Source organism: Chrysemys picta, chromosome 7 (assembly GCF_011386835.1).
Source record: "Chrysemys picta bellii isolate R12L10 chromosome 7, ASM1138683v2, whole genome shotgun sequence".
Taxonomy (NCBI): Eukaryota; Metazoa; Chordata; order Testudines; family Emydidae; genus Chrysemys; species Chrysemys picta.
Genome location: NC_088797.1, coordinates 31,547,991 through 31,619,669, shown reverse-complemented (window position 1 = coordinate 31,619,669; position 71,679 = coordinate 31,547,991). Strand labels below are relative to the sequence as shown.

Below are 71,679 nucleotides of genomic sequence, written 5' to 3'. Positions count from 1 at the left end.
GAAAATACTCTTGTCGTACATCCACCCATCAGCGCAGGGTTCAGTCTCCAGCTCGGTTAGGTTTGTGACTGTGGAGTTGGAGTCTAGGAGCTGCCACTGCGTGGTGACAAAGCGGTGACACTTCTCTGGCTGCTGGTTGCTGTCCATGGGGACGGAGACCCTGAGGAGGTCCTTGGCAGCGAGCTTTCCGGTGAGGTTGGTGTAAGGAGTGTTGTTGATGTTGATATGGACCTGGCAGTGGTGCTCAGAGGTGGCAGCTGTGAAGTTCTGCAGGAGGTTATGGCTGGCCAGCATGAAAACTGGGATATACAGTAAGATCGCATAGATGATTTGGAAGCGACCTATCCCCCCGACATGGTCTAAGAGCTCGGCAAAACTCATGGTGCCGGGTTGGAAGATTCAGCACTAATCGTCTGGGTTAAGCAAAAACAATGGAGCTCAAATAATGGATGTTACCTGAATAGGTCGATTACTTGTAAAAATTAAACGTTGTGCGATGAAAATATCGACACAGAAAGATGTTAATTTGAATCCAGCTTGTATTCCTCTTCACAACTTCAAAGACAGCCATAAAGCGCAGCACTTCTTACAAAAAGTCAGCTGTTTGCAAATAGTGTCCATGGATTCTTGAGGGTGTAGTTTCCAAAGAAGAGGCATTGAGTTATATTCTCCCTAAATAAGTGAGTGTGCTACCCCATTGCTTCTCCTTTGTTGCAAAAATTCCCATGCAACCATTCCTAGTTTCCTGTCAGCTGCGGGAATACTCCACATACCTTTTCTATGAACTGTAGACGCATAAGGGAATGGTTTCGCCAAGCTTAATTCCACGTTGATCCTTGCATTTTACCCTCTGGAAAAGCAGGTGGGGGTTTATATATCCCTTGGAGGGTTATATAAGGCCTTAAGCAGGTCACTTGGTTAAAATTTTATGTTGTTTTGCATGGATTAAGTCCAAAAAAGGGAAAGTCTGAAAACAATGTGCTAGATATGGGGCTAAATGCTTCCAATGCAGAGGTGACAAACACACTGATCCAACCTGCTAAACCACATTGCCTTTGGGTGAGTATATTATTCACACCACAGGGCTAGAAATTACCTATAAGTAAAAAGGATCCTGATTTAGCTGAGATACCACAAGTCCACCTCTGTCCTGAGTAGGGTGATCAGACAGCAAATGTGAAAAATCGGGACAAGGGGTGGGGGGTAATAGGACCCTGTATAAGAAAAAGACCCAAAAATTGGGACTGTCCCTATAAAACTGGGACATCTGGTCACCCTACTCCTGAATTGTCACTATTCTTAAAATACCACCTGGATATACCCAGCTGAGATTGGGGCCCCATTGTGCCAGGGTTTGTACAACCCCATAGTGCAAGCCATCCTTGTCCCAAAGCGCTTCCAGTCTAAATAGACAAGACAGACCAAAGGGAGGGTTCTAATTAGCGGTGGTCTGAAAAATTTTAGCAAACAGTTTTTGCAGGAAATGTTCTGCAGGAAAGTGTTGTTTTTGATAAATGTTTTGACTCTAAAACATTTTAAGAAAAAAGATTTGAAGATGAAAAATTGGAGATGACAAATTTCAGGTTTTCAGTGTAAAATGACTTTTTGTTTAGAAATCTGAGCTAATTACAGAAAAAATGTTTGGAAAATAGAAAATGGTTGAAAGATAAACAAAACGTTTCAACTGACCAAACTATAGTGGCGCATACCCTTGTGCTGGGCCCACAACACAGAGGAACGGGGCGAGCGAAATGACTTGCCCAAGTGTCTGTAACTGTACTGGGGATGGAGCCCTGAATTTGTGAGTCCTCATTTTATGCATTAACTCTGAGGCCATTCTTCCTCACAAGGCTCTTCTTGCTGTGGTGTAGTTTTGATGTCTGAGTATCTTGGTATGTCCAGTACAGCTAGAGTCAGCCTAGTTGCCTTGCAGCTGAAGTGCTAGGGGTCTCAATCAAGCCATTTTGGGGGTTTTAACGAAGGATAATATCTGAGTAAAAAAGAAATGAGATATGATCCTAAGACTGTTGTGTTATGGGTTGTTGTTTGTCTTGATTCCCAGGTACCAGTGACTGGCATAGATAGATTGATACATATGGGGATGGGGGGATGTGCATGGGGATAGATGGATGGACAGATATTTCTTTTGGGTCATGTCGTATGTTTGCTGGGGGGGAAGGAAAAGCTGAGGAGCTCAGCAGAAGTGGGGCAGTTCTGTTCTGTGGGGTTGAGCAGGGCAGTGTGAGCTCAAATAGCCAGTCTGTGCCCCGCCCCACAGCTCTGTGAGGGCCCCTGTCTGACCTGGGCAGACTCGGAGGCAGATCTGCAATCTGCACTGCAGAATCAATGGCGGCTGCAGCCTGTCGTGGGGAGGAAAGTAGGAGCGGAGGCTACTGCAGGAGCAGCTACTGAGTGCAAACCATGGTGCAGCCCCTCTCTTCTTCCTCCCCCCCTGCAAACCAGAGCCTGGCCCCTCTCTTCCTCCTCATCCCCCAATTTCCACCCCTCTCTCTTGTTTCTGTGTTTCCCTGCAGGGGCCGGCCAGAGCTGCGTGGTTTGCAGGAGCGGTGGTTTAAGGTACAACTGATATCCTGGGGCCCACCACACCCTTGGGGGGCAGCGGTGCTGGGATTGCTGGGAGTAGGCAGTGTCAGGGGCTGGATCTTGCAGGGGAACGATTTGAAGGGACTCGGGGACTGGGGTGCAATGACTGGTACCCGCAAGGCCAGGTTAGGGCTGGCATTGCCCAGAGGGCAGTGCATGAGGGATGGAGCTGACACCCAGCTACCACAGGGAACGCCCTTTTGTTGGAGGCAGGGGTGACAGGGCAACTCACAGCCCTGAGCACAGTCCAAGAACTTGGGGCTAGGGGGGCAGAATTGCTGTGGGGGTTTGGGACGGTACGTAACTCATTGCTGGGCTGGCCAAGGGGCAGATGTGAGGCTGGGGGTAGAGCTGGGAAGGGAACATTTTTCCCCATCCCTCCTGAGGCTTCACGATTTTGACATTTTTTCCCATCTTGCGTTTGGACAAAAAAATCGCAATGTCCAAAAATTTGTGGACCTATAAACTTAAGAAAAGAGTCCATCTGAGTGACTCGAAACACACCTTTCAATTTCCACATTTTTCATCTATTTTTTTTTCAGTAGAAATAAAAAAATTCAAGACGGCCATTTAGAAACTGAAAACAAAACGTCTCGTTTTGAAAAGGGATATTCGGACAAGTAGGAAACCCCGCCTCCTCCTATCTGTAAATCTGGGATAACAGTCCTGACCTCCTTTGTGAAGCGCTTTGAGAACCAGGGCTGCAAAGCCTAGGCAAGAACTAGGGATTATTAACAGTGGCCATCAAGTGAATCCTTTTTTTACACTGTCCTTTATTGGGTCAAGGCGTTGCCTGATTGGTAAATGAAAAAATCACAATCTAATAATCTAACTAAAATCAATTTACAAAAGTTGAGCATAGTTCTGTATGAACCCAACAACAATAATTTAAGTCTAGCTTCCTAAGAGATCTTTATTTACAAATCAGCTTCAAGTGTAGTTTCATGGTCATTAAAACCAAAGACATGGGGTTCTCAAACTGTGGGTCGTGACCCCATTTTAATGGGGTCACCAGGTCCGGCATTAGACTTGCTGGGACCCGAGGCTGAAGCAGAAGCCTGAGCCCAACTTTCCAGTGCTGAAGCCCTTGGGCTTTGGCTTTGGCCCCCGCACCCGGGGCGGTGGGGTTCAGGCTTCGGTCCCACCTCTTGGGGTCACGGTGTAATGAAGTTTGAGAACCGCTGAAAGACAATCACAGCCTTCGCTAAAGCTGATGGGTGTGCCAACCCCCGTTTCAATTTGTGGAAGAAGTAATTAATCCCCTTTATACGGGAGAGCCAGCTACAAAGAATGAAGTGACCCCCTCTGGAATCTCAGAGCTACACCCTGCCTGCTGAGGGGTTTCTCAGGTTGCAGACACAGGGGCTAGGAGCTTGGTTTTGCAGCCTGAGTGTGCTTGAGGCAGGAAGCCAGAAAAAGTTGTGGGAGCCTGAGAGGATGCAGAGAGGCAGGACTTCTTGGTTACAGAGCCTGTTGGTGGGACAGACTTGGGGATTGCTGAGCAGGGAAACTGTTGACTGTTTCCATCTTCTGTGCTCGGGGAAATAGGACTGTGTGCATTCTTTGTGATTATACTAGATTATATCATGAGCTCCCCGTGCGATGCTGGGGCCTAAAAGGCCAATGCGATCCTTAGTTGTATAAACAGGGAAGTAGTGAGTAGGAGCAGGGAGGAGATTTTACCTCTGTATAAGGCACTGGTGAGACCCAGAGTGGAATACTGCCTCTGGTGCCCACATTCTTGAAAGGATGTTGAAAAACTGGTGAGGGTGCACCTGAGAGCCAGAGAAATGATTTGAGGGCTGGAGAAGATGCCTGACAGTGAGAGACCTGGGCAGCTCATTCTGTTTAGCTTCTCAAGGAAAAGAAGATTGAGAGGTGACTTGACCACACTGTACAAGGACCTTCATGGGGAGAAAATCCCAGGTACTAAAGGACTTTTCAGCCTAGCGAGAAAGGCAGAACAAGAACCAATGGCTGGAAGTTAAAGCCAGACACATTCCAATTAGAGGCAACAGTGTTTCCCAGTGCGGATGATTAGCCATTGGAACAAACTCCTGAGGCGAGTGCTGGATTCTCCATCGCTCGATGTCTCCAAATCCAGACTGGCTGCCTTGCAGGAAGATGCTTTAGCCAAACACAAGTTATTTGGGCTCCATACAGGGAATCAGACTAGATTGTATAATGGCCCGTCTGACTTCAAACTCTGTTAATCTATGAAAACCTACCAGGAACATACCTGTCTGTATCATCAATTTCTCCTGCTAATGGAAAGAACTCTACAAGGCCCTGAATATTGGCAAACCACTGGGGCCAAGGGGACAGCACTACAGAGAAAGCTTCACCTCACAGCTTCTCCATCTATGGAGGTTTCTTACCACAGAGCCTCCCAATAAGGAAAGTATTTGAAATTTACAGCGAGGGAGATAAAGCATTATGGGTGTCTAGAGACAGGAGAATGGGGCAGACATCGAGGAGGGAGCTGGAAGCAGCCAGTTGAACCACTGATGCCCAGTGCCATGTGGTCTGAAGGACAGTGTTGCCCTGTGACTGAGAAGACCTGGCTCTGCTGCTGGGTGATCTTGAGTAAGTCATTTTCACCGCTCTGTGCCTCAGTTTCCCCACCTTTATACAGGGATAATGATACAACACTTTGAGATCTGCTAATAAAAAGCACTAAATACTACATATCATTATTATTACTACTGTTTGAGCTAGAAGAGCAGCTCAGCCAGCTGTTGTAGTCGCAAGGGCCAGCTACTAGGGGGCAGACAGGCTCACATGCACTTGTTGCATGTATTTTCCCCCATCTGTTGCATCTCACTGGACCAGCCCTGGGCTGTGTGTTTATTATAGGGCCATGTTTGCTCCCCAGTGTACAAAGGCTTGTTTTCTCCAGTGCACAGGCTGAAACATAAGCTTTGGGATAGATTAATCCCGGCTGTATTTCCAGTGGGGTCTGTAATCTTTATCCCCCTCTTGTGACAGGCAGCTGCAGAGCACCCTTAGAGCAGCAGGGAGCATTTGCAGAAAACCCTGGACTCTGGGCTGTAGTACCCCAATGGAGTCTGCATCTCCTGTTCTATGCCTCCTCCCTCTGCTATCTGCAGCCCCCCAGTAGTGGTCAGGTGTCCTGCACCATCAGGGCATGCCCCAGTGGCAGCAGGCAGTGCTGCTGTACATCAGCCACATAACACAGTAACGATACCCATGTCAGTGCTGAGATACATTGGCCCCTGGTCCCAGTCCCTGTGCAGGAGTTGTGTGGGTATTGGGCATCAAGAAGTGTATGGTTCGGAGTTTGTCCCTGTGCCTTTCAAAGCAGGGGGGAAAGGTTGCATTATAGAAAGCTGATGCCACCTAGGAGATAAAGGAGATTGTTGTACTCCTTGGCATACTGAGAGGTTTGGTTAGCCCTGGAGGTGGAGGGTTCCTGCCTGTTCCTGAGAGCTTTGAATCAGCCCACACATAGACTCATAGACTCATAGACTTTAAGGTCAGAAGGGACCATTATGATCATCTGGTCTGACCCCCTGCATGCTGCAGGCCATAAAACCGTCCCTACCCCTTCCCTGGACTCTGCTGTTGAAGTCCCCAATCCTGTTTTTAGTGACTTCAATCGGCAGAGACCCTCCTGCTAGAGATCCCTGCCCCATGCTGCGGAGGAAGGCGAAAAACCTCCAGAGGCTCAGCCAATCTGCCCTGGAGGAAAATTCCTTCCCGACCCCAAATATGGCGATCAGTAAGACCCCGAGCATATAGGCAAGAGTCTCCAGCCCGACCCCTGTTAGCCATTATACTATTTACCTACCATTGCTTGGCTTTCCTTGACTACTATGTTTTACCATTAAACCATTCCCTCCATAAACTTATCTAACTTAATCTTAAAACCAGACAGGTCCGTCGCCCCCACCGTTTCCCTCGGTAGGCCGTTCCAATATTTCACCCCTCTGACGGTCAGAAACCTTCGTCTAATTTCAAGTCTGAACTTCCCCACGGCCAGTTTATATCCATTCATTCTTGTATCCACGTTAGTACTAAGCTGGAATAATTCTTCTCCCTCCCTTGTATTAATCCCTCTAATATATTTAAAGATAGCAATCATATCCCCTCTCAGCCTTCGCTTTGTCAGACTAAACAACCCAAGCTCCTCTAGTCTCCTTTCGTACGACAGGTTTTCCATTTCTCTGATCATCCTAGTGGCCCTTCTCTGCACCCGTTCCAGTTTGAGTTCATCTTTTTTAAACATGGGAGACCAGAACTGCACACAGTACTCCAAATGAGGTCTCACCAGCGCCTTGTACAACGGAAGCAGGACCTCCTTATCCCTACTAGATATACCTTGCCTAATGCATCCCAAGACAGCATTGGCTTTTTTCACCGCCACGTCACATTGTCGACTCATAGTCATCCTGCGGTCTACAAGAACCCCTAGGTCCTTCTCCTCTTCCGTTACTTCTAACCAATGCGTCCCCATCTTGTAACTAAAATTGTTATTAGTCATCCCCAAATGCATCACCTTACACTTTTCACTATTAAATTTCATCCTATTTCTGATACTCCAATTCACAAGCTCATTCAAGTCTCCCTGCAGGATATCCCTATCCTATCCCTATCCTCCTCCGAATTTACAACGCCTCCCACCTTCGTATCGTAGGGGCCACTGTGCTGCAAGGAATTGGGTGCAGGGTTCAGTAGGGGTCAGTTGGAAATACAGCATCTTACCTGATCGGTGAGGGGTAGAGCTCGGTTGTGAATAGAAACACACAGATGAAGACAGCTGAAAGACATCCCTTCCCAATCACAGCCAGTGATGTGCGGACTATCTTCAGCTCTGCAAAGAGGAGACAAGGAGAATCCAGGGCTAGAACCCTGTTCCAAACTCTGAGCTCTCCTTTGCCTATCTTCCATTCTGCATCCCAGCACTGTAAGCTTGGAAGCCTCTCTCCACTGCCCTGCTTCACCTGGCATATCCCCAACCCTGCTCTTTCTTCCTTCGTCACTTCTCCAAGACCTGGCCTTTCCCCTCTCTCCAATGGGTAGGAATCTCCTCCATCTCTCATCTTGATTGTTTTATCCTCTTCCCCTCTGACCTCACCCATGCCTAACTCAGATCTATTCAGATAGATAGCTGTTTATGGAGATAGATAGGTGGTTATGTATGTGAATGAACTGATGGATGGATGGTTATGTGTGTGGATGCATGGATAGGTGGTTCTGTATATGGATGGATGGATAAAGAGGCGGTTACGTATGTAGATGGATAGATAGAGAAAGAGAGAGAGAGAGAGAGAGATGCATACTGAGGGAGTCAATGACTCTTTGAATTACTTTAGACTCATTGACATGTCTTGGCGGTATGCGCTAAGCATTGCCGTATGTGGACTGGACCAAACCCACCTCTGGGCACAAAGATTTTTGTGATGATGACAAGCCCAGCCAGGAGGAGGAAGGCTGAGAGCGTGACCCTGCACCCAATGTAGGACATGGAGATGGTGACCACCACTTTGTCTGGGAAGTCTTCCGCTCCAAAAATCAACTGGATCAGGTAGATACTGATGCCAAAGTTCTGCAGGTCCATGTCCAGCCCGTAATAGGATAAACTGGTAGAGAACCTGCCATTCACCAGAGATAGAGGGGGGGGGGGGGCAAAGGGATGAGTGAGCGTCCTGTTGAGTGTGCAGCCTGGTGAGATTTAGCTCCAGGCCTAGTCACAACTTAAGCCCAATCTATATGGGACTTGAGCACTATCTAGGGCCTTGTGCCAGCCCTGTGAACAGGGTAGAGTTGGCCAGGGGAACTTTTAGTGTAATGCTTGTGGGTGCTATGGTTGGTGTGTGCAGTGATGTAACAGAGTGGGGGGGGGGCATTATTCAAAGCAGGGATGCCCAGGACTGAATGGACACACAAATGCACCAACTTTAGAGAGAAAACCCACAGGCCTGAGAAGAACCTGACAGACAAGAGCTAGATAAACACATAAGATAGACAGATCTGTGTATGTCTAGGGATGGATTAAAGCATGGATGAATAACCCTTAGGCAGACAGATGTCCAAAATCTGTGGATTATCGATGCTCAGAAATGGACTAAGGTTATCGATACTGGATCTGCCAATCCTAATTTGAACCCAGATTTAGGATCAGGGCCGAAGGGAAGAAGTGCTCTTACCACACAATTGAGAGGCAGCAGAATATCCGGCATATGGCGAGCGGGCGTACCAGATCCGAGATAGTGTAGGAGGACTTCACTGTTGACAGTTCCTTCTGCATTTGGGATTTTAGGATCTAGTAGGAAACAAAAGGGTCAGTTGGGAAGCACATGACAGCCCCATGGATTCAGCTATGACAACACAGGACCTGCCAATGGCTCCTTGCTCTGGCAAACGGTAGCTAGTCATTCTTTACTGAGACAAACTTCCATGGACCTCAGGTTTCAGTTCAACAAGACCTACTTGTGATGGGATATAGAGTCCACATGGATTGACCATACAGGCCTGGTATTATTGGTACTATTAATTAGTAGTATTACGGGAGCACCAAGAGGACACAACTAAGATCAGAGCTCAGTCACACAGCTCTCCCCCTCCCCCCTTTATTCGAACCCCCCCCTCACTCTGCCAGTGCCCCTCAATCCTGAGCCACAGCCACAGCTGCTATCCCAGCCCTGGGCCTCCTCTGAGCCCAGACTGGCAGTTGTGTGACAGGATGTGCTGGTTTTATACCATGGACAAATATCCACAGGGGACTAAGTTAATGTCACTTTGGAGCAAGGGAGGAAGCCAGGGCTGTGCCAGCTCACTGTTGAAATCAGGCTTTATTCAATCGCCTTTGCCCCGTGCTAGAAATCTGGTGGGACAGGCCCTAGTTCTATGTCCTCTGAGAGGTTAAAAAGTTAAATGGCCTGATCCTCAGCTGGTGTAAATGAATGACTCCAGTGGAGTTGTGTCCGTTTAGACCACCTGAGGATCAAGCCCTTCATTAAAGACTCCATTGGGTCTCTCTACCTCTGTGGTATTCTTCTCCCCTTCTTCCTGTTTCCCATTCACTCTGATGACACTTTGAAGCACCTTCACTGCTCTGTCAGCTTTACCTGCCAGAACCAGCCAGTGGGCAGATTCTGCGAACCACCTGTTGAAAAAGGATAGTCAAATGTTTCTCCTGCAGAGTCAAGATCAGTGATGTGACCCACAACTTCGATGGGGTCATGTAGGCTGGTTGGCCGGGCTCGTCCCCCCCTCTGGGGCAGCGGAGAGCCAGATTGCCTCTCTACTTTGGTCAGGTGTGTTGGGGAATTAGCTTGGCTGTGCAGCCAACAGTCACTAGCTCAGGCCCTCAGGCAGGGGCTGAGCAAACAGGTTCAGTATTAGCAAGCCCAGGCCCTGGGTCAGGGCGGGGCAACAAACAGTCACTAGCTCAGGCCCTCAGGGAGGAGCTGAACAAACAGGTTCAACAGCAAACCCCAGGCTCCTGGCTCTTAGCAGCCAGGGAGAGGGGAAGACTGCCACCCGCGAGGTGGGTGGCAGGCCCACCCACTCCACTGCATCCCAGTCCGGGGCCCTAGCAGCAGCAGAAGACCCACTGCTGTGTCAGTGGGGATCCTGACCGCAACACGCTGATATTGGCTCTGGCAGTGTTGCAGTCAGACTTGGGTTGGCTGCCCCCGGGCTACTTCCTATTTCCCGCTCTAGAGGTACATGGGTCCGGACGGCATCCTCCACGGGGTCACACACCATGGGCTCCTCAGGATAGCTGGCGAGCGGTAGGCTTGGCAGCTCCTCGGGGTCATGGGCGAGCGGTAGGCTTGACAGCGTCTCTGGGCTTGGGCTAGCATCAGGTGTTGCCTGGTCTGGCCAGTCCTCGGGTCGGCCACCGATCGCAGTGGTCTCCCCACCGGGAGCTATGCCACAAGTGTCTGGTCGCTTCAGTGCCTGAGACCCAAGTGAGCTCTGGGGTTGGACTTTTATACTTCCTGTCCTGCACCCTGACCTCTGAGGGGCGGGCGCAAGGTTTGCTGGGTCCGCCCACTTTGGTGTCCAGAGAGGCTCGTCCCCCTCCGGGGCGGCGGGGAGCCAGACCGCCTTGCTACACACACACACCCTTAAGTCTGTCTCCCACTCGTCAGGACCAGACTCTTCCATACCCCTCAGGCAGGACTAGAAGTCAGCATTAGCGTGGTCCTTGCCTGCCCTATGGCGAACCGTAAAGGCATAGGGCTGGAGCACCAGGTTCCAATGCTGTATTCTCACATTAATGTCTTTCATTTTGTTCATCCACCGAAACAGGGCGTGGTCAGTGACTAAGGTGAACGGGGCTCCAAGAAGGTAGTAACGTAGAGCATCACAGGCCCATTACACTGCAAGGGCCTCCTTCTCCACCACCACGTAGTTCTTCTCACGCGGAAACAATTTCCGGCTGTTATGAGAGCGGATGGTCTTCCCCATCGATTTCTTGGGACAGGACGGCACCCAGTCCTACCTCTGAGGCATCCATTTGGAAGATGAAGACTCAGTTGAAATTTGGGCTGTAGAGGACTGGTTCCCGGCAGAGACTCTTTTTGAGTTCCTGAAAGGCGTCTTCACATTCCGGGGTCCAAACCACACGTCGAGGGCTGTCCTTGGTTAAAAGGCCGGTCAAAGAGGCGGCGATAGATGCAAAATGGGGAATGAAATGCTGATAATAGCCAGCGAGGCCCAAGAACTGTCGCACCCGATGCTTTGTGATGGGAGGCGGGCAGGCCGCCAGGGCCTGGACTTTTCCCACGAGGGGCTTCACTTGTCCGTTCCCTATGGTGTAGCCCAGATAAGTAGTCTCTTGCCATCCAATGCAGCATTCTTTTTCGGTGGGCTGTCAGCCCGGCGGCCCGCAGGGATCTCTGGACAGGAGCTACCAAATGATGCTCCCAGGGGCGGCTGTAGATGACACATCAACCAGGTTGGCAGCTGCATAGTCTCGATGGGGTTGGAGGACACGGTCCATCAGCCACTGAAACGTGGCTGGGGCCCCATGGAGGCTGAAGGGCATCCGGGTGAATTGGTACAGACCTGTTGGGGTGGCAAATGCGGTCTCTTCCCTCGAAGTGGGGTCAAGGGGATCTGCCAGTAGCCCTTGCCAAGGTCAAGTGTGGTGAGGAAACGAGCCTCCCCTAACTGGCCAAGCAGCTCATCTACATGCGGCATAGGATACGTGTCAAATTTGGATATGGTGTTGACACGTCAGAAGTCGATGCAGAAGTGCCGTGTGCCGTCAGACTTGGGTACTAGCACTATCGGACTACAACATTCACTCTGTCAGGGTTCAATTATGCCAAGTTCTAGCATGGCTTGTACCTCTTCCTCGACGATCTGCCGCATGCGGTGCGGCAAGGGCCTGGTCGTGTCTCGGATCACTACCCCAGGTTCTGTCTGAATGGTATGATAAACCAGGGTTGTGTAACCCAGCTGGCTGGTGAAGGTTTGCGGGAACGCCTGCAGGAGGCACCGGACTTGCTTGTGTTGTTCATCTGTGAGGGTCTCTGCGAGCTGGGGCCCCTCGGTGTCTTGGGTTAGGGCAGCATGGGGGCCCAGTTCTGGCTCCAGCGGGTAAGGGTTAATTAATAAGCCCTCGCGCTCCTGCCAGGGCTTCAGGAAGTGGACATGGTACCACTGGGTTTTCTTACGTCGGTCCAGTTGGTTGACCTCGTAGGGGCCCTGCCAGTGGGCTAGTAGCTTGGACTCACTTGAGGGCAGGAGAAGCAGGACCCGGTCCCCAGGTTTAAAGTCGTGGCTCTGCGTGTCTTGGTTATAGGTTCGTGCTTGAGCCGCCTGGGCAGCCCTTAAGTTTTCCCGGGCGAGCGCCCCGGCCTGAGTGAGGCGTTCCTGGAGCTGAAGGACATACTTCAAGAGTCCCTGGGTTGGTGATGGAGCTTGTTCCCAGTTTTCGCACATCAGGTCGAGGAACACCTGTGGGCGGCAGCCACACAACAACTCAAAAGGGGAAAACTTTGTAGAGGTCTGGGGCACTTCCTGGATCGCCAGAAGCAAAAGCAGGAGTAGCTGGTCCCATTGGCGTAGTTCCTCTGGGGGGGGAATTTGCGCAACATGTCTTTTAGAGCACGGTTAAACCGTTCAACCAAACCGTCGGTTTGTGGATGGTAGATAGAGGTGTGCAACTGCTTGATTCCCAGGAGCCTACACATGTGCCGCAGCAGTTGGGAGGTAAAGTTGGTGCCCTGGTCCGTGAGAATCTCCTGGGGCAGGCCTACCCGAGCAAAGACTTTTACAAGCTCACCCGCAATGGTTTGGGCGGTAATGCTCTGCAGTGGTACCACCTCAGGGAAATGGGTAGCATAATCTACTAGGACCAACACATACTGAAATCCTGCAGTGCTTTTCGGGAGGGGCCCCACCAGCTCCATGGCCACGCATTCGAAGGGCGTTTCTACCATGGGCATGGGGACCAACGGGGCCTTGGGTGTCCACGGGGGCGCGGCTAGCTGGCACTCTGGGCAGGAGTTACAATAGTTCCTTACTTCCTGATGCATGCCGGGCCAGAAGAAGTGTGTCAGTGTCCAGGTGAGAGTCTTCTCGGCAGCAGGGATGTCATGAGCAAGTTTCATTACTGCCCGCCGGTGACATCGAGGCACGAGTAGTTGGCTCTGGGGTTCTCCAGTGCGTGGGTCCCGTTCGACCCGACAGAGCTGATCCTCTCGTAGTTCCAAGTGTGGCCACTGCTTCACCCGGTGCAGGTCAATTACAGCCCCATTGACTGTGGCTAGTTGCTTGTAAGCGTGACTGAAGGTGGGATCAGCCCTTTGGTCATAACAAAAGTCTCTGTGAAACAGAGGTTCAGCAACAGCTTCTGGAGGGGAGTCCTCGGGCTCTTCTTCCAGTCAGTTGGGGTCTGGTGCCTGCTCACAATCTGACTGGGTCTCAGGGACGCCCCCTTTTAGTACTGGGATAGTTGCGGGCCTCTCGTCAGCATTGGAGCGGATGACTCCCGGGAAGTCTGGCCAGTCCCAACCCAGGATAATTGGGTAGGCGAGACGAGGAGCCAGGCCTATCACCATCGATCGCATGACCCCATCCAAGGTCAGTCAGACTGGGGTAGGGTTGTACGTCCCGATTTTGGGGTCTTTCTCTTATATAGGCCCCTATTACCCTCCACCCCCGTCCCGATTTTTCACACTTGCTGTCTGGTCACCCTACCTGTATCAGTGAGTTCCACAGTCTAACACCATCATGTCATAAAGGATATTTCCTTTCTTCAGTTTTGAAAACAGGGAAGGGAATCCAGAAGTCCTGATTCTCAGCTTCCCCTGCCCTAGCCCACTACTTTTCACTTCCCTCCGAGTTGGGAGTGTGACTCCCAACCCCGCCCCCAAACACAAACACACTCTAACCTCCCCTCCCAGTCCAGAGCTTGGAATGGAAGCTGGGAGTCCTGACTCCGAGACCCATCTGCTGTAACCATTAAACATTATTCTCCAGCCAGAGCTGGGAACAGAACTCAGAAGTCCTGACCCTCATTCCTGCTGCTCTGGAAGGAATGGAGTCTCGTGTGTCAGAACTGGTAACCAAACCCAGGAGTCCTGATTCTCAGCCCCTACAGCTCTAACCACTAGACCCCACTCCCCTCACAGAACCGGGAATGGAACCCAAGAATCCTGATGCCTAGTTTTAACCACCAGACCACTCAATTACACCAGTATAAATCACGACTGAAGGGGTGACTACAGCTTGAGCAGTCATACCTGAGCTAGCTTGACTCTCACTAGCTCAGGTACCAGAGCAATACATCAGCACAGGCTGTACAAGCCTGTCTGGACCCCTGGGTCATTAGTCACAGGGCTAGCCCATGCTGAAGCATGTGCTGCTGCAGCTTCACTGTTCTGGGAGCCAAGCTAGTGAGATGAAAACGAGCTGGGGCACGTCTGCTCCAGTTGCAATTTCAGCCTCTGACTGCATCATAGACAGACCCTAACTCAGCTGCCTTGGTTGGATTTGAGAATCTGTCTCCTTGTCCCCATGCTTTGGGTTAATAAAATGCACATTTTCAAGTTTAAAAAATATCCAGTTAACAGGATCAAAATGTGGCTCATCCCGATCCATGTAGGGTTTAAACTCCACCTAGAACTGGGGCAAAAGCATCTATTTACAAAGAAAATACCTATGTGAAATGCTGTCGCAAATAAACAGTTTCTGTTGCACTTGGCAGTGTTCTTCTTGAAGGCAGGTTCTGCATTCTTTGGAAGCTAGGCTCAGGGTTCAAGTACAGACGCTGGTTCTGGTTATATCCTCTGTCTCTGGGGTGAACACAGCCATCCCATACAATCATACTCTGCTCTTCTCTGTGCTCTCAAAGGGCTTTTTGCGTATTGCTTAACCAAGCCTCACACCCTCATGGTAGTTAGGTGAGTATTATTGTAGCTATGTTACAGAATAAGAAGGTAAGGCACAGAGCAACATGACCGAGGTTATGAATGGAAAGTCAGTGGCAGAGCTAAGGATGGAGCCCAAGAGTCCTGACTCACAGCATCCCCTCTCCCTCACCACTAGACCGCACTCCCCTCCCAGAGTTGGGAACAGAACCCAAGACTCCCAGCTATCAATACTCAACTACTACTCTAACCACAAGATAACACTCCTCCTGGTGTTTGGAACAAAACCCAAGCATCTCAATTTCCAATCCCATGCTCTGATGACTCGACCAGGGGTAGGCAACCTATGGCACGTGTGCCGAAGGTGGAACGCGAGCTGACTTTCAGTGGCACTCACATTGCCTGGGTCCTGGCCACTGGTCCGGGGGGGGGCTCTGCATTTTAATTTAATTTTAAATGAAGCTTCTTAAACATGTTAAAAACCTTATTTACTTTACATACAACAATAATTTAGAATTATCTTAGAGACTTATAGAAAGAGACCTTCTAAAAACATTAGAATGTATTACTAGCAAGCGAAACCTTACATTAGAGTGAATAAATGAAGACTCAGCACATCACTTCTGAAAGGTTGCTGGCCCCTGCACTAGGCTATACTACTTCGTCCCCAAATAGGCAATAGAGCCCAGAAATCCAGACTCTCAGTCCCTCCCATTTCCACTGCTAGATTATAAACCCCTTGTAGAGATGGGAACAGAACCCAAGAGCCTTGACGCCAAGTCCCCGCTATGCGTTGCTAACCCACCAGACCCCATTTCACTCTATTCCCAGAGCTGGCAATAAAACCCAAGAGTCCTGACTCCCAGTCCCCCCACTCTATCCATTAGACCCTCCTCCCCAGGCACATCTGGGAATAAAACCCAGTAGCCCTGACTCCCAGGCCCCGTGCTTTAGCCACTAGACCCCTACTCACCTCCTAGAGCCAGGAATAGAACTCAAGAACCCAGACTCCCAGCCCCACCTGCTCTCCCCACGAGACCCCACTTCCCTCCCAGAGCCAGGAATCCCAACTTGCAGTCCCCCTTGCCCCACAGACCAGTGGAGCACAGAAATGGATGGATGACTGCTCTCCCAGAAATGGAGTTGTGGGGTGTGTGAATGCTAATTAGGGTGACCACATCGCAAAAGTGAAATATCAGGACACATTCGGAAATGGGGGGGGAGGGGCGGGGAGAGAAAAAGACGACAACGACAGACACAGGTGCACAGCTCTGACCAGAGCCCTGACAGGGTGCCCCAGGAAGCTGCAAGAGGGGTTGTACGGCCCCTGCTGCAGCCCGCACCACAAGCCACAGGGCAAGGACTCATGGCCCCAGCTCCAGCCCCCAGTAGAAGCCACAGGGCCAGGGGCGCAGGATTCTGGTTGCAAAGTCAGATCCAGTTGCAGGGCAGGGGAGTGAAGGGTCTCGGTTCTAGCTCTGGCTCCAGCCGCAGTCACAGAGGGGAGGCCCCCAGTCCTGCCTTCTGCCCCAGCCACTGACAGCTGAAGCAAACTACATCACAGAGGTCTGGAATCAGTGAGTCTAAATTATAGACTTAGTCGTAATGCATATTTAAACATACAGATTTATTTGTACACTAAAACAAACAGGGGTAAAGGGCCGGGTTTTTTATTCGGTCAATAAATCAACTTCCCAATTTGCTTCTCTCTCAGATATGCCAGAAGTCTAGTACTTTTTGCTTGACTTTGCCATAGCCATAACTTGCTTCTGGGCAATCACAAAGCTGTAGAAGTCCTTGCAACTCATCTGGAAATTCATTTTGACCAGGGTTTCACTCCGCACCAAGTCTATGCTGCTTCGATTCCGGACGTCAGTCCATGCACCTTTCATGATTGAAAATACATGTTCTGAGTATGCATTGCTTACGGGTATACTGAGCACGTATGACACCAGCTTTGCCATGTTCAGGAATTCAGTGCTACTGTCCTTGTTTCTCAGCACTTGAGACCAGAGTTCCCCAAATGAATAGTTTCCAGGCTTCAAGTTGGAATTGATGTCTGATGATACAGTACTCATCATAGAGCTGATCAAGATCCACTGTTTTCTGAAGGTTTACCGCTGTCATAGCTGCAGACAGATCGTTGAATTCAAATACCCTATTAACTTTGATGTTCAAGCACTGGGTATTGAACAAGTAGCCAGCTGTTGAAAAAAAAATCAAACCATTTCTCCAAATATAAGATCGACACATCGTAAAATTTCATGAAGTCTTTCTGGAGACATGCAGCAGTGTCAGGCAGCATCTCAGTTAATGCACTTTCAACTTTGGAGCCAAAGAATATGTCATTTTTCTGTTGCTGAAGTTTAATTCTCAGATTATTCATTATGGCATACAGTTCATATGCTGTCATACTCTCATTTTCCAAACAGAGCACAGTATCATTGAAGATTTTCAGGACATTCTGGAGGAAAAACAGATGAATCTCAACTTTGCTAGGCCCCTCACCTTGTTCACCGTTTTCCCCATCCGAGAACAGCATCCACAGAAATTTTGGACACTTCTCACTGCCCAGAGAAACAGAGTAGCACTTAACAGCCTGCCACATATTTACAAGCCTGTTTACAGCTGGGAAAAGACTCAACCAGCGCGTCGGAACATGGCGCAGTAAAGTGGCATACTCCATAGCCACGAAGTCAAACATATCCTTCAATGCTGCTACTCTCTTAGCAGAGCTGCTGAAATGATTGAACATCTTAATCACTAGAGTCTCAAGGTCAACTTGTAGGGTATTGCTACCATGTTTCACGGTGTTGTGCACAACATGGGCAGGGCAGTTTGCTGGCAAGATATTTTCATTTTGTTTTTTTAAATTCTGGTACACCGATTGTCGCTTTCCATAATTGATGTTTGCATTATCAGCACAGTAGGAAGACACTTTGTTTAGGTCTAGTTTGCGTGTCGCAAGGTTTTCAAGTAATGTATTTCTTATTCCCTCTGCAGTCTCTTAGCTTTGTTCATAGAAGTCTAACAGTTTATCTTGGACCCCATGTTCAGGTGTCCAGTATCTCAGTGATAAGGGGAAAGTTTTCACATTGCCCTTGTTAGATGCATCTGTGGCAACTGAGAAATAGGGACCATCTGGCTTGCTGAGGTCTTTTAAAAATTCAGTTGAGAGTGGGGACAGCACATTTTTGACCAATGCCTCCGCTTTAGCCCGGCCACAGCTAACGTGCTTTGCAATCGTTGAATCTGAATACAAGGTAGGTACCAGTTTAAGTTCACAGTCACACAAGCGATAGGAGTGTTGATGGCCTACTGTGTGGTAAACTTGAATTAGCTCAGTAGCGATAACCTTGTTATCTTGAAGGATTCATTTGGCTTGCTGAAAAAATGTGAGACCAGGGTATTGCTCTTGTGAGTCTGGGTGTTTTGTCCATGATTTTTTGATTCAGCATGATGCTAAACATCAGACTCACCGCATGGCAAATGGTAAATTCCTTCCTGCATGCTTCACAAAAGGCTTTTGACTTTTGACTTTATGACTCACACTCATAGGATTTCCGAATCCAGGTGTAAGTGGCTTCCCATTCTGTCCTATATCTGCACTGTCTTTTGTGTTTTTTGGTAGTTGGCTACTCCCTTGCCATTGCCATTTCAGGTGGGGTTTTCGGCTGAAGACCATTAGCTAGATAGCTAGCCACTGAAAAGAACTGCGCAGTCTCTGTGCTTCTTACGTGCTATTACGTGCCCACTGTAGTTTGTCCTACGGTATGCACTGTGGTTCAGAATGTAAACTACTATGAATTTGCATTACACTGGAAAACAACCTGAAAAACCAAAAATGCCCGATCACTAACCCTAACCCTCTCTACCCATACAGTTTAATTGACATTCTCACTGTATTTTGCCTGTCAGTTTTGATCAAGCCCATCTAAAGAGGGGATGCATGTTTAAAATATCACAGCATAAATAATTTGAATCAAATACAGGTTTGCATTAAAGCTTTGGTGAGTTATTTGTTGTGGCTAAAGTTATTTTAAACCTTCAGAATTTGCCATCATGAAGTGGGATGCCATATCCTGGTCAGAATAATCATTGACTCTGAACGCAAATCATCCTTTCCATACGAATGTTCGTCTCGCCTGTGTGTGTGTGCGCGTGTTTGTGTGGATGGTTTTTCCAAGACTTTATGACCTGTACATTTGTACATTTCAGTACATACAATACAGTTCATTGTATTCTCATCTGACCTAGTTTCAGCAAAATCTGGGCCAGACTGTGACCCTCTTACTCACTTTGGTGAGCAGTTACTCAGAGAGTAGTCCTAATGACAGGCAGCCCAGCGCCCCACACACACCTCCCAGACACTCACCATCACACCCTGCCTGCCCCCTTCCCTGGCCGCACTCACCAGCCCTGGCAGCACGCAGAGCGAGCCCCCACCCCACCCGAAGCCAGACTCTGAGTCCAATCAGGAGAGGGACCCCCCGCCCCCACGCCTCCCGGTGTTTGGAACAAAACCCAAGCATCTCAGTTTCCAATCCCCTGCTGTGATCACTAGACCAGGGGTAGGCAACCTATGGCATGCGGCAAGCTGATTTTCAGTGGCACTCACACTGCTCAGGTCCTGGCCACCGGACCGAGGGGCTCTGCATTTTAATTTAATTTTAAATGAAGCTGCTTAAACATTTTAAAAACCTTATTTACTTTACATACAACAATAATTTAGTATTACACTGGTCTACAATTTTTGAGAAGTCGTCTGCTTCAGAGATAAAATGTGCTACTTAGTATGTATTTTGATGTGCTGAATTCAAATATGACAATTAAAACAACTGATTGGCTACTGTTTCTAAGATATTTAAGTTTTTACATTTTATGTCTATGTATATTGTGTAGATAGTAGAGTTTTAATCATGAATTGTAAACCTAGTCTTTTCATGTGTTTATGGTTGCTTTACATGATAATATTTCACCTGTCCTGTTTATGTAACACTTTAAAAATTAGCAAAAGGGTTATACAAATAAAATTTATTATGAAACAAAAGGCAACAAACTATTATGTACATAGTTTAGTCCTATTCCATGTCTACTCGGCGCTTCTTGGCTTCTCTCTTGTATTCATTAAATGGAGCATCTCTTGTCACTGTCCAGCAATAGTCTGCAAACATTGATGGGCTCCATTTGCCCTGATAGCGTTTCTCCATTGTTGCAATGTCCTGGTGAAATCGCTCGCCGTGCTCGTCGCTCACTGCTCCGCAGTTCGGTGGAAAAAAATCTAGATGAGAGTGCAAAAAATGTATCTTTAGTGACATGTTGCAACCACGGCTTTTGTATGCCTTGAGGAGGTTTTCCACCAACAACCCTGTAGTTGTCTGCCTTGTTTTTTCTGAGAAAATTTATTGCCACTAACTGGAAGGCTTTCCATGCCGTCTTTTCCTTGCCACGCAGTGCATGGTCAAATGCATCATCTCGAAGAAGTTCACGAATCTGAGGACCAACAAAGACACCTTCCTTTATCTTAGCTTCACTTAACCTTGGAAATTTTCCACGGAGGTACTTGAAAGCTGCTTGTGTTTTGTCAATGGCCTTGACAAAGTTCTTCATCAGACCCAGCTTGATGTGTAAGGGTGGTAACAAAATCTTCCTTGATTCAACAAGTGGTGGATGCTGAACACTTTTCCTCCCAGGCTCCAATGACTGTCGGAGTGGCCAATCTTTCCTAATGTAGTGGGAATCTCTTGCACGTCTATCCCATTCGCAGAGAAAACAGCAGTACTTTGTGTATCCAGTCTGCAGACCAAGCAAGAGAGCAACAACCTTCAAATCGCCACAAAGCTGCCACTGATGTTGGTCATAGTTTATGCACCTCAAAAGTTGTTTCATGTTGTCATAGGTTTCCTTCATATGGACTGCATGACCAACTGGAATTGATGGCAAAACATTGCCATTATGTATTGAAACAGCTTTAAGACTCGTCTTCGACGAATCAATGAACAGTCTCCACTCATCTGGATCGTGAACGATGTTGAGGGCTGCCATCACACCATCGACGTTGTTGCAGGCTACAAGATCACCTTCCATGAAGAAGAATGGGACAAGATCCTTTTGACGGTCACGGAACATGGAAACCCTAACATCACCTGCCAGGAGATTCCACTGCTGTAGTCTGGAGCCCAACAGCTCTGCCTTACTCTTGGGTAGTTCCAAATCCCTGACAAGGTCATTCAGTTCACCTTGTGTTATGAGGTGTGGTTCAGAGGAGGAGGTTAGGAGAAAATGTGGGTCCTGTGACATTGATGGTTCAGGACCAGAAGTTTTATCCTCTTCCTTGTCTGACTCAAGTGAGAATGATTCTGGTGCATCAGGAACCGGCAGTCCTTCTCCATGGGGTACTGAGCGTATAGCTGATGGAATGTTTGGATAATGCACAGTCCACTTTTTCTTCTTCGACACAACTTTCCCAACTGGAGGCACCATGCAGAAGTAACAATTGCTGGTATGATCTGTTGGCTCTCTCCAAATCATTGGCACTGCAAAAGGCATAGATTTCCTTTTCCTGTTCAACCACTGGCAAAGATTTGTTGCACAAGTGTTGCAGCATATGTGTGGGGCCCACCTCTTGTTCTGATCTCCAATTTTGCAGCCAAAATAAAGCTGATAGGCTTTCTTAACTATAGTGGTTATACTGCGCTTTTGTGATGCAAAAGTTACTTCACCACAAACATAGCAGAAGTTATCTGCACTGTTCACACAAATACGAGGCATCTCTGCTCACTTTGGCTAAACAGAAATGTGTCCCTTTGCAAAATCAAACACTGACAAATAAGAGAGCACGACACTGAATGATTTCTAGAGTTGATATAGGGCAATTTGTTCAGAAGAGTGATGTAAGCTTCGCGATTATTGCATCATCCATGACTTCTAGGAATAACATGATGCACTTCATATCATGTATGACGCAATACCAGCTTCAGATTGCATCAGTCATTGTTTTGCCTTGAAAGCAAGCACTGTCCAAACCCAGTCAGATTTATTCATAGATCCGGTCAAAGATGTATTTTAGTCATTTCTGGTTTAAATTGAGATCCCTTCCCTTTATAACTCACTTATCCTCCGCCATTCCCAAGTCAAGGGTTGTATATACTGACCCAATAGCATATCTTGAAAACTAGAGCCAATCAACAATTTTAAGCATCATTTTTGTTCTCAGTGACCCAGAATTGGTAACGTTTGACTACATTTATTTCAGAAGCATTTTGGCTGTAGAGCAGTGTTCTTGATCTGATGTGGCAATTTCTAGTTCCTAGAAGGGCAATTTTGGGTGGCTAGACTGAGACGCCTCAGAGGGCCCTCACTTTTCAGATGGCACATCCCCAGCAATTGCAGAGAATCAGGCCCAGTTGCGGTGTCCTAACATGGGCATCCCCTGAGGTGCCCAAAATCACTAATAGAGTTGGTCGGGAAATTGTTTTCCTGTCCCATGATACATTTTGAGATTTCAAACATTTTTCCCATTCCGAATCAGGACGAACCACTGAAATTTCAAAAAAATTTGTGAATTCAACAGTATAAAAAAATCTTGGTTTGGTCCATCACATCATTTCATTTCGATTTCGACCATTATGAATTTGTAAAAAAAAAGGGTTGTTGTTTTTTAATACACATTCCAAAACACAAAGTTGTTTCCAACCAGAAAAAACTGAAATTTCGTTTTGGAAATGTAATTTCCAACACCCCCTCCCTCCCATTTTTTCTAACCAATCGTTTCCAGTGAAAAGCTTTGGCTTTGATGACATAGCTTTTTTTCATCAGAAAAATAAATGTTGATGAAAAATTCCCAACGAATTCTAATCACTAGTCACTTGGCTCTGGTCTTTTGCTGTTCCACTGGGCTGCATGTGAAGTTTGAGCTGCACCCTCTGAGTTTTTTCTACATACCTAATCACTGTGGGGTACAGCTCACTCGTGTAGAGGTAGACACAGTTAAAGGAGGCCACAAGACAGCCTTTTCCAACGACAGCCAGAACGGTGCGCAGGGTCTTCAGATCTTTTTTTCTCTCTCTCTGTTTTCCTTTCTACCTTAGGTATTAACCTTTAATAATGTATGTTATGTTGGTTTAGCTCTCTTTGTGTAGTTATCACTATTATTCAATAAATAACTTTTATGGTTAAGTTGGTTGCTTCTCTCTCTCTTGCTGAACTTTACTCTTCTGTGTTTTTAGCTTCCCCCGTTCACTCTACAGCAATGCTTCTTTTACCTAAGCTAAAGATCCCTGCAGCACCCAAAATACTGTGGGGTTTGCTCATCAAGTAGGTTACTGCCAGTACAATTGTGATGTGAGAGTGGGGATAGGGACGTGCTGAATCTGGGACGCATAAGGGTAACAGCTTGAAAGTGCTGCTTAACCCAGTCCATGGAGCCCAGGGGAATATAATGACAGGTTTCAGAGTAGCAGCTTGAAGAAGTGGGCTGTAGTCCACGAAAGCTTATGCTCTAATAAATTTGATAGTATCTAAGGTTCCACAAGTACTCCTGTTCTTTTTTCAGGGGAATATAAGGAAAGGCAGCTTGAAAGTGCTGCTTCATCCAGCCCAGTGATTCCAGAGACATATAAGGTGTCAGCTTGACAGTGCTGATTGACCCGGTCTGCTCAGACTTGCTCTGTTAATGTGTGTGTCTGTGTTCATCTGGTTTTGGGGCTGAAGAAACCCAGCCCTAGGGAACCTAGGTCCTGCAGGGTAGCTCCATTGGGAGGGGACTTGCAGCAGAAAAAAGTAGAGCTCCATAAAAAAACACAAGTAACACAAACAGTACATTAATAAAATTACAAAATCCCCTTCCTCAAAAAAGTAACCTGAATAAATAAGCATACCCCAAAGTAATGGGCAAATCTGGTAACACCATCTACCCAGCTTTGTTTGTGAAACTGTGTCTGTCACCCCTCCCAGACAGCGGCTCATCCACTTCGCAACCATCTTGCAACAGGCCAGCCTGGATCAGGCTGAATATGTCTCTCAGGTTGCTTCATGGGGAAGTGCCATGGCAACTGGTGTCGTAACCACGTGTCAGCTGCTTCAATCCACGGCAGCAGCAGGTGGTTCTGTACCCTGCAGTACCTCAGCCACAGAACACAGCTGTGACATATAAGTGGGCTTGAGCCCCTTTAGCCCTTATGGATCAGCTCTCCTGGCTCTTCTTCCTCCCCTGCAGCTGACCATATCAGCCAAGCTTTGGACCTTTGGTAGGATAAAGGCTTGAACACTTCCGGATCGAACTCTGAAAATCCAGGACACCAAGTAACCACCTTGTGGAACAAAAATGTTGGCTAGGATAGAGAGTCCAGCCAGGATGAGGGTCAAGGCCTGTGTGAATTGGCGCCCGATGAAGCCGATTGTGAGGACTGAGATGAACTTCGCTGGGAAATCAACAGTTCCAAAGACCAGCTGGATCAAGAAGATATTGACACCGAAATTCTGCAGGTCCATGGCCAACCCATAATAGGCAAAGCTGGTGGAGAACCTGGGATGAAGCTGAAGGACATAAATCCACACCGTGTAGAGGTCAAAGCATAGGGGTTTATTACACACAGCGCTGGCGGAGTGTCACCTGGCTTATTAGGCTCAGAGACACTGTCAATCAATTGATTACAATGAAATATATAGATTTTCCATGGGCAGGGGAAGGTGACGGGGTAGGCAGTTCCACACCCCGGGATAGGTTTTGCAGCAAGACAAGATAGCACAATAGCCAATGGTTAAAAGGTTACACAATGTCTCCGCCCATGGTCTCAAGTTAGCAAGTTAACATTTGATAAAATGTTATTAGTATAAAATATATATGTTGAATTCTGATTTGGGGTCCATAGGAACGGAGTAACTCCTTTGATTGTCCGACAGGTACATGTCTAGGGGATAAAGCAAAGAAACAGTGAAAGCATATGAAAATAGAGATTGTCTCCTTTATGTCTTAAGGCAGGGCACTGGTCCCTTGGAAGGGAGGTGGAAGGATGCCATATCATTATAGTGACATGTGCCAATATTTCATAAACTCAAGGTTGGATCTGTGGGAAGACTGTTTTCCCTTCAGGAGAAACACAATAGGAACAGGGATCCTTTGTTCAATTTGAAACATTGGATGAAACATAATTATTCAGTTATTGCTTCAACATCTGGCATTTCTACTGACCAAGCAGATCTTAGCAAAGGCAATGTTATTTTGTTTGCCCCAGCTTTCTCGTAGCTGATCACTATTAGCTAAGCCTCTGGACTTTGGGTCTGGAAAAGAGCTGGCATAATTCATATACCAGGTTGTTTATATAACATGCACATGGATTTTAACCCTTCAGTCCCTCCTCTTGACCCTAGGGTTCTCTAACCCGCCGGGTCAAATATACTAATTTTAATGTACCCAGCCTACTGCGGAGTCGCCGATAAAGCACCAGTACTATCAGGAATGTTAGGATAGATACTCCCGACATAACTTGACAAAATAGCACCCAGATCCATCCCCAGGGGACCTTGTCACCTGAGATGGCATCGCCCATAATCATTGCTTTCACCTCCACTGCCTGGTTCCTTGCCTTCGAGTACTTCACATCGGCCTGGTCCTCGGTTTCCCCTATCTGAGTGTACCTCAGACGGCCTTCTCCAATATGCCTCTGGGCTTTGGCCACCATCTCCTCGATCTTCGCCTGCAGGGCCTGTAGACCCTCCTCTAGATACTTACTGCCGTAGTGCCATTCCGGATCCCATGTTAGGTTACCCATCATTGGCAGAGTACGGTGGAGCCGCGTCCCGTCAACAGTCAGGGTTGACCTTCGGGGGACCGTCATGCACACAGATGGATGTCTCGAGGGGCAGGGCTTTCCATTTAGCTTGATGGAGTGGTTCTGGGCAGTCACACACCAGTAGGTACCGTTCATCTGGACCAGCTCCGTGTGCGCCAGTTTCTCAGTAATGGCCACTTCGAACCTAGACAGATTCGTTAGAACATTATATGGGCATGTACACAGAATTTCCTTATCAGAGTGGGTGTAACCTTCACTAGGATACAATGCTCTCCCAGCGACCTCAGTGTATGCAACACCTTCTATTTTAATAACATGACCCCTCCGCCATACTGGCAGGGAGGTCACCATCCTGCAAGGGTATCTAGTAATCCTCTCTTCTGTCTAGTTAAGCGCTGACCAATTTGGTTTGTTAGGCTAGTAATGTTTCTACTCATTCGAGGCCTGACCTTTGCACATTGTCTGTTTACTTCCTTTAAAGGAATACGCACCTTGACCCTGTAAGTGTGGAATACCACCGAGGTGAGGACCTGTAGGACTGGTCCTATTATTATTAATTCTGGTTTTGGAACAGGGATTTGTTCAGGGCATGACACACAATCGGGTGGTTCCACTCTGTCTCTGATAACCCAGTTAATTGTTACCAGTCGTGGACATTCTAATTTGAGCCATCGTTTAACAAATGTATGCCATGCCTTTGGGGTTACCTTCATTCATGCTTTAAGCGGTAAGCCCCATCCTGATTCAGCAGGCCCAACTTCTACTGGTACCATGTCAGTATAATTGGCACATAATCGTTCATGAGTGTTTGGTTTCTTTCCCACAAGGTCCCACACAAATTCCAGTATCGAGGTCTGTGTGTTTCCTCCCAAGCCATCGTGGCAATATGCCATGTAATTGTGTTCAAATGAGGGATAGCCCAAGACTTTGTAGTCCCCTTCACACATGGCACACGACTTGCGCCCTTCCTCATGCACCACAGGGACAGCAGGAGCCACAGCAGAAACCTCCCCATGGTCGCTCTGGTTGTCCTGGTCACCCTTCAGTCCTTCCTATTCTACCTCTTGTTGTTCACCTGTGGAGACACCTGTGGAAATGTCGTTAGTATTGACAGATACTGATTTAAACAATTTTAACTGATTTTGGTGACGCCAAAATGTTCCCAATTTTCCCCCAATCTTTGCACATGTATTAGTAGTCAGAGGGACCCCCATAGGGCCTTGCCATCTTGGCTTTAAAATTCCTTTAACCTCTGGGTAAATGCGACACATTACCAAATCCCCAACTTTAAATGCAGGTTTGTCCAGACTGCTATTATCATCCAGCTGGGTTTGATTTTCCTTCACTTGGTTGTATAAATCCTTCAACTCTCTGTCCAATGCCTTGATGTAGTTTTGCAGCCTGTCTGCAAAAAGGCCCGACCCCCCCGCAGGGAGGATCACAGTGCTAGGAATTCTCATTGCTCTTCCTGTCATTAGCTCAAAGGGTGTCAGTTGAGTCAGCCTATTTGGGCTGCCCCTAATTCAATACAATACCGCAGGAAGCATACAAAGCCCACCCTTCTCCTGTATCCAGTACTGCTTTTGTTAAGGCTGTTTTCATTGTTCTGTTCATTCTTTCCACCATTCCCGAGCTTTCAGGGTGGTATGGTATATGGAATCTTTGCTTTATTCCCAGTGCCTTGCATGCCTCCTTCATTACTCACCCTGTAAAGTGAGTTCCTTGGTCAGAGTCTGTTGACAGTGGTAAACCCCATCTGGGTATTATTTCTTCTGTTAGGATTCGAGCTACTGTTGTAGCAGTACAATTCTTGGTTGGGAATGCCTCTATCCATCGGGTAAAAGTGTCAATAATTACCAAAATGTAAGTGTACCCTCTGCTTTGTGGCAAGGGTCCAGTAAAATCAATTTGCAAATTTTGCGATGGTCCCTCTGGTCGTGGTTGGTGATTTAGAGGCACCTTTTTCCTTCTACCCACATTCACTTGTGCACATGTTACACATCTTTTGAGAAATTGTAAAGCGTCTTTTTTCATGGCTGGCCACCACCAGTATTCCAAGGCGGCCCTCATTTGTCTCCACCCCAGATGAGCCGGAGAGTGGATGGCATGGAGCAGTAGAGCCCGTATGCACTCCGGGGCTACCAGCTCCTTCCCCCCTGGCCCATACCAGAGGTGATTTTTTATATATACAGCCTTGCTTTTCCAATTTACATTTTTTTTCTGGGCTTATGGTTGCATATAGCTTTCTTAAATTCACTTCCTCTTCTAGCACTCTAGCTGCACAAATCTTAATAGGACTTGCTTGTGCAATTTCTTTGGCACATTTATTTGCCCAATAATTTCCTTTTTGTTCCTCACTTGAGATTTTATTGTGGGCTTTTATCTTTACTACTGCTAGTTCTGTTGGCAGTTTGGCAGCTTTTGTTAGTCTTTGAACTGCTTCCATATTATTAATCGGCTTGCCAATTGTTGTTATAAAACCTCTGTGTGACCACACGTCCATGTAGTCATGCACTACTCCAAATGCATATCTGCTGTCTGTATATACAGTGAGCTTCTTGCCTTCCCCCACTCTCAAAGCTTCTGTGAGGGCTGTTAGCTCCACTTCTTGTGCTGACTTTGATCCTTCCATCTGACCTGACGCTATCACTGTCCCATCACTGAGTACCACTGCCCATCCGGTGTGTGGCACTCCATTTTCATACTTTCTTGATTCTTCTACATACAAAACTATATCTGGATTCTGTAATGGCTCTTCTTTAATTCTTCCCAACATTTCCTCTTCTCCATCTATAAGACATTCGTGTACCTCTCCCTCTATGTTCAGACATTCGGCTACATTCATTCCCTTGTCTCTTAGTATGGAGTAGTTAGGGTTTTGCAAGCACAATGTTGATTCCCACTGACTCCTGCGGGCATCTGTTACAGATCCTAATCACCCGGTGTTGAGGAGATCGATAAGTGTATGGGGTGTATGAAGCACTAATTTCCCTATGAGAGTGTATGATTCACAAGTTTTCACAGCCCACATAGCACAATCTAGAGCTGCTACGCACTCCGGTAATCCCTGGGATACAGGGGGTCTTATGGTAGATAGGGATGCTACTGGACGCTGTCTGTCTCCGTGAAGCTGGGTTAGTACAGCAGAATACTGGGTCCCGCTATGGCTACAATAAAGGTGGAATGGCTTTCCCATATCCGGTAAGCCCAGGCTGGGGGCGGAGGCTAAAGCCTGTTTTATTTTTATAAATGCCGTCTCTTGCTCTATACCCCATATTACTAACTCATTTGCAGGCTTTCCCCCTCTAGTGAGGTTTTGAATTGGTTCCACCATCTCTGAGTACTCCGGTATATAGGTTCTACAGAAATTAAGGAATCCCAGGACCTTTCGGACTTCCTTAACTGTCCATGGTTTCTTTAACCCTCGAATTGCTTGCTTTCTGTCTATTGTGAGTGCCTTTTCTCCCTGTGATATGTTATGCCCTAGGTATAAAACTTGCTACTGTTGTAATTGGGCTTTCTTCGGGCTTAATTTAAATCCTGCCTCGCGAAGATACTTGAGCAGTCTGTTTAGGGTTTTTAAATGGTCCTTTTCATTTGAACTGGCAATTAGCAAATCGTTTATATACTGCAGTATCACAGTATCCCCTTCCAAAGGCACTTGTGCTACTACTTCTGCCATTGTCCTGTGGAATATGGAGGGAGAATTATGGAACCCCTGAGGTACTCGGGTCCAAGTGTACTGCTGGTCTCCTACTGTAAATGCAAATTTCTTCTGACTCTTCTTTGCAAGGGGAATACTCCAAAATCCATTAGCTACATCCAGGACTGAAAATACTGAATGTTCCGGTGTTAGCAAATTAAGAATAGTGGCAGGGCTTGCCACAATAGGATGTGCCTTTGGAGTCACCCGGTTAAGGTGGGTGTAGTCTATAGTTAACCTCCAGGTCCCGTCTGGCTTTCTGATGGGCCAAATTGGGGAATTAGTTGTGGAGGTGGTCTTTCTAATCACCCCTCTGGATTCCAAATTAGTGACTATATCTTTAACTGCATCTAAGGCTTCCGGTTTAATTGGGTACTGCCTGTGGGCTTTGTGAATTGGTCTTTCTACAGATATAGGCTTCATGTTTACTAGCCCACAATCTTGTTTATCTGTTGCCCACACTTCAGGGTGAAGGGAACACAGGGCTTTTACTGGACTTCCCCCCACTCTGGTATTATTACTTTATTACTGGCAATTATGGCTATATTTTGAGATGATCTTTCCTGTTTGGACCCTTTGGCCCATTCAATGCAGCTAGCTCTGGGGTTGATTACTCCCCTGAGCTCCTTTTACAACTACTGCATGTTTTGATTTTATTTTTATTTTTACAGTCACGTGCCAGATGTCCAGGCTTATTGCATGTGAAGCAGATAGTGGTTCTGACTGCATGAACTGCTACAATTTCCTCGGAGGGTGTGGTTGCTGCTACCTTCCTCTTTTTTCTGTTTTTCTACTTCTGTGGCCCATTTCATTACTGCTGAGTATGTCTCCCCCACTGAGATGCCTAATGCCAGGACTGCTTGGTGATCTGCAGACAGCCCTTCCTTTAGGATTTGAAGGAATACATCATGGTCTTGGGATGTTATATTCTCCAGACCTGAATAAGCTCGGAATGCATTCCATTTCTTTTCAGCATAGGACATGGCAGACTCCCCCTTCTGCTGAACCACAGACTGCAGAGCCCCCAGTTAGTGGTCTGGGCTCCTAGAACAACAGCTAGTGCATTCCTAAATTCTGTTACAGTGCCTGCGTCAGGGTTTGGGATTCCTGCTGGTTCTTCAGCCTGATTCCCTCCCGCTGGGTTGGGGTTACGATCTTCAGCCCAGCGCCCTGTCTTTCATTTATTATCTAGATTCTCCCACACATCCCTGGGGCACTTGCACTTGACCAGGATGTGAACGTCCTTCCTATGGAGACCATGTATTTCTGTCAGGCCATCCAGCTTGTCCCAGAACTCAGTATTGTTATCACGCTTGAGTTCGGGTAAATCATACAGTAGTGCCTGTTTTTCCTGGGGGGTGAAGGGATGGTAAATTTCAGTTGTTTCTGTTCTAAGTCCCCTTACTGGTTCACCCTCCGTGTTAACATTTCTGAACCTCCTTAGCTGTGTTTTGATTGGAGCCATAGGTTGTACTTGCTCCCCTGGGGTAATTAATCCTTGTGGTGCTCCTTTATTATCTCTGTGGGTGCTTAAATTTGGCCTGTCATGCGAAGAACTGTATGGAGGGGGTTCTGATTCCTCCCCTTTGCTTTGTGCTGTTGAGTTTTCCCACAGATAGTTAATCGGCGGAGCGGTGGGCTGGCATATGCCAGGAGTTTGCTCTCCCCCTCCCAATCTGGAGGTGTATTCCAGACATGATGATTCTTTTTCTCTGGGATCTTTTCCAATTTCCAGACAGTTACATATTTTAGAACATAGGCTCTTATCTCTCAGAGCCTGGTTTTGAGATCTTAACGTTGCAATTTCTTTCTCCTTTATGTTAAGAATATCCTATAAAACTATTACTGCTTTGTCTGTTTTGTTACTTCTCTGATGATTCCACCAAGTAACTAGATCTGCCTCTGGTCCGGCTGCAGAGTAGTTTGCTTTTTTAGCTGCTGCCTGCCGAGTTTTAACATGTTTATATTCCAAGTACTCTCGAGGACTAATTATTGCCTCTCCTTTTGATGCCATGGGTTTTTCGTCACCCCGGCTGCTGACCTTGAAGGGAACTTGCGTCTTCCCCCCCCTAAATGCTTGTCAGCCTTTATGAGGAGTTACTTTTCCCCCTTTTTATGCTATGGTTCCAACTCCCCACAGCCTTGAATTTCATGAGGATGTCTCCCCACCCTTAATACCAAGCGTGTCTTCAATTACACACACATGCCAGACTTATTGGTTGGAGACTTTGTGCTATTCGAAAGTATGTACGTCACATGCCTGGGGGGGGGGGCACTCCCCTAGGACTTGCAATGTTACGTGCAATGAGGAAATGGACGACCAGTTTGCACTGCCTACCGCTTGCGTACCCAGCCAATCCTGGGCTTACCTCACAGTCAATCGCTTGCTGGTGGGTTATTCAAGTCCTCCGTAACACACCCCTTAGTTGTTTAAACAGTACATGACCCTCTTGCACAAGTCTTCCCTCCCAAGTGGTACCCTTATTTAACCCCAATTCTTTGACCACATGTGTCTAAGGTCCTTCACACAAATTAAAAAGGAAACAAGATGTGTCTGAAAGAGGATGAGAGACTTCTATCCCTGGCCTAATGAGGTGGTAAAGTAAACATACTCACCTCTTTTGGATTTCAGTCTCAGATCCTCAGCCAGTTCACAAACTTGCATCCCGGATGAGCCCCCAAACTGAAGGACATAAATCCACACCGTGTAGAGGTCAAAGCATAGGGGTTTATTACACACAGCGCTGGCGGAGTGTCACCTGGCTTATTAGGCTCAGAGACACTGTCAATCAATTGATTACAATGAAATATATAGATTTTCCATGGGCGGGGGAAGGTGACGGGGTAGGCAGTTCTACACCCCGGGATAGGTTTTGCAGCAAGACAAGATAGCACAATAGCCAATGGTTAAAAGGTTAAAAGGTTACACAATGTCTCCGCCCATGGTCTCAAGTTAGCAAGTTAACATTTGATAAAATGTTATTAGTATAAAATATATATGTCGAATTCTGATTGGGGTCCATAGGAACGGAGTAACTCCTTTGATTGTCCGACAGGTACATGTCTAGGGGATAAAGCAAAGAAACAGTGAAAGCATATGAAAATAGAGATTGTCTCCTTTATGTCTTAAGGCAGGGCATTGGTCCCTTGGAAGGGAGGTGGAAGGATGCCATATCATTATAGTGACATGTGCCAATATTTCATAAACTCAAGGTTGGATCTGTGGGAAGACTGTTTTCCCTTCAGGAGAAACACAATAGGAACAGGGATCCTTTGTTCAATTTGAAACATTGGATGAAACATAATTATTCAGTTATTGCTTCAACATCTGGCATTTCTACTGACCAAGCAGATCTTAGCAAAGGCAATATTATTTTGTTTGCCCCAGCTTTCTTGTAGCTGATCACTATTAGCTAGGCCTCTGGTCTCCAGACCAAACTCTGGACTTTGGGTCTGGAAAAGAGCTGGCATAATTCATATACCAAGTTGTTTACATAACATGCACATGGATTTTAACCCTTCAAAGCAGACAGGTATTTATGCATAGAGAGTCCTTATCATTGAGTTTATTTGTTACAAGCATGTTCCCTTTCAGCAATAGGCCCTGGAAATGTGTTTAGTGGTTGGAGTCAGGACCCCTGGGTTCTCTTCACTGCTTTGGGTGGCAGTGTAGAGTAGTGGGTAGACTGCACTGTGTTCTGTCCATGGCTCTGGGAGGGGATTAGGGTCTAGTGAGTTAGACTGGGGAGCAGCTGAGAGCCAGGACTCCTGGGTTCTATTTCCAGCTTTGGAAGAAGAGTGGGGCCTAGTGGTTAGAGCAAGAGGGTGACTTCGCTCTGTTATTAACTCTCAGAGAGGAATGGGGGCCAATAGCTGGAACAGGACACACTAGGCACCAAGGATTCCTGGGTTCTTTTCCCAGCTCTGCACATGGAATGTGTCCTAGGACTAGGAATAGGTGACTATAGGAGCCAGGACTCCTGAGTCCTATTCCTGCTTCTGGGTAGAATCACCTCCTGATGGTTTTCTATACATGGTGTCTCCCAGGTGGGATTTACCGAAGTCTAGCTACAACATACTGAATTGTGATCTAGTGGGATATTCAATCAAGGTGAAATTGACTGTTCGGCCAATGGAAATTGACTGTCACTGACATGCCATGGGATGAAGTGGAGCGTCAATGGGGCTTAGTAGAGCTGAGCAAAATTTTTCATCTTAAACTTTTTTCAGCACAAAATGCAGACTCAACAACATGAAAATGCTTAGCGAATTCATATCCCTTTTTCTGAATTGTTTCAGATAAAAAAAAAGCCCCACAAAAAAAAAATATATATATATATATATATAAATGTTTTCAGTTTTGGTTCAAAATGAATGTTTGTCTCAAACATTTCTTTAATTTTATTTTAAAAAATCTTAAAATATTTAGTCAAAAATTAAGAAAAAAATGATTTTCTGTTCAACCCAAATGATTTTTTGTACTGATTTTTTGGAATTGCCTGCGGGTCAGAAAATCCATTATTTGCCCCATTTCTCAGTAAATTGTCGTGCCTGGTTTACTTGCTGCAGACTGCTTCATATCATAGTCTCAGTTTCCTCTTTGTGCAAGCACAAGAGCCGACTAACCATACAAAGCAGAGGCAGAAGGAGATCCGGCGTACGACAGGGGTCTGCACCAGGTTAATGAAGGTATAGCTGTTCTTTCTGCATGTTGGATCTCAAGACCTGGGGAGAGAAGAGAATTCTGAGTAACAGAATGGGGCCTCCATGGTGGGAAAGGCCTGGAAACAGAGCTGGGGAATGGGAGAGAATGAGAGTCTGGATCATCCAGTGGTGCCAAAATTCTAGTTTCAGAGGAGGCCTCATTCCAGACAAAATAATGTGTACGTGTAGGAAGGGAGGGAGGGATGGATCGATAGATAGAAGAGTGTGCATGGGGATGGATGGATAGAAGCATTTGTATGGGGTGGATGGATAGAGAGTGTGTGTGGGCATGAAAGATAGATGGAGATGAATAGAGAGAATATGTGTATGAATATATGTTAATAAAAGATAGGTGTTTATGTCTAGAGATGGATACATAGATGGCTGGATAGGTGGTTATGTATGTATGGCTGTAGGTAGAGAGAAAGCCCTGGCTGGGATGATTTAGTTGGGAATTGGTCCTGCTTTGAGCAGGGGGTTGGACTAGATGACCTCTTGAGGTCCCTTCCAACCCTGATATTCTATGATTCTATGATTGATAGAAGATACCTTGTACGTATGGGAATCCAATTGTATGAGAAAGAAGTCAGACCATAGTGAGAATATCATTGCTCAGGGAACACTAAAGCCAGTTGCGCCACTGGTGTACATGTGCAGAGTCCCCATGACATGAGTGCAACCACACTGATTTATATCTGCTTGTCTCGCATGCCTATATCAGCCACTGGAGTTGGTGGGAGCTCTCAGCCTCTCTGAGATCCAGTCTTACCTCTATGTTGAGTTTGTCTCCTTCTTCCTTCTTCCTGTTTATCCTGGCCACTCTCTGGAGCTGCTTCATTTCCTCGTCGGGTCTGCTGGCTATCACCAGCCAGTGGGCGGACTCTGTGAACCACCTGGGAAGCAGAAGATATGAAAACACACCTGCACAGAACACGCGCATTGCTCTTGTAGAACTGGGATCAGCCCCACTGGTGCTGTTCTTCTACACTAGGGGCAGTGCCCAAAGCCAGTGCAGTGCACAAGCAGTGACAGAGGCAGCAGGGAGCATGTTGTGGAATAGCCTCCGTGGAACCTGCATTCTCTGGTCTATCTCCTCCCCCCTGCTACCTGCAGCCCCCTGGTGACAGCCAAGTGTTACTGCAATCTGAAGTTCCATTCCCGCCAGGAGACTGCCCAGTGGCAGCAGGTGCTATTGCACCTTGCCATGCATCATGAAGGAAGGATGGTGATAGGGTGATAGCCAAGACTTGACTTCAACTCCCTGCTCCCCTGTAGACTTCTTGTGTGACCGTTGCAAGTCACTTAATTTGTCTCTGTGTCTGAATCCCCTCATCTGTACAATAGGCTAATAGCACTGCTCTCCCTCAGAAGGGTGTTGTTGTTACAGTTGGTCGGCTCTTTTCTGCTGAAATATTTCTCCATTGAAAAATGCGGGTTTGTTCAAACTGAAACTGTTTGCAAGGAAGGGTCGGTTTCAATGAATCTCTTGATTTAAAAAAAAAGAAAGTTTCAGAATTTGTCCTTTGTCAAAATTAAAAGTTTCAACAATTTTGTTTCAAAATTTTTGATCATTTACAGTAAAAAAAGGGGGGGGGGTAAAAAATAAACATGCTCCAGATCAAAAAGGAAAATTTCAAAATTATCAAAAGGAAACATTTCAACTGACCCAACCGGAATATTTTTTCAGATTATCAATTCACAAAAATTTTCCTGGTTTTGACTTTTGGCCAGATTCACGATGGGAAAACTTTTCAAAGTCTCAAAGACTCTCATGTTTGTTGCCAGCCAGCTCTAGCTGTGAGGATAAATATATTAAACACTGTGATGTGCCTAGATACTATGGTGATGGGTGCCAGATAAATACCCATGGTAGGTCAGTTCCTCATATTACCCAGCAGTGACATTACGGGTGGAGTAGAGCCCTCTTTGGTTTCACTGGAAATTTTTCACAATATTTTAAATTTTTTTCAACAGAACAAAAGTTTCATTTTGTTTCCATTTTGAGAGGGTTTTGGTTTTTTTATTTCCTCTTTTATTTCCTTTTGCTTTCATTTTTCTACTGGAAAATGGGGGAAAGTGGGAAAAAATGGCTCCGAAACATTGAAATGCAAATTATTATTATGTCAAAAAAATAACAAATTTAGAAAGAAATGGTTATTTTTCAGCAAACACCCACCTCCCCAGTTCTGAAAACTAAAATAAAATGTTTGCTTTCGTTGCAAATTTTTGAAGGAATTTTACGGGGAGGGAAAGCCATTTTTCATGGAAAACAAATTTAAGACATCAAATCTTCAACTCTCTCTATTCATACGTTATCCTCTTAGTCTTGCCATTTCCGTGGTTTGCTGAAACAATTCCAGGTATGAAACTCCACAGCTTTCATAGTTCTTTCTTCATTATTTGCATTACCATAATGCCCTGAAGACCCAGTCATGGGGCAGAACCCCGTTGTCCCAGGCACTGAACAAAAAGACAGTCGCTGCCTCAAACAGTTTATAATCTAAGGACAAGACAAGCAACAAAAGGTGGATACAGACAGGACAGCACAAGGAAACAGTGAGACAATATTGGTTAGCATGATAGGCAATGGTCTCTGCACACCAGCAGCCTAACCATTGTCAGGTTTTTTTGTAAGCCACACAGCAAAGGAGAGTTTGAAGGACAACGAGGTACCTTTGCTGATGTTTACAGGGGAACTCCTCCCAGGTATGAGGGGCAGCATGATAGAATGCACAAAGGTGCTTGTTTGAAAATTTAGCAAGCGGGCAACGGAGGCAGACATCCTGGGCCAATCGGAGTTGGGAGTTGGCATTGTGCTAGTGAATGACAGATGGGATAGGTATGGCGCAGTAGGGCATGAACGGCTTTGAAAGTGAAGATGAGTACTTTATGTATGATGTGATGAAGAACGGCGAGCCAGTGGAGAGCTGCAAAGAGAGAGGTGACATGGACAAAGCAATGAGACAGGGAAATGATCTTTGCAGGAGTGTTTTGAATAGATGTAAGGCCTTGGCTACACTTGCAGATGTACAGCGCTGTGAGTTAAATCTGACTTCGTACAGCTGAATAGGGAAAGCGCTGCAGTCTGTCCACACTGACCGCTGCCCTGTGCACTGTCCTGGCCACATTTGCACCATTTGCTGCGCCATTGGGAGCGATGCATTATGTGCAGCTATCCCACAAAGCACCTCTTCCCATTCTGGCGCCGTGGGTTGTGGGAAGGGGGCGTGGGTGCAGGACATTCTGGGTCCTGTCCCAACGCCCCGTGATGCATCGCTTCGCATCCAAGAAATCCCTTTGTTTCCGTCCACCTTTGGTGCCATCTTTCAACGGTTTCTGTGCAGCGCGATCTGTCTGCGGGAAATGAAGTCCGAACTGCTGAGGCGTATGCTGACTTATCTCGCCAGCACGTCACTTTTGGCTGTCGAACTATTCCTTAAGATCCAAAGTGACAGTGAGAGTGAGGAGTCCAACGATGCTATTGAGCCGCGTAACGTGTACGACACGAAATTGCTCGTGGCATTCACGGACATGCTCAGCACCGTGGAACGCTGCTTTTGTCGAGTGGTGGGATCACATCGTCATGGAAGTCTGGGATGACGAGCAGTGGCTGCAGAACTTTCGGATGAGAAAAGCCACTTTCATGGGACTGTGTGAGGAGTTCGCCCCTACCCTGCGGTGCAAGGACACGAGATTGAGAGCTGCACTGCCAGTGGAGAAGTGGGTGGATATTGCAATCTGGAAGCTGGCAATTCCAGACAGCTACCGGTCAGTCGCAAACCAGTTTGGAGTGGGAAAGTCGACGGTTGGAATCGTGTTGATGCAAGTTTGCAGGGCCATTAATCGCATCCTACTCACAAGAACCGTGACTCTGGGTAACGTGTAGGACATAGTGGATGGCTTTGCACAAATGGGGTTCCCTAACTGTGGGGCAGCAATAGATGGGACACACATTCCTATTCTGGCACCACCCCACCTAGGATCCGAGTACGTTAATTGGAAGGGGTATTTCTCTATGGTTCTCCAGGAGCTTGTGGATCACCGTGGGCGTTTCATTGACATTAACACAGTCTGGCCCGGAAAGGTGCATGACGCACACATCTTTCAGAACACTTGGCTGTTCAGGAAGATGCAGGCTGGGACTTTTTTCCCAGAGCAGAAGATCATGGTAGGGGAAGTTGAAATGCCCATTATAATCCTTGGAGATCCTGCTTACCCGTTAATGCCGTGGCTCCTGAAACCCTACACAGGGAGCCTTGACAGCAGCAAGGAACGGTTCAACTACAGGCTGAGCCGGTGCCGAATGACTGTGGAGTGTGCCTTTGGCTGTTTAAAGGCCCGCCGGCAATCTCTGTATGGGCAGCTGGACTTGGCCAAAAACAGCATCCCCGCAGTTATATCCGCGTGCTGTGCCCTCTATAATATTTGTGAAGGGAAGGGTGAAAGCTTCACTCAAGCATGGACCTCTGAGGTTCAACACCCGGAGGCTGAATTTGCACAGCTGGAGAGCAGGGCTATTAGAGGGGCCCAGCCCGGGGCTGCAAGGATTAGGGATGCCTTGAGATAGCAATTTGAGGTTGAAAACCAGCAGTGATATCTGGTGTCTTGCACAGGTGTGAAGTGCAGTAGTTCCAATCTTTAGGAATCAGAGTTTGCTAAGCAGACAAGCAGACTTGCAGTGCTTGTTTATTTCCTGGGCTAAGGAGTCTCTTACTTTATGCAAGAATAAAGAATGTTTTCAAAGCCAAAAAATCCATTTATTGAAAAGAAACAAGGGGGTGGAGTGGGGAACGGTGCAATCACAGATTTGCGTATGTCCTGTCTGGTGTGCTGTGCAGTGAGTGTTGCACTTCAGGATAGCTATACGGCATGGTGATGGCAGTTGAGTGCAGAGGGTAAGAGTCATGGTTTTTAGGGCTGGGTGGTGAAGATACTGGTGTTGCAGGCATCTGGAGATGTGAGGAACACGGAAGTTGGGGAAAGTGGGTTGGAGGTGACAGTGGGGCACAAGGGAAAGAATTTTGGGACAAGGGCTGTAGGGGGGGTGGCGTTTGCGGTACTGCTCCTCTTTCTGCGTCTGGTTGTCGCTCCAGGATGCTTATGAGCCGCTCCGTGCTTTGCTGCCGGTGCTCCGTGCTTTGCCGCCGGTGCGCTGCGTTTTCCTGGCGGATCCTGCTTTCTCTCTACCTCCAGGTCTGTGCTTTCTCATTCTCTAAGAGATTGCCGCATCACTTCTTGCAGCATGTCTTCTTTGCTTTTTCGCTGTCTCGTCCTGAGTCTTTGGAGTCTCTGAGCAGGCGATAAAAGGGACAGCTGAGGTCTCCAGGTTGATGCAGCTGTATAGGCAAAATGCAACATTTAACAGAGGCAGCATGGTTTATACCAGACAGAGTAATGATTTCCCCCTCACTTAAGGAGTAGAAAACACACAGGGTCTACACAATAGCATAATTTTCCCATCCGAAACAGAGCACACATATCCCATGGGAGCCTCAAAATGGCGAGTAAGGGGGACTGATTGTTTCAGGGCTGCACTGTCCTCTGGGTTTCTGTGCCTTGGGGAGAGCCAACAACTTCAGGGGGCACCTACACTGAACACTGTCCCAACATATTCCACAGGAGTTCGTCCTGGACGATATCTCGCTGCTGAGGGTGACCTGGGAAGCAAGGGAGGGTCTTCTACTGCAATGCGGCTTCCGCCCTGGCCCATATGCAGCTTGCCTGTGTGCAGCAAGGATCCCCCCATCCCTCGCGGCACAGTGGCATGGAAATGTTAGCCTGGCTGGGACACGGACCATGGTGGCTCTCCGGATAAACCTGCGCAAGCGCATTGCACACATTCTGGATGAGACATTCAAGGAGATTACCGAGGCCGATTACCGCGATGTGATAAACCACATCGATGCACTAGTCCGCATCTAGGCATGCATGTCTAACCCTCCTCTCCCAAAGAGCCCGCACCGAAAAAATTCCTTCCTGAAAAAAAACGCGCTTACCAGGAATCTGCTCCTCTGTTTTCTTCCACCAAGTACCGGCTGCTGTGACTGGCTACCTTCCTCCTAGTTTGAGAAGAGCTTCTGGCTGCATGGCTCCAGGGATTCCAGGGTGTCTCCATCCGGCCCACCACCCTCACTCCCATTTTCCTCCTCCTCCTCCTCCCCCCACACACCGGCTCTGAAGTGTCCATGGTGGTGCTCGGAGTGGAGGTGGGGTTAACTCCAAGTATCGCATCCAGCTCTTTGTAGAATCGGCAGGTCGCGGGGGGAGCACCCGAGCGGCCGTTTGCATTGCGGGCTTTGAGGTAGGCACTCCGCAGCTCCTTCACTTTAATCCTGCACTGCAGCGCATCCTGGTCATGGCCCATTTCCATCGTGTCCTTTGATACCTTCCCAAAGTTCTTAATTCCTACGGCTGAAGCACAGCTCGCACTGTACTGCTTCCTACCCCCCAAACACTGATGAGGTCCAGCAACTCGTCATTGCTCCATGCTGGGGCTCGCTTGGCGCGTGGAGGCATGGTCACCTGGAAAGATTCGCCAATAGCACTCCACGCCACGCTGGGCTGAGCAAACAGGAAGGGGATTTTTAAAATTCCCGGGGAATGTAAAGGGGGTGGGTCACATGGTTGGTTACCTGAGGCCAGGGCAGTAGAGTTTGAACTGATGACCAGAGTGGCTAGAACAGGCATTGTGGGATACTGCCAAATACTTCTGGAGGCCAGTCACAGTGCATTGGGCGGCCACACTGGCGCCGCAGCACTGCAGCAGCAGCGCAATACATGCTATTCCTCTCGGGGATGTGGAGTACATGCAGCACTGCAACCATGGAGATACAGCGCTGCAAATGCCTTGCCAGTGTGGATGGGGAGTAAATTACAGCGCTGGGGGTGGCTTTACAGTGCTGTAACTCGCAAGTGTAGCCAAAGCCTAAGTGGAGCAAGATTGCATTTGCCAAGGCCAGAGAAGAGGATGTTGCAGTAATCGAGATGCAAGATTTTGAGAACCAGGATAAGAGATTTGTTTATTCTACTTGCTTAAAGTTTGTCTCATTCCTGCATCCAGTGAGAAAAGCAGGATGGAAGGGGAATGGATAAGAAAGGATAAGGGTGAGCTAACCTACCAGGAGTAGATGAAGCAGATGAAATAGGGCAAAGACACCACAAGCTGCAGCCAGCGCCAATTGGGGATGGCGTAAGCCACCCCAGCCAGAATGAACTGCCCGATTGTGAAGCAGTATCCATAGATGGTGCCCACAACGGCCCATGTGCAGGTAGGTGTTCATTCCACAGCTGGAGAGAGACACACACAAAGGGAAAATAATCTCTCTGTTCTTGGGCTGATGACCTCCAGTGGTGAGAACAAGCATGAGCGGAGGCAGCAGGAACATGTACAAACAGCCTTCCCCTGGCTCTTTGAGGCTGAGATGAAATAGCTCCCCAGAACCTGCATTCCCCGATCCATGCCTCCTTCCCCTGCTAGTTGTATCCCACCTAGTGGTAGTAGGTGGTACTGCACCCTGCTGGAGGCGCTCCATTCCCCCTTGCCATGGCAGCAGCCAGTACTGCACCGTGCAGCAACTCCAGCCCCCTGGTGGCAGCAAGCAGTACTGCCCTTTGCAGGGTTGCAAACACTCCAGAAGGTCCCCCCGCCCCCCGCCCAACGGCAGCAGGCTGTACTGTATCCTGCAGGGTTACAGCAGCTCTAACACCCCACAATGGCACACTTATGCACCCTGAAGTACATCAGCCACAATACACAGCTGTTATGTAATTGAATAGGCTGAGTTCCATTAGCCTCTGATACCTAGCTGCCCCTGGGTCCTTCAGTTCCTAGAGGTCCTGTATACATTGTATAGTGCAAGGAACTTACTAGTAATGAGGAGGGCATTCTGTAGCTCCTGCCTGATGCACATGGCCTGTGCCTGTTCTGTAGAAGACGTATTGTGGAATGTCTGTTCTGTTGTGAATCATCGTCATCTCATGACGGCACTCCACTCTAATAGCTTCCATTCCATTCTTGGGGACTGTAGGGGTTCGGCCGGGGCGGCTGGGAACCAGGCCGCCTCACTACTTAGGTCCAGGAATTAGCCTGGCTGTGCGGCAAACAGTCGGCACCTCAGGCCCTCAGGCAGGGGTGAGCAAACAGTTCAATAACAGGAACAGGCCCTGGGTCAGGGCAGGGCAGCAAACAGTCAGGAGCTCAGGCCCTCAGGCAGGATGTGAGCAGACAAATAAGTTTTGGAGGCCCAGGTCCTGCCTCCGAAGCACCTGGGAGAGGGAGAGACTGCCACCTGCATATTGGGTGGCAGGGGGGATGCAAGCCACCCACTCCACTGCGTCCCAACCCGGGGCCCTAGCAATGGCAGAAGACCTGTTTCTGAGTCAGTTGGGATCCTGACCGCAACACACTGATATTGGCTCTGGGTGTGCTGCAACCAGACTAGGGTCAGCTGCCCCTGGGCTACTTCCTACTTCCCCCTCTATAGGTACCTGCATCTGGACAGAGTCTTCCAAGGAGTCAAGCACCATGGGCTCCTCTGGGTACCCGGCGGGTGGTAGGCTTGGCAGCTCCACTGGGTAACTTGCCACAGGCAAGTTTACCAGCTTCTCCGGGGTCTGGTTGGCGTCTGGCCAGTCCTCGGGTCGGCCGCAAACTGCAGAAGTCTCCCAACCGGGAGCTAGGCCACAGGCGTCTGGCTTCTCCAGTGGCCAGGCCTCTAGTGAACTCTGGGGTTGGGCTTTTGTACTTCCTGTCCTGCGCCCTGACCTCTAGGGGGTGGGCGCAAGCTCCACCTGCTTCGCCCACTTTGGCACCGGAGGGGCTCGTCCCCCTCTGGGGCGGCTGGGAACCAGGCCGCCTCACTACAGGGACCTGCATGCTATTGGAAGCTGCCCTGTTTGTGGCATCTCCTGTGCTCTGGCACTGCAGAAGCACACGGAGGTGGGATTGTTCCAGAGAATTCAGTTCTCGTTTAGGCACCACATTTTCAGAAGAGGACACAGCCAGATTTCGAGGTGCAAAATATCTGCTAAATAACGTGCTCAGATCTTTGTCATCTGTAGCAATCAGTGTCCCAAAGGGAGCTGCTGAGTGCTTTGGTAAATCCAGGTTGGAATGGGACCTAGGACTTCCCACCCATGCGGTGTGTGCTTCTGGTCTCTCTGTGCTCCCACCACAGAGTAATTTATCAGCAGCAGGAACAAGGCACTTCTGTCCATCCCCAGTAACCAGCTCATCTTGTGTTTGGGATGGCAGGCTCCGAACACGCTTACACAGAGAGACACCGTTCATCACAATGCCCGAGAAGGCCATTCCGGTCAGGAAACGGAAGATGCAGTAGGCAGTGAAGCTGGGCGAGAAGGCAGTGCAGGTGCCCGTGACAGCCATCTGCAAATAGCACCAGATCAAGAGAGACCTGCGGCCAAACCTGAGCCAAAAAGAACCAAGAACAGGTGAAGGAAACCCAGGATACTGAGGCAAGTCTGTTCACTGTAGGAGTTAAACCTGGTGCAAGGAAGTATTGGTGCCATTGACTGGCATGGCTTCCTGGCTTGGGGAAGGGGCAAAGAGGCAGGAGGCCCCAGTTCTAAAACCAGCTCTGTAGCACGTGACAAAAGGTTATTGATGAAAATACTTCATGTCAGCCGTGCTGTAGCTGCTAATGATGAGTCCTGGAGGCAGGGCTGGCTCCAGGCACCAGCGAAGGAAGCAGGTGCTTGGGGCGGCCAGTGGAAAGGGGCGGCACGTCCAGGTCTTTGGTGGCAATTTGACAACGGGTCCCTCAGTCCCTCTCTTCCTCTTTGAGCTGCCGCCAAAGTGCCGCCGAAGAGGAAGAGAGGGAGCGAAGAACCCGCCGCCGAATTGCTGCTGAAGAATGAAGCGGTGCGATTGAGCTGCCGCCGAAGGGACGCCGATTGTCTTTACCTTTTTTTCTTTTTCTGATTCGCCGCTTGGGGCGGCAAAAAAGCTGGAGCGAGCCCTGCCTGCAGCGCTGGATTAAGTCAATCTAGGGCCCTGGCAGTAGGGTTATCCCCTGGCTGGTATTTGACTGTTAGAAAAACATGCAATCTTGATTTCAAAATCTCCAGGGCTGGAGAATCCACCACAGCCCTTGTTCCAATGGTTAATTCCTTTTGCTGTTAGAAATTTGCACCTTATTTCCTATCTGAATTTGTCTAGCTTCAATTTCCAGCCACTGGCTCTTGTTAGACCTTTGTCTGCTAGATGCAAAAGCTTCTTATCAGATTGCTGATCCCCATGTAGGTACCTATATAGAGAGCCCCATGTTTTTTGCAAATGTGAAATAATATGAAATAAAGCTAAAAACTCACCCTGCAGTGGAAGCTCCTGTCCTGTGGAGCTCAGGCTGGTTCCCCACTCTGAATGGGGGGGGCGCCCGGCCAAACCTGAACAGCACTGCGACCCCGTGTGCCAGGCCACAACACCCTGAGTCGAGAGCCAGGCCCAGCCGCACCGCACAGGACCCCAGGACCCGCTTCTGCAGGGTGAGTGCAGGGCAGGCTCAGGGGTGCACTCACCTCCCCCAGAGCCTCCCAACCCCTGGTGGCAGGACTCAGCCCCTCTCTAGGGCCTCCAAACCCCAAGGCAAGACCCGATCCCCTGCATAGATAATATTAACAAAACAAAAATAACAAGAAATTCCCCCAAAAATAAAATAAACAATTATTAAAAGAATTCAAGGGGCTCCACTTACAGACTGTGATCAAGTCACCCCTTAATCTTTGATTTATAGATCGAGATCCTGAAGTCTCTCACTGTAAGGCGCGTTCTCCATTCCTTTAATCATTCTCGTGGGTCTTCTCTGGCACCTCTCCAACTTACCAATATCCTTCTGGAATTGTGGACACCGGAACTGAACACAGGATTCCAGTAGCAGTCGCACCAGTGCCAAATACAGAGATACCATAACTTCTCTCCTCCTGCTCGAGATTCCTGATTCCCCCAGGAATCAGCCTTGCTCAGCTTCATAATGACATTGCTCTCACCTGTCTGACAGACTTCCAAAGATGATGCCTCCCGCCAGGATCCCAGCCATGTAGATGGACTGAGCCATCTGCTTCAGCTGCCGGGAGTCACAAACCAGGTCCCACTGTAAGGGAGAGAGAAAACGAAGCTGGGCTCCAGGAGGAAGACTGGCTTGTGGTTAATGCCCCAGACTGGGGCGGAGATTTTCAGAGCCATTAATGGCATTTAGACAGCCGGTTCCCATAGCAATCCTTACAATTCATTTTAATTTGTTAATTACAAGTCCAAAGCTACCTACGTTTAATGGGAAATGTGATCTGCAGGGCATCACAGCCTGAATCTCTCTGAGGCTCAATGTCCATCATCTGTAAAATGAGGGATGATCATCCTGGTCTCAACCTTTGTCCCTGTGCAGCACCCAGCACAGCTGGGCCCCAATCTCAGTTGGGGTCCACAGAGCACCCAACACAGTCTCAGTTGGGATCTGTGCAGTGCCCAGTGCAATGGGGCCCTGATTGGAGCTGGAGTCCATGCAGTATCCGGCACAAGGGTTCCCCAGGCTGAGCTGGGCTCTGTGCAGTTCCAGGCACAACAGGGCTCCACTCTCAGCTTGGGTCTGTGTAGCATCTAGCATAGTGAGTCTCCGAACTCAGCTGGGTCTCTGCAGTGCCTGGCAGAATGGCTCCTTTCGATGTTAATGTAGGATCAAATATAATGATCCCATGTGAGGCGGATGGTTTTGAATGGAGTGAGCGTTCAAGAGACTGGGACCCCTACTCCTAGCTCTGACACTGACTTGCTGTGACCTTGGGCAAGTCATGCTGCCGCGGTGTGCCTCAGTTTCCCCCAGGTGTGAGATGGGATAGTAAGGTTTCGTCACTATTGTAAAGCCCTTTGAGATCTAGGGGAGAGCAGGGCTAGCTCTTAGCATCACTCACTGTTGCTTTAATGCGAATTAGTGGATTATGTCCAGTTAAATTGAGAGGAAACTGACTGCAAAATGGACGGGGGAATTCCCACCCCAGCCAGTGCAACCACAGCTTCCTCCTGCTCATACACTGAAGGAATCAAGCCTCTGTGAAGCGTAAAGGCCGTGTCCTGCTTTCCTTTACACCTGTGCAATGGCAGCCACTTGAAGCCGCATGGATTGAAGTCGCCTGAGGGGCCAGAATGTAACCGAGAACAGCACGTGGCCCTGGATGAAATTCTGCACTGACTTAGGCTGAAACCAAGCCAATGTCAATAGACATGCAGGGGCTGCAGGTTGGTGCAAATTTTAAGATCAGATCTAGGAAGAGGAGGATTGATAGATAGATACTGTGACCCACTCTGCCAAGAGGACAGTGAAACTTACTTGCAAAAATCTATGAAAAGGCATAACTCCAACAAAAATATTTTCAACTCATCCACCCCATGGTTTCAGTATCCTTTTCCCAGCCAGTTACCCGCGCTGCAGCAGGTCTTGCTCTCACGTACCTCTGTAATGATGGTGCTGGTGAAAATGCTCTTGTCGTACACCCACCCATCAGCGCAGGGTTCAGTCTCCAGCTCGGTTAGGTTTGTGACTGTGGTGTTGGAGTCTAGGAGCTGGCACTGCGTGGTGACAAAGCGGTGACACTTCTCTGGCTGCTGGTTGCTGTCCATGGAGATGGAGACCCTGAGGAGGTTCTTGGCAGCGAGCTTTCCGGTGAGGTTGGTGTAAGGAGTGTTGTTGATGTTGATATGGACATGGCAGTGGTGCTCAGAGGTGGCAGCAGTGAAGTTCTGCAGGAGGTTATGGCTGGCCAGCATGAAAACTGGGATAGCCAGTAAGATCGCATAGATGATTTGGAAGCGACCTATCCCCCCGACGTGGTCTAAGAGCTCGGCAAAACTCATGGTGCCGGGTTGGAAGATTCAGCACTAATCGTCTGGGTTAAGCAAAAACGATGGGGCTCGAATAACCGACGTTACCTGAATAGGGAAGGGTAAGAGCTCTCCTGTGTATAGTACTATAAAATCCCTCCTGGCCAGAGACTCCAAAATCCTTTTACCTGTAAAGGGTTAAGAAGCTCAGGTAACCTGGCTGACACCTGACCCAAAGGACCAATAAGGGGACAAGATACTTTCAAATCTTGTGCCCGGGGGGGGGGGGGGGGGCGAAGGCTTTTGTTTGTGCTCTTTGTTTGGGAAGTTGTTCACTCTTGGGACTAAGAGGGACCAGACATCAATCCAGGTTCTCCAAATCTTTCTGAACAAGTCTCTCATATTTCAGACTTGTAAGTAAACAGCCAGGCAAGGCGTGTTAGTTTATCTTTGTTTTCTGAACTTGTAAATGTACCTTTTACTAGGGTGTTTACCTCTGTTTACTGTACTTTGAACCTAAGGCTAGAGGGGGGTCCTCTGGGCTCTTTAAGTTTGATTACCCTGTAAAGTTATTTTCCATACTGATTTTACAGAGATGATTTTTACCTTTTCTGTAATTAAAAGTCTTCTTTTTAAGAACCTGATTGATTTTCCTTGTTTTTAGATCCAAGGGGGTTGGATCTTGATCCACCAGCAGTTGGTGGAAGGGAGGAAGGGGAATGGCTAATTTCTCCTTGTTTTAAGATCCAAGGGGTTTGGGTCTGTATATACCCGGGAATTGGTGAAGAGTCTCTCAAGGCTACCCAGGGAAGGGAATTAGCTTTGGGAGTGGTGGCAGCGGACTAGATCTAAGCTGGTAGTTAAGCTTCAGAGTTTTCATGCAGGCCCCCACATTTGTACCCTAAAGTTCAGAGTGGGGAAGCAGCCTTGACAAGGTCGATTACTTGTAAAAATTAAACGTTGTGCGATGAAAATATCTACACAGAAAGACGTTAATTTGAATCCAGCTTGTATTCCACTTCACAACTTCAAAGACAGCCATAAAGCGCAGCACTTCTTACAAAAGGTCAGCTGTTGGCAAATAGTGTCCATGGATTCTTGAGGGTGTAGTTTCCAAAGAAGAGCTGTTGAGTTATATTCTCCCTAAATAACTGAGTATGATACCACGTTGCTTCTCCTTTGTTGCAAAAATTCCTATGCAACCATTCCTAGTTTCCTGTCAGCTGCGGGAATACTCCACACACCTTTTCTATGAACTGTAGACGCATAAGGGAATGGTTTCGCCAAGCTTAATTCCACGTTGATCCTTGCATTTTACCCTCTGGAAAAGCAGGTGGGGGTTTATATATCCCTTGGAAGGTTATATAATGCCTTAAGCAGGTCACTTGGTTAAAATTTTACTTTGTTTTGCATGGATTAAGTTTAAAAAAAAAAGAGAGAGTCTGAAAGCAATGTGCTAGATACAGCACTAAATGCTTCCAGTGCAGAGGTAACAAACACACAGATCCAAGCTGCTAAACCAGATTGCCTTTGGGTGGGTATATTATTCACACCACAGGGCTAGAAATTAACTATAACTAAAAAGGATCCAGATTTAGCTGAGATACCACAAGCCCGCCTCTGTCCTGAGTTGGGTGACCAGACAGCAAATGTGAAAAATCCGGACGGGGGTGGGGTGCAATAGGAGCCTTTATAAGAAAAAGACCCAAAAATTGGAACTGTCCCTATAAAATTGGGACATCTGGTCACTCTAGTCTTTAGTCGTCACTGTTCTTAAAATACCACTTGGATATACCCAGCTGAGATTGGAGCCCTGTTGTGCCAGGGATTGTACAACCCGATAGTGCGAGCCATCCCTGTCCCAAAGCACTGACAGTCTAAATAGACAAGACAGACCAAAGGGAGGGTTGTAATTAGCGGTGGTCTGAAAAAATTTGGCAAAAGGGTTTTTGCAGAAAATGTTCTGCAGGAAAGTGTCGTTTTTGACAGATATCTTGACTCTAAAACATTTTAAGAAAAAAGATTTGAAGATGAAAAATTGGAGATGACAAATTTCAGTTTTTCAGTGTAAAATGACTTTTTGTTTAGAAATCTGAGCTAATATCAGGAAAAAATGTTTGGAAAATACAAAATGGTTGAAAGATAAACAAAACGTTTCAACTGACCAAACCAATTTTTTTTTTTTTTGAATTTTGAAATATTTTGAGATTTCAACTTTTCATCCTGATTCCAGGATGGAAATATTTTTGGAATTTCAATGAATTTGCTCTGGATGGAAAACCTGCCCTGCTCTATTATTATCTTCCTTTTACAGATCGGGAAACTGAGGCACAGGAGAGCCAAAATGAGTTGCCCAAGTGTCTGTAACTGAACTGGGGATGGAGCCCTGAATTCGTGAGTCCTCATCTTATGCATTAACTCTGAGGCCATTCTTCCTCACAAGGCTCTTCTTGCTGTGGTGTAGTTTTGATGTCTGATGAGTGTCTTGGTATGTCCAGTACTGCCAGAGTCAGCCTAGTTGGCTGATTGACTTAGTGGAGGTGTCCTTTGTTTGTTCCATGCTGCCACTCATGCCTTGCAGCTGAAGTGCTATGGGTCTCAATCAAGCCATTTGGGGTTTTTTAACGAAGGATAATATCTGAGTAAAAAAAAAATAGATATTATCCTAAGACTGTTGCGTTATAGGATGTCATATGTCTTGGTTCCCAGGTACCAGTGACTGGCATAGATAGACTGATACATATGGGGATGGGGGGATGTACATGGGGATAGATGGATGGACAGATATTTCTTTTGGGTCATGTTGTATGTTTGCCGGAGGGAGGGAAAAGCTGAGGAGCTCAGCAGAAGTGGGGCAGTTCTGTTCTGTGGGGTTGAGCAGGGCAGTGTGAGCTCACATAGCCAGTCTGTGCCCCGTCCCACAGCTCTGTGAGGGCCCCTGTCTGACCTGGGCAGACTCAGAGGCAGATCTGCCATCTGCACTACAGAATCAATGAGGGCGGCAGCCTGTCATGGGGAGGGAAGTAGGAGCGGAGGCTACTGCAGGAGCAGCTACTGAGTGCAAACCATGGCCCAGCTCCTTTCTTCCTCCTTCCCCCAGGGGTGCTGGAACAATTTCTACAGGGGGGGTGCTGAGAGCCATTGAACCAAACTGTAAACCCTGTATATGATGGAAACCACTTCAAGCCAGGGGGTGCTGCAGCACCCCGCACAGAACCTAGTTCCAGCACCTATGCCTCCCACTCTCATCCAAACCATGGCCCAACCCCTCTCTTCTACCCCCCCCCTTGCAAACCAGGGCCTGGCCCTCTCTTCCTCCTCCCCCACAATTCCCACCCCTCTCTCTTGTTTCTGTGTTTCCCTGTAAGTGCCGGCCAGTGCTGCGTGGCTTGCAGGAGCGGTGGTTTAAGGTACAACCACTGTTGGGGGCAGAGGTGCTGAGATTGCTGGGAGTAGCCAGTGTGAGGGGCTGGATCTCACAGGGGAATGATTTGAAGGGACTCGGGGACTGGGGTGCAATGACTGGTACCCGCAAGGCCAGGTTAGGGCTGGCATTGCCCAGAGGGCAGTGCATGAGGGAGGGAACTGACACCCAGCTACCACAGGGAACGCCCTTTCGTTGGAGCCAGGGGTGACAGGGCGACTCACAGTCCTGAGCACAGTCCAAGAGCTTCCCCTCCCCAGAACAATGGGATGGATCTCCTGCTCCTCCCCCGTCCTTTCTCCCTCCAGCAACACCTGGCCTGGAAAGGGGCCATGGGAACCTCACTGCACCTGCCCCCTTCTAGGCCTGGGAAAGGGGGGTGAAGAACTCCTGCAGTTGCAGGAGGAGCAGAGATGGGGCTGGGGGGCAGAATTGCTGTGGGGTTTGGGACAGTACGTAATTCATTGCTGGGCTGGCAAAGGGGCAGATGTAGGGCTGGCGGTAGAGCTGGGAGGGAAACATTTTTCCCCATCCCTCCTGAGGCTTCAGGATTTTGACATTTTTTTCCCATCTCGCATTAGGACAAAAAATCACAATGTCCAAAAAGTTCACAGACCGATAAACCTAAGTAAAAAGTCCAGCTGGGTGACTCAAAACACACCTTTCAATTTCCACCTTTTTCATCTATTTTTTTTTCAGTAGCAATAAAAAATTCAAGATGGTCATTTAGAAACTGAAAACAAAATGTTTTGTTTTGAAAAGGGATATTCGGACAAGTTAGACACCCCGCCTCCCCTGATCTGTAAATCTGGGATAACGGTCCTGACCCCCTTTGTAAAGCGCTTTGAGAACCAGGGCTGCAAAGCCCTAAGCAAGAACTAGGGATTAGTAACAGTGGTCATCAAGTGAGTCCTTTTTTTCACACTGTCCTTTATTGGGTCAGGGGGTTGCCTGATTGGTAAATGCAAAAATCACAATCTAATAATCTAACTAAAATCAATTTACAAAAGTTGAGCATAGTTCTGTATGAACCCAACAACAACAATGTAACAGTCTCTCTTCCTAAGAGATCTTTATTTACAAATCAGCTTCAAGTGTAGTTTCATGGTGCATTAAAACCAAAGACGTGGGGTTCTCAAACTGTGGGTCGTGACCCCATTTTAATGGGGTCACCAGGTCTGGCGTTAGACTTGCTGGGACCCGAGGCTGAAGCAGAAGCCTGAGCCCAACTTTCCAGTGCTGAAGCCCTTGGGTTTTGGCTTTGGCCCCCGCACCCGAGGCGGTGGGGTTCAGGCTTCGGTCCCCGCTCTTGGAGTCACGGTGTAATGAAGTTTGAGAACTGCTGAATGAGAATCACAGACTTCGCTAAAGCTGATGGGTGTGCCAAGCCCCGTTTCAATTTGTGGAAGAAGCAATTAAGCCCCTTTATACAGGAGAGCCAGCTACAAAGAATGAAGTGACCCCCTCTAGAAGCTCAGAGCTACACCTGTCTGCTGAGGGGTTTCCTGGGTTGCAGACACAGGGGCTAGGAGGTTGGTTTTGCAGCCTGAGTGTGCTGGAGGCAGGAAGTCAGAAACAGTTGTGGGAGCCTGACAGGACGCAGAGAGGCAGGGCTTCTTGGTTACAGAGCCTGTTGGTGGGGCAGACTTGGGGATTTCTGAGCACAGAAACTGTTGGCTGTTGTTATTTTCTTCTGTGCTCGGGGAAACAGACCTGTGTGCATTCTTTGTGAATAAACTAGATTATATCATGAACTCCCGGTGCGATGCTGGGGCTTAAAGGGCCAATGTGATCCTTAGTTGTATAAACAGGGGAGTAGTTAGGGTTACCATTCGTCCGGATTTACCCGGACATGTCCTCCTTTTGTGTGCTAAAAATAGCGTCCGGGGGGAATTTGTAAAGCACTCACAATGTCCGGGATTTCCCCCTCCCCCGGCAGAGCAGAGCGAGCGGCTGGGAGGGCTGCAGGAAAGTCCCGGGCTGGACTACGGAGCAGCTTCCTCCTCCCACCCCCCCCCTGCATTCTGAGCCGGCCGGCAGCTCCTCCTCCTGCAGCCCGCTCCGGCAGCCCTGTGCAGGGCCAGGGACCGGGTTTTGTGTTGTGCAGGGGAGCTCAGCCACGTGTCCGGCTCGGCTCCCACAGAGCCCAACACCCTGTTCTGAGCAGCAGGGTAAGGGGGGGCAGGAGAAGGGACAGGGAGGTTCTGGAGGGGGCAGTCAAGAAACGGGGGGGGCCTTTGGAGGGGAGTGGAGAAAGTTTTGGGCAGTCAGGGTACAGGTAGGGGGTAGGGTCCTGGGGGGCAGTTGGGGGGGGTCTTAGGAGGGGGCAGTTAGGGGACAAGGAACAGGGAGTCTTAGGTAGGGGGTGGGGTTCTGGAGGGCAGTTAGGAGCAGGGGTCCCAGGAGGGGGCAGTCAGGGGACAAGGAGCGGGGGTAGGGGGCTGGGAGTTCTGGGGGGGAGCTGTCAGGGGGCAGGAGTGGGGAGAGGGATCGGAGCAGTCAGGGGACAGGGAGCAGAGGGGTTTAGATGGGTTGCGAGTTCTGGGGGGGAGCTGTCAGGGGGCAGGAGTGCGGAGAGGGATCAGAGCAGTCAGGGGACAGGGAGCAGAGGGGTTTAGATGGGTTGCGAGTTCTGGGGGGGAGCTGTCAGGGGGCAGGAGTGGGGAGAGGGATCGGAGCAGTCAGGGGACAGGGAGCAGAGGGGTTTAGATGGGTTGCGAGTTCTGGGGGGGCTGTCAGGGGGCAGGAGTGCGGAGAGGGATCGGAGCAGTCAGGGGACAGGGAGCAGAGGGGTTTAGATGGGTTGGGAGTTCTGGGGGGGGCTGTCAGGGGGTGGGGAGTGGTTGGATGGGGCGTGGGAGTCCCAGGGGTCTGTCTGGGGGTGGGGGTGTGGATAAGGGTTGGGGCAGTCAGGGGACAAGAGGCAAGGAGGCTTAGATAGGGAGTGGAGTCCCGGGGGGCAGTTAGGGGCAGGGGTCCCAGGAGGGGGCAGTCAGGGGACAAGGAACGGGGGAAGGGTTGGGGGTTCTGGGGGGGCGGGAAGTGGGAGGGGCAGGGGCAGGGCTAGGGCGGGGCTCCTCCCGTCCTCTTTTTTGCTTGTTGAAATATGGTAACCCTAGGAGTAGTGAGTAGGAGCAGGGAGGAGATTTTACCTCTATGTAAGGCACTGGTGAGACCCAGAGTGGAATACTGCCTCTGGTGCACACATTCTTGAAAGGACATTGAAAAACTGGTGAGGGTGCAGCTGAGAGCCAGAGAAACAATTTGAGGGTGAGAGACCTGGGCAGCTCATTCTGTTTAGCTTCTCAAAGAAAAGGAGATTGAGAGGTGACTTGACCACAGTGTACAAGGACCTTCTTGGGGAGAAAATCCCAGGTACTAAAGGGCTTTTCAGCCTAGCGAGAAAGGCAGAACAAGAACCAATGGCTGGAAGTTAAAGCCAGACACATTCCAATTAGAGGCAACAGTGTTTCCCAGTACGGATGATTAGCCATTGGAACAAACTCCTGAGGCGAGTGGTGGATTCTCCATTGCTTGATGTCTCCAAATCCAGACTGGCTGCCTTGCAGGAAGTTGCTTTAGCCAAACACAAGTTATTTGGGCTCCGTACAGGGAATCAGACTAGATTATATACTGGGCCCTTCTGACTTCAAACTCTGTGAATCTATGAAACCCTACCAGGAACATACCTGTCTGTATCATCAATTTCTCCTGCTAATGGAAAGAACTCTACAAGGCCCTGCATATTGGCAACTCACGGGGCCAAGGGGACAGCACTACAGAGAAAGCTTCACCTCACAGCTTCTCCATCTATGGAGCTTTGTCACCACAGAGCCTCCCAATAAGGAAAGTATTTGCAATTTACAGCGATGGGGATTGAGCATTATGGGTGTCTAGAGACAGGAGAATGGGGAAGACATGGAGGAGGGAGCTGGAAGCTGCCAGTCGACCCACTGATGCCCAGTGCCATGTGGCCTAAAGGACTGAGTGTTGCCCTGTGACTTAGAAGACCTGGCTCTGCTGCTGGGTGATCTTGACCAAGTCATTTCCCCCTCTCTGTGCCTCAGTTTCCCCACCTTTAAACAGGCAGGTGCAGAGCAGCCTCAGAGCAGCAGGGAGCATTTGCAGAAAACCCTGGTCTCTGGGCTGTAGTACCCCACTGGAGTCTGCATCTCCTGTTCTATGCCTCCTCCCTCTATCTGCAGCCCCCCAGTAGTGGTCAGGTGTCCTGCACCATCAGGGCATGCCCCAGTGGCAGCAGGCAGTGGTGCTGTACATCAGCCACATAACACAGTAACGATACCCGTGTCAGTGCTGAGTTATGTTGGCCCCTGGTCCCAGTCCCTGTGCAGCAGTTGTGTGGGTATTGGGCATCAAGAAGTGTATGGTTCAGAGTTTGTCCCTGACTCCTTTCAAAGCATGGGGTGAAAAGTTGCATTACAGAAAGCTGATGCCACCTAGGAGATAAGGGGAATCGTTGTACTCCTTGGCATACTCAGAGCTTTGGTTAGCCCTGGGGGTGGAGGGCTCTGGCCTGTTCCTGAGAGCTTTGAATCAGCCCACACATTCCTTTCCCAACAGGTTTCTCTCTTGCAACCCTTCCCCCAAGCTGCAGTGCAGATTTAATGCCTTTCCTCCCTGAATCCTTGTGCACAAAAACCCGCCCTGCGTGTGTGTCTCAAGGGAAAAGGTGTTAACTGTGAGAGTATGTGTAATTAGATGGAGGAATATTTGAAACTGAGCTGCTGCCACCCCGAACCCCCATTGGATCCAGAAGGCATCTGGGTCTGCGTGCCATCAGCAAGTCTTTTTGAGCAGAACTTTCTTCTGGTTCTGAAGGGGAATTTTCTCTTTGGTGTCTTCACCCCTCTTCCTTCAGGACCTTTGATGAAATGAGGGGGGGAAATACCAATGAAGCAGCGAGGCAGAACAGGCATAAGTTATTTTCCAGCCAGCTTGAATTACTAAAACGAGGCTCAGACTTTGTCTAGAGAAACAATACAAGGGTAGTACACCACTAAAGAGGCCCATAGGCTAGTGGTTGATGCTCTGGGTGGGGACTCAGGAGATTCAGAGTTCTAATCCAAACTCAGCTGTTGACCTGCTGTGACACTGCAGGAGTCACGGCAGGGGGCTGGGGATGTGTGAGGGGGGAGTGCAGGAGTCAGGGCAAGGGTCTGGGGATGTGTGAGGGGGGAGTGCAGGAGTCAGGGCAAGGGGCTGGGGAGGTGTGAGGGGGGAGTGCAGGGGTCAGGGCCCGGGGCTGGGTGCTTGTGGGGGGAGTGCAGGGGTCAGGGCCGGGAGCTGGGTGTGTGTAGGGGAATGCAGGAGTCAGGGCAGGGGGCTGGGGATGTGTGGGGTCAGAGTGGGCAGGGAGCTAGGGTTGTGGCGGGGTTCAAGAGTCAGGACAGGAGGTGTGTGAGGGGGTGCAGGGGTCAGGGTGCGCAGGGGGCTTGGGGTAATGGTGGGGGGGCAGAGAAGAGCGGGCTGGGCCAGGGCCCCTTTGGACTGTGGGCCTGATGCCATGGTGCTATGGTAAATCCGGTACTGGTAGCGGGTCGGTAACCCCACTCCTGCCCTGAACGGTTGAAAACAGCCCTGGAGAGGACTGTGGCTGGGGAAAGGCTGATTGGGGAAGCAGCCTCAGCTGGGGCCATGCCACAATCAGGCCACAGCTGGCCCTATAAAAGGGCTGTTAGCCAGGGCTCAAGAGTCTCTCTCTAGCTGTTGAGGGAGATGGGCCTGGCTGCTTGGAGCTGAGCAGGGTATCTAAAGTGGAGCAGGGCTGGGGAAAGGCCAGAGGAGCTGGGGAGCTCCAGCCTGGAAAATCCCCAGGCTGCAGGCCTTGTTAAAGGCCAAGAAGGTACAGGGGTTGCAGAGAGGGTAGGCAGAGGCAGCAGGTCCAAGCCCTCCTTGCCGATGATGAGTAGCAATTATACTGCAGTCTGCCCCAGTGAGGGGGGGCTAGATGGTGACTGGCAGTAGCCCAAGACTGAGGCGAGGTGGGGTTGGGGCTTCCCTGGGGTGGGGGAGACCCAGTGAGAGTGTGGGATACTGCAGGGGGCAGAACCCTGAGAGAAGGGGCACTGGTGTCCAGGGGGCACATGGGAGCCAGCAGCAAGCGAGACACCGGCCTGCAGAGTGCGCTCTGGAGGTTGGTGAGCTAATTCCCTGGATGGTAATTCAGGTAAATCAGAATTCTATGATATTCTATGATGACCAGCAGGAGGTGCTGCAGCAGTGAGTTATCACCCGCTTACAAGCCCACATTCATCTCAGCAATGGGTTATCTCAGATTAAGGTGACCAGACAGCAAGTGTGGAAAAACTGGGAGAGGGGGTGGGGGGTAATAGGAGCCTATATAAGAAAAAGACCCAAAAATCTCAGTGGAGGATAATTTAAACAGTCTTTCAGGCTCAGAACAAGGCACAATCAAGCCCCTTTATATGGTCAAAAGAGCTGTAGGCAATGGGACTTCCACCCAAGACACTGAGCCATGTGGCTAGGCCAATGCTGACCCAGACAGATGGATAGGGCTCTCCCTGGTTGCAAAGGAGGAGGCTAGGCTGTGTATGTCGGAGGTAGGAGGACAGGAGAAGCAGTTCTGTGTGTGACCCAGGGGAGTAAGCAGAGAGACAGGGGAGGGTTTTTGGGCACAGAGCTTGTGGGGTGTGTTGGGGGGGGGGGGGAAGGGGCAGATGTGGGGATTCAGGAGCAAGGAAACTGCCTGCTGCTGTTAGTGTTCAGGGAAACGGTACCCTGTAAATAAACAAGGCCACCCCTACAGAATGGGGGCTTGTGTCTGGGAAAGCAGTGGCGACTCTGAAAAGGAGCTAGGGGTGGACAAACAACTCAACATGAGCTCGCAGTTCAATGCGGGTACAAAAATGGCTCTTGTGTTCCTTGGCTGTATAAACAGGGGAGCAGTGAGGAAGAGCAAGGGGATGATTTTTCCTGTGTATATAGCATTGGTGAGACCAATACTGGAATGCTGCGTCCAGTTCTGGGTAATCCTTTTCAAAAAGGACGCTGAAAAATTGGAGAGGGTGCATAAAAGAGCCAGAGAAATTATTCAAGGGCTCAAGAAAATGCCTGACAGTGAGACTTGAAAGCTCAGGCTGTTTAGGTCAAGAGGTGAGTCTATGACAGTGTAAAGCACCTTCATGGGAGGAAAATACCAGGTACTAAAGGGATGCTGAGGATGCTTTCAGCCCAGTTCCAGGTGGAGTTTAAACCTAGCAGAGAAAGGCAGAACAAGAACCAAAGGCTGGAAGCTGAAGCCAGACCAACTCCAGTTAGAAATAAGACACCTTTATTTCACAGTGAGAATGATTCACTATTGGATCAAACTCTCAAGGGAAGGGGTGGATTTTCCATCTCCTGACGTCTTCAAACCAAGGCTGGATGCCTTCCTGTAAGAGCTTTAGCCAAACCCAAGTCATTGGGCTCAGTGCAGGGGTATCTGGGTGACACTCTCTGACCTGTGATATACAGGAAGTGATACAAGAAGATCTATGGTCCCTTCTGGCCTTAAAAGGTACAAAACTATGAAAATGAGTTGTTGTCTGAGGAGCCATACCTTGGGTCTCCCAGTCTTGCTGCTTGTCCCTAGTCTTTTTTCGGCAAGAGGGCATGGAAGCAGCTTGGGTGCTATGTAGAGCCAATTGTGGGCTGTTTTTAAGGGCAAGATGTAGTCCAGATGCTGCAGTGGTTGATCATTTGCTTCTTGTGTTGGATGAAGGTCAGATGCTGATGACTGGATCTGTAGGCCTTTCACAGCCTTAGTCACAAGGTGTTGTTAACTCAACGGCTCATACTAGCAGTGTCACACCCCTCAACTCCATTTCTGAGAGAGCAGTCATCCATTCATGTGGAATGACATGGGGTTATTTTCTGTGCTCCACTGGGCTGTATGGGGCAAGGGGGACTGCAAGTTGGGATTCCTAGCTCTGGGAGAGGCATGGGGTCCAGTGGGTGAGAGCAGGGGGGCAGGAGCAGGGAATCAGGACTCCTGGCTTCTATTCCTAGCTCTGGGAGGGTTGTGGGGTCTAGTGGGGAGAGCAGGTAGGGCTGGGAGTCTGGACTCCTGAGTTCTATTCCTGGCTCTAGGAGGTGAGTAGGGGTCTAGTGACTAAAGCACGAGGCCTGGGAGTCAGGGCTACTGGGTTTTATTCCCAGATGTGCCTGGGGAGGAGGGTCTAATGGGTAGAGCGGGGGGACTGGGAGTCAGGACTCTTGGGTTCTATAGCCAGCTCTGGGAATAGAGTGAAATGGGGTCTGGTGGGTTAGCAACGCATAGCGGGGACTTGGCGTCAAGGCTCTTGGGTTCTGTTCCCATCTCTACAAGGGGTTTATGATCTAGTAGTGGAAATGGGAGGGACTGAGGGTCTGGATTTCTGAGTATTATTGCCTATTTGGGGAGGAAGTAGTATAGTCTAGTCATCAGAGCGGGGCATTGGAAACTCAGATGCTTGGGTTTTGTTCCAAACACCAGATGGAGTGTTATCTTGTGGTTAGAGTAGTAGTAGAGTATTGATAGATGGGAGTCTTGGGTTCTGTTCCCAACTCTGGGAGGGGAGTGCGGTCTAGTGGGGAGGGGGAGCTGTGAGTCAGGACTCTTGGGCTCTATCCTTAGGTCTGCCACTGACTTTCCATTCATAACCTCGGTCATGTTGCTCTGTGCCTTACTTTGTTATTCTGTAACATGGTTACAATAATACACACCTAACTACCATGAGGGTGTGAGGCTTGCTTAAGCAATACGCAAAAAGCCCTTTGAGAGCACAGAGAAGAGCAGAGTATAATTATATGGGATGGCTGTGTTCACCCGAGACTGAGGATGTAACCAGAACCAGGGTCTGTACTTGAACCCTGAGCCTAGCTTCCAAAGAATGCAGAACCTGCCTTCAAGAAGAACACTGCCAAGTGCAACGGAAACAGTTTATTTGCGACAGCATTTCACATAGGTATTTTCTTTGTACAGTAAATAGATGTGTAACCCTTCTGCCCATCTAAGTTGGCAGCAACAAGGGCCGGGTTCTGTATTTAGGGGTTCCGTTTCAATAACGCAATGCAAAACCAGCTCGAGCCCCCACCCAGTGACCTGGGACAATTACATACCACCCCTTGGGCGCCCCTAAGAGGCAATACTTCCCCTCTCGCAAGCACGGAGTCTGAGTGTAACAGAAAATGTTTAATAACATGAGGTAAATGACATCAGCATTAAATTGGAAAAAACACCACAAACAGGATCCATAACACAAACCATGAGCAAAAAAACCCACCCCAGCAAGTTGGGCTGTGTCCTTTCCCTTGGGTTCTTGAAACCAGCAACCCAAGGTTCACCAAAGTCCCAAAAGTCCAACAACCCCCCAAAGTCTCTGTCCCTGGTCAGTGCAGCCCCAGAGTTTGGGTGGGGCACGCAGGGTGTTAAGGGGCACCTTACGTGATCCAAGGCCGACGGGGTTCTGCCGCAGCCTTCACCACGAGCCGCTCCACTCCACCAGCTGCTCCCGCCGTCCCACAAACTGCTCCGGCAGCTGCTCCACTCTGCTCACCGACCTGTGAGCCACTCAGCTCTGCTCCACTTCAGCCGTCCCTTGGGCCGCTCCCACAAGGCTCCGCTCTGCTAGCTGCTCCTCCAGCCGCTCCGCTCACAAGGCTCCACTCTGCTCGCTGCTCCGCCAGCCGCTTAGCAATATAGCTTCAGGCTCCCCCACTAGCTAACACAGCCTCAGCGATCTCAGCTCTTTTGTGATTTCAGCTCTTAGCAATTTCAGCTCATAGTAGTAGGGGAGCCCCAGTGCTAGTGCACCATTGGCCCAAAGTGAATTCAGCTCAGCAGTCGCTAACTAGACTTCTAATGGAATCAAATTTAGCTCTGATATTCAACAGTGGAGAGAGGAGGTAGTGCAATTGGTGTTTCAACCCCATCAGAGAGGGGCCCATCCCATCAGGTACAAATATCTGTCCCCATTCTCTCTCCATTCACTGGGTTTTGTAACCCATGCCCCTTGTCAAGCAAGTGCTACTTAGGTAATGGTGAAGGACTCCCTCAGTCCTTCTGTCATACAACAGTTCCACTGGCCTTGATTCACAGAATCAGGGTAACAAAACTTTATTCTTCCTGCCCCAATAACAGAGAAACTGGGGATCCCACACCAGCCAAAGTAACCACTTTGAGTTGCTGTTGTTTCATGCCAGGCGAGTGGGTGTGCCTATGCAAACCAGATCAGCCCCTGGAGTTCTTTTCCACACTCGCCATAATTCACCACCAGATGTCAGGGTAGAGCTCATCCTGACTCTGCTTACAGATGCGTTTGCCCCAGTTCTAGGTGGAGTTTAAACCCTACATGGATCGGGATGAGCCATATTTTGATCCCTGTTAACTGGATTTTTTAACTTGAAAATGTGCATTTTATTAACACAAAGCATGGGGACAAGGAGACGCATTCTCAAATCCAAGCAAGGCAGCTGAGTTAGGGTCTGTCTATGCTCCAGTCAGAGGCTGCAATTGCAACTGGAGCAGACATACCCCAGCTCGTTTTCATCTCGCTAGCTTGGCTTCCAGAACAGTGACGCTGCAGCAGCCCATGCTTCAGCATGGGCTAGTCCTGTGACTAATGACCCAGGGGTCCAGACAGGCTTGTACAGCCTGTGCTGAAGTATTGCTCTGGTACCTGAGCTAGCAAGAGTAAAGCTAACTCAGGTATGACTGCTCAAGCTGTAGTCACCCCTTCAGTCGTGATTTAAACTGGTGTAATTGAGTGGTCTGGTGGCTAAAACTAGGCATCAGGATTCTTGGGGTCCATTCCTGGTTCTGTGAGGGGAGTGGGGTCTAGTGGTTAGAGCTGTAGGGGCTGAGAATCAGGATTACTGTGTTTCCTTACCAGTTCTGGAAGGAATGGAGTCTAGTGTGTCAGAGCAGCAGGAATGAGGGTCAGGACTTCTGTTCCCATCTCTGGCTGGAGAGTAGTGTCTAATGGTTAGAGCAGATGGGGCTCTGAGTCAGGACTCCTGGGTTCCATTCCCAGCTCTGGAATGGGAGGGGAGGTTAGTGTGTGTTTATGTCGGGGAGTTGGGAGTCAGGAGTCCTGACTCTGAAGGAAGTGAAATGTAGTGGGCTAGGGCAGGGGAAGCTGAGAATCAGGACTCCTGGGTTCCCTTCCCTGTTTTCAAAACTGAAGAGAGGAAATATCCTTTCTGACATGATGATGTTCGACTGTAGAACTCACTGATATAGGATGATATTGAGGCCACAACTTAGAAGATTCAAAGGGGAACTGGAAATCTCTATAGGTAACAGGAATATCAATAATACAACAAAGCGTTTTAGAAGGCATATAAACCTCGTGCTTCGGGCCTTAAGCCAATCTGTGACTAGCGGAACTGTGTGAAATTTTTCAACCGAAACTGTTTTGGGATGAAAAATGCAGATTTTGTGACACTACAATGGTTCATGATTTCATGTTGGTTTTGCTGAATTGTTTGTTTCGGGGGGGTGGGGAATCCCAAAAAAGTCTAAATGTTTTGATTTTTTCGATTTGAAACAACGTTGTTTAGAAATTTCCTTGAATTGTTTTTTATAAAAATTACTAAAGTTTAAAAGCAATTTGCAATCAAAGCAAAAAGTTTAGTTTGAAACCCATTTGTTACTCTCTTCGATTTGCTGAAAATTTTGAACAATTTCATTTTCAGCCAAAATGTTTTTCCTTTGATTTTTTTCTTTTTGTTTTTGTTTTGTTTTTCCTAAATGTGAGCTGAAAAATTCATTTCTTTTGCCCAACTTTAATGACTGTTCAAGATCAGGATGAGACTTAATGGTGTGGAGGAAAAATAGTCTAAGGCCTAAACTTTGGTCAAGTGAACTGTATGTAGGGTCAGGTGAACTGTATGTGTGGCCTGGAGGAAGGAGAAAAGGGCGGGGGGGAGTGAAAGGAGAAGGGTAGACAGAAATCATAAAAGCAGAACTAACTGCAGACATTATAAAAGTAGAATTAACCTTTGTAACAGATTATGATTAATAGATGTCAGGTGACAGACCAAGAAACCGCAAGAGGCAAAACTAAGAAAAACAGGAAAACTTGTTTTGTTTTATTCCATATATGGATGTAAAACTTTAAGGAAGTATATGTAATTCTTGTGGTTTTATCCTATATAATCTCTCGCATTTTATCTGTCGGGGGGGGGGCGGGTTCGGCTCCCTTGGCTGAGTCCCCCATGCATGCATGTTTGATTGTCAATAAAGGAGCCTCAAGCTGTCTGATCCAAAATCAACAGTGTGGCCAATTTTCCACAACAATTTGGGGACTCGTCCGGGATCCACAGAAGACTCCCTCAGACCAGAGGACCGCGGGCAGTCTTCCACCAAACCCAGAGCCCCTCAAAAGGTCTCTTACCTTTCAGAAATCTCTGGAGTGGGTTTTGGTGGAGGATCTGCCCGTAGGCTCAGGGTTGGGTGAGTTGCACGCTGGATCTGAACCTTTTGTTGACAGACACGCCTGACGCCCTTTTGTTTTGTCTTGTTCTGGTTTTTGTTTGTCATAGGTTCGGGGTTGGAACCCCCCGAGGTAGGGGCCACTATGGACTCCGGGGAAGTGAGTAAGGTCGATTACGCTGGTGCCCCCGGAGTGGCCCTAAAGTTGGCCAGCGAAAGTTCCCACCAGCTGTAGGTTGGTGGTGAATGCTGTAAAACTAGCTGCCAGTAATTGGGGCTAAAAGCCAGTTTAGGGGGTGTGCCGTATGTTGTGTTCCCCTACCCTTGTTTCCCTCCTGGAACCCTAGGCTCCCTTCCTTGCTCGGAGAACGAGGAAGCCCTGGGAAACGATCCACGAACTCCTAGGCAGTAGGGTGACCGTCTCCGCTCTCTCGAAGACGGACCAGTGCCCTTTGCTGGGGGAGCGGTGTGCAGGGACCGTGCCTTCCCTGACTCCTTTTGGTCTGTATGCCCTGCGACCAAGTTCCCTTCCCTGATTCCCCTCTTGGAGCCTGAGGCTCCCTTCCCCACTCGGAGAGCGAGGGAACCTCTGGAAACTGCCTGCCGTACCGGAGGCAGTAGGGCAGGCGACACCGTTCTCCTGAAGATGGGCCGGTGCTCTTTGCCAGAAGGGGTGTGTGCGGGGACCATGCCTTTCCAGACCCTTTCTTGTATTAGGGTTACCATATTTGAACATTGAAAAAAGAGGACACTCCACGGGGCCCCGCCCCCGGTCCCACCCCTTTCCCCACCCCCGGCCCCGCCCAACCCCGCCCCTTCCCTGCCCCCATTCCAACCCCTTCCCCAAAGTCTCCGCCCCTTCCCCTGAGCACCCCACATTCCCCCTCCTCCCTCCCAGCCACACGAAACAACTGCACCAATTCTAAAGTCAGGCACTCCACTAGTATAGACTCCCATGACTTTAATGAAGCTGCTCAGTGGAGGATCTGCCCCGGCGCTCAGTTTTTGGGAGCGGTCAGGACACACAGCTCACACTGTTCTGTTTCCCAGCTCCCCAGATGCCTTGGAGCACCCAGTTCTCCTCCCTGCCCGGTAAAATCCCGGACATTTTGAGCTATTTAATTCTTTCATTCTAAAATTAGCGACTGCTGCTGCTCCCTGACTCTTCGAGCAGCCCCGTTGCCTCCGGACCCCAGCTGCTGGCCAGGCACTTCTCCTACCTGGGCTCCAGCTGCTCTGCTCCTCCCCTCTCAGACTGTAAGAGCCGAGCTGCTGGCTTCGGGCAGCCCTCCCCTGCCTCAGAACCCAGAGCTGGCTGGGCACTTCCCTTCCCCGGCTCCAGCTGAGCTGCTCGGTTCCTCCCCTCTCAGACTTACAGAGCCGAGCTGCCCGAGCCAGCGTTACCGGCTTCGGGCAGCCCCCCCCTGCCTCCGGACCTTGCACTGCGGGACCAGCTCAGCTGGAGCCGGGTAGGAGAAGTGCCTGGCTGGGGGCTCGGGGTCCGGAGGCGGGGGGGGGGGGGCTGCCCGAAGCCAGTAGCGCTGGCTCGGGCAGCTTGGCTCTGTAAATCTGAGAGGGGAGGAGCGGAGCAGAGCCGCAGCGGGAGAGGAAGTGCCGGCCATTTTCCCGGACATGTGTGGCTTTTCAGCAATTCCCCCCGGACGGGGGTTTGATTGCTGAAAAGCCGGACATGTCCGGGAAAAACCGGACGTATGGTAACCCTACTTGTATGGATGTCTGAATGTTGGGTTTGGGTCACGCCTCGCCGGTATAAAGAGGGGGCACACAGTGAATGTTAAATGTTATATGTTTTGGTTCCAGGAAAAGCCACGGGTAAGTGGCAGGGAGTCAGGGTTCCCACAAGGATAGGCCTCAGTTTTAGGCCTTACCTCAGTGTTTGTGTGCAAGTGTGAATGACTGAAATGAGTGAGGGTCATAGGAAGACGCCCAGAGCTTTCTGTGAGGCCTTGAGGCTTACGACCAGGAATGTCCCTAAAGCAAGCCCTATGAGCCATGTGAGTGGCCTGATAGTGTTCAGGGGAGCTGAGGATCGTGGGAAAAAGGGATTGTGGGTTCAGGAAGATGCTATCGGAAACTTAGGGATTGTGAGATTGAATCTCATGGTCGGTAACCTCGGGATAGCTGACCAAAACACTACAATCAGGTAGACTCCAGGAATGTAAATGTAATTGGTATACCAGAGATGATCCAAATTTGTAATTTCCATTAGAAGAAAGCTTCGACCTTGACAGGACTGTGCACCTCAGAGGCGCACTTCTTGCCAACAAAGTCGGACAAGATCAGTTTGATGCATATTTTTATTGGTGTAAGGAAACAGTAAAACGGCGCCATACATCTCAAGTAGGGAGTCCCAAGGACTCCCAAGAAAAACTTAAAACGCAACTAAAAAAAAAGATAAAAAAGGAAATTGACTCTTTTCCGTAACCCTGCTGGCCAGCAGATATCGCTCTATCCATTTAGACCCCTTCAGGAGGCAAAGCCCCTTGGGAGTATCCCCTCCACACCTCCTGACGATTTTATAGACCTGTTATTGTAAATTTTTATCTTCAGTCCTTGTTTATCGGTTAACCTTTTGGGAAAAGACTTGCTGTGTAAATTAAATTGTATAATCGGCTGTACCCCAGATGGTGTGTATCTGGACCTGCCTGGTCCTGTTCACAATGAAGTCCTGGCAGTTTATAGGAAAAGACTGACCCCAGCCCTTCCTCGTTGCAACAGGAACTGCTGGTTAAGGTCTCTCCCTCCCTGTGGGCTTTGTGAGCCGATCATGCCAACCAGGTTGGGTGCATTGGGTCTGCCCAAGCCGTAAAGATTGGCCTAAACCCAACAAGAACCCTTCCCAAGGTGCAGCAGTACCCTCTATCAAAACAGGCCAAGGAAGAATCCAATCTGTTGTTACCTCCTTGATTTAACAAAAAGTCATTATTCCTATGGTGAGTAAGTGTAACTCCCCCATTTTATCATGCTGTTCTTTTTTTCCTCTCCTGTTGTCCCTAGCCCTGTTATTATTTTTTATAATGCACCAGTGCTGAGGGGTTATTATCGCCTCAAGAAGAGATTGTATTAAGTCCAGATATAAAGAATTAAAGTTATTATTAAATAAGATGCATCTAGATGTAAGGTGTATATGTAAATATGTGTATATAAATAAAGAAAAGGGGGGTTAGTCAAAAGGCCCACCCTCCTTGCTAAATTGGTAGTGAAACAATGCCTGTGTCCATGGAAAGAAATAATGCAGCAAAGAAGAAAAAAAAAGGATCGGGCCCAAACAAGCAGGCAACCACAGTTTGAGAAAGTTGAAAGAAAGTGAGAAGTTAACTCTGTAGTTACTGGAGGGAATCAAGCAGTGAAACTTGGTAGGAATGTCTGTAAGTAATCCAGGCAAGAGGTTATTTAAGTGGAATTATTCAACTATGAATAATTTAGTCGAATTTGCTGAAGAACACTCCTGCTGTGTACAATCTGTATTTTATAAGTTTGAGATGAATTGGTATTGTTTAAAGTTGCAAAACTGATAATACTTTTTCCAGACACAGGAAACTAGTGTTGTTTAAGGTATTTAGCATTTAATCCTTAAGGTGACTTAATGCTTTACAAGATTTAAAATCTTTTAAATAACAACCAAAGGTTGTGGCTGCAGCAGGGTAGTCAAAGCCAGGAGAATAAAAGATTTGAATTTGTTTTTGGGTAACAAAATAGTAGATAAAATATCTGGTAAAGAGAGAGAAGGACAGTGCCCCTGGCTCTGTGTGGTCGAGCTGTCACTTTACTGTGGGTGCATGGAGATTTTGTAAGCACAAAAGAAACAGTTACACCTTGTGTAGAAATTAATGAAGAGGATGTGCATTTTCCCCGGAACATGTGCAGTGTATATTGAAGCAAAGGTAAAAGAAATGCAAACCTACCAAAATAGGTTGTGTTGTCTTTTTCAGATCACTGGGTGTTTGAAAACAGGAGTTAAAAGTTAATTGTGTCCCTTTTTAAGTAAGAGTCTTTAAGCTGTGGATAGCTTTGGATCCAGAAGCAAGCCAGAAAGCATCTGTACTAATGCAAATTATCTTAACTGATAATGTAGAAGCCACTGAAACCTGGGCTGCCTATGAAACAATTACAAGGAAATATGGGATAATTCCTCTGTTTTGCCTGAAATCAACAAGAGTATTTGTATATAAAGGAAATATTTTAAGCAATGACTGACTACCCAGAAGGGATAGGCTTCTGTTCTTTTGTCTTTCAGATCATCAGAGAAAAACAGATGCCAGCTGAACAGCATTCAATGTACCATGCATTTACTGGTACAATAGGAATTATTTTTGTGTTCTGTGTCCTGCCTTGTGGTGTTTGTCTTGTGGCCAGAATTGTTGTTTAATATTTTTATAGGACAGTCTAGTTCAAAATTAAACAGAACGGTTAAATCAAAAAAAGCGGATACTTGTTTTATTCAACTTGGAATACAAAGTGTTTGGATAAATCAGGAAAATGTGATAAGCAAATGTATTAAACTTTAGTATAAGTAAGAAAAAAGGAAACTTCATTGGCCAGATCTTTTAATTAAAAAAATTGTTGTTAAAATTTGCATACCAACAGTCTTTGGAAGCAAGGACATGAAAGGTTAACCCACTCCCTATATTGCACATGGGATCCTTCTGGCTACCTCAGATTTCTAGCCAGAGGGCTGGGGAGAGAGGAAAGCTATTGGACACCAGAGGTTGTACCGAGTAGACTCCTCAAAAGTGGGTGTGCTTGTCCTGGTTTGTTGCTCCATAGCTCTGTAATAAAGTTATTTTACTGGAAGGGTATATGTGACATACATTGAATAATAAGATTAATGTACTGTATAATGGCAAAGTGTATGAGTGAGGAGTGGAAGTTTCCTTTGTAGGTTAAAAAGCCGAGAAGGAAGAAGAACAGAATGAATTAACTGGAAAAAAATAGCTAGCAGGCTCTGTCCAAAGATAAGACGCTGGTCCCATTCAAGGACACTGCTACAGCTAAGACTTGGCTGACAACCAAGAAAAGGAGGGGCTTGAATGTGCCCAAGCAGCTGTAAAAATATCTGTAAAACACTGCCAGGCATTAATGAAATGTGTTAGGTTTTTTCTCACAGGTAAAGAAGTGCTATCCAAAGACCCTAGCAGCCCTGCCATTCATTGAAACCAGGAGACTGAGTCTACGTAAAGTCCATCAACGAAAGACTGCTTTGGCTCCATGTTGGAAAGGCCCTTTCCAAGTCCTGTTAACCACCAACACTGCTGTGAAGTGCCAAAGACTGCCTGCCTGGACCCATGCTTCTCACTGTAAAAAGACCCCTCCACCTCGGGAGGGATCTCCGACTGATAAGCCTATTTCTCTTTCTAGCTCTGCTGTGCTTTCTGAACAGCAGGGAGAAAGGACAAGGTGAAGTGCTAGTAACATCTCCCTTGTCCACTGACAGACCTACTGTGCCTTTGGATTTTTCTAGAAGAAGCAAAACCATTACAGGGTGATGTGCTAGTAACCTCTCCCCTGTATGATGCTGAACCACGACTGTTTCAGGAAAAGAGAAGAAGGAACACTCGCTCCATTGAATTCACCAAAGTCCAGGGATTCCTGACTACAAAAGATATTAAGAACTGACCCTGGTGAAGAAACAAAGAATTATACACTGGCAGGAAGAAACTTGTGGGACCCATGCTTGGGAATGTGTTATTGATTGGATTTTGGCGTTTATTCTACAGGCTGCGCCCTGTGTTTTGGATAAGTCCTTCAGCATATATTGCCCTCCCTAATTGGATTTTAAATGACAAGTACCAAAGACACCTTGTTGCCACTGCCCCTGCCATCTCCTCCATTGCACTGTTACCCCTGTAACACATCTAAATACAGACAATGCCATATATTTGATAAAACCAATGGCCCAGGCCTTCACACTTTAGTGATTTATTTAAATATTGTTTAGAAAAAGAAATTATTTTTAAGGTTCAGGATATCCCATATAAGCAAACAATTGAATGGAAAACAAGTGAAATAGTGGTGATAAAAGTATATGATATCACTACCAGTGAACCCCAAGAATTTGTAATTGTAATTGATGGGTTCTATAGCAAAGTAGATATGATGGCTGTTCCTAGAATTTGCACTGTGTTTAAATGAGAGAGGTCCTTATTGTTATTTGGTCACCCAATTAGTGAACAATTAAACGAATACCCAAAGAGTTTTTTGCCACTGGAAATTTTACCTGCATGGAAATTATTCCAGTGACTAATAATGTGACCTGTATCTTATTGCAATACACCCCCTTCTTATGCCATTAATATCAATGTCTTCCAGCAGTACATAAAGGTGTTTAACCAACAGATGTAGTACAGTACTATACCAAAGAGAGATGTATTAGGATATCAATGGACTGTGATTAACACTACATTAGGGACTGTTAAATTTTTATTGCCTTTATCCAATTTCCAGATCACCTCTAAATACCCAAATTGTTCAAGGGGGGGCTGCCATTAAATTAGCACAACAGAGGGCTTGGGTTATTTCCCCTAGAAAGAAGAGACTTGACTGGATCCCTATGGGATGGGGCCAATAGTGCAGCAGCAGTTTGAAATACTTTTAAGAACCAAGAACGTGATGAGAAATTGGGGCAACTAGAGAAGGCCACTAGCCTTATTTCTGGGGCACAGCTAACCCAGGTAAAGGCTAAAATTAGTTAGTGAGTTACATGTTATCTCTGCCCTTAGTTCTATGACCCAAAACTTGCTGACAGAGATGGTCTTAAATATCACTGGTGCTAGGAAGGCATTGCAGTGGGACATGGCACGTTCAAAAGTCCTGGATTTTCTGAATGACCAGCTAATGGCCATTCGGCGTGATCTTGAGCACCAGGCCTGGCCCACTGCCCTTACAGACACTTCAGGAGTACCATCTGATCTATGGCCATGGAGGCATGTTTGGAGGTTTTCCGGGTGAAGGTGTGGATATTCACAGTGCTCCTTCCAAACATATGGACCGGTTTGAGGGCTCCCACATACTGAATCCTGCCTGGTCCATGGGGAGGATGCATCTGGGATTGGGTTACTCACTGAGACATTTGGGAAATCAAGCCATCTGGTATGCCTAGCTGATTCATGGTCAGTGCTCCTGAAATAACACCCAATATTTGGATTGGTTAGGAAACTAATGGACACTCTGGCCATTAGAACCGCCACAGCTCCAATGTATATGTAAACTCAAGCCAGGGAAAGTTGTCCCTGTCCATAACAATGTTTGTTGGGAAGGTAAGGGACTGGGAACTCTCCTGACAGAAGTCATAATCTTCCAGGCTAATAACAGCTGTGTATTTGTTAAGGCCCATATTGTATACAATGCCCATTTTAACCTCACTATGACTGTAGGCAGTCTTGTTATTTATTGGCCTTTTGGATAAAAATTTTCAATCAACTCTCAGATATAAAATGCCCTTTAACTGGACAATCCTGGTACCAGACTGTTTCCAAAATCTGCTTTCATTGATACCCGAGATCCAGAAAATTTCTGACTTACAGGGACAAATTCATAGCCTATTTGATACATATTTTCAAGGACATCTGAGAGGCACCTTTTTCTATCGACTGTCTTCCTTGTGCACTAGTCGAGACGTGCTGTGTGCAGTGACCAAAATTATATACGAACCATGCCATGTTGGTGCTATATGTGGATTGATTATTGTATTGGGATTGCTGTTTTAGGACTGTGTTTTTGCTATTACTGTTGTAAGGGATATTGCTGTGCCTGTAATCTTCTGCTAGGCCCACTGCAAGGGAGCAAGTGGCCTTAATGATTGCTAATGAGGTTTATGATAAAAGTTGGGATGAGATAAGAGGAAAGGAAAGGAAGGAAATCAATGGGCTCATGAATGTTAAAGTTTAGGCCAAAGATGGCGCTAGAGAAGCACCAAAGGGGGGAATTGTGGAGGAAAAATAGTCTAAAGCCTAAACTTTGGTCAAGTGAACTGTATGTGTGGCCTGGAGGAAGGAGAAAAGGGTGGGGGAGAGTAAAAGGAGAAGGATAGACAGAAATCATAAAAGCAGAACTAACTGAAGACATTACAAAGGTTAATTCTATTTTTATAACAGATTATGATTAATAGATGTCAGGTGACAGAGCAAGAAGCCACAAAGGGCAAAACTAAGAAAAACTTGTTTTGTTTTATTCCTTATATGGATGTAAAACTTTAAGTAAGTATATGTAATTTTTGTGGTTTTATCCTATATAATCTCTCGCATTTTATCTGTTGGGGGGGAGGAGGGTTTGGCTGCCTTGGCTGACTCCCCCATGCATGCATGCATGTTTGATTGTCAACAAAGGAGCCTCAGGCTGTCTGATCCAAAAATCAACAGTGTGGCCAATTTTCCCACAACAATGGTGAGGAGATTATTTCATATCTGCCCACTGCAGGGTTCTCATACCTTCCTCTGAGGTATCTATTGCTGACCACTGTCAGAGAGACTACATGGACCTTGGCTGTGATCAATCCAGCAGTTCCTATATTCTGCCACTATTTCTGTACATATTGGTACAGAATTCCCTTAAGAATTGTCACCACATGACTGTCCTGCAGTACTGGGCCAATCCTCAACTGTGTGGATTAACACTGGGTGAGGATCTGGCCCAAAAGTATTTGAGCTGTTCGTTGCCATAGGTTAGATCCCACCAACACCGGGTTTTGAACTACATGGAGGAGCTACATAGTGTAATTGATTAGTGTCCCCCACCTTGCACAGCAGCAGGTCCCGTGGTATAAATTCCTGCTGTGATTTGGAGATCAACATACTGTTTGAAGAGGTTGATT

General features: G+C 48.1%; 1 protein-coding gene and 2 pseudogenes across 4 annotated transcripts in view; all 3 read right to left on the bottom strand.

Moving 5' to 3' along the window:
* The window catches only part of LOC101947109 (solute carrier family 22 member 6-B-like), a 23,463-nt pseudogene extending 22,728 nt beyond the window's left edge, over positions 1-735 (bottom strand).
* A 23,402-nt stretch (positions 736-24,137) lies between these two features.
* Positions 24,138-48,305, bottom strand: LOC103307276 (solute carrier family 22 member 6-B-like; annotated as a pseudogene).
* An 18,975-nt stretch (positions 48,306-67,280) lies between these two features.
* LOC101948200 (solute carrier family 22 member 6-A-like) overlaps positions 67,281-71,679 on the bottom strand; it is a 24,116-nt gene continuing 19,717 nt past the window's right edge. For all 4 annotated transcript variants that reach the window (XM_065551115.1, XM_065551112.1, XM_065551113.1 and 1 more), the window contains one exon: positions 67,281-71,679. This exon is cut by the window's right edge. The gene's annotated coding sequence lies outside the window, so the exon portion shown is untranslated.